The sequence below is a fragment of the Cnephaeus nilssonii genome (assembly GCF_951640355.1).
Source record: "Cnephaeus nilssonii genome assembly, chromosome: 5".
In the NCBI taxonomy this organism is placed as follows: domain Eukaryota; kingdom Metazoa; phylum Chordata; class Mammalia; order Chiroptera; family Vespertilionidae; genus Cnephaeus; species Cnephaeus nilssonii.
Genome location: NC_137076.1, coordinates 87853558 through 87925292, shown reverse-complemented (window position 1 = coordinate 87925292; position 71735 = coordinate 87853558). Strand labels below are relative to the sequence as shown.

Sequence of the window (71735 nt, the reverse complement as noted above, 5' to 3'; positions counted from 1 at the left end):
ACAGGGGTGCAAATCTCGTGTGCCTTTAGGCAAGTTACCTAAATTCTCTGGGCCTCAGTTTCCTTCTCCGTAAAACAGGGATGATGAGGCTGGCCTCTGAGACAGGTTTCAGGGACAGGGAGAGAATGATGTATGTGCATTGCCTACAGTGTTGGGCACATGGTAAGTGCGAATTAAGCAGTTGCTTTCCACTCACCAGCTCCTGAAGCCTCATCATAATCCCAGGGGCAGGCACTGCTCTAAGTTCCCATCTCATAGATGAAGAAATTGAGACACTAAGGTCCAGGGAGGTCAAATCTTTTGCCCAATAATTCTGGCTCCAGATCCTAGGCCCTCGCCCATTACAATAGCACGTGAAAGGTCAATAAGGACAGAGGAAGGAGCTGTGGTGAGCTCCTAACAGCCAACAGCCCCATTCACCCCCAACCCCCCCCCCCCCGACATCCATTCTTCCCCATGAAACCCAAAGGTTAGGGAGCACAATATGAAAATCACTGGGTTACACAAATATCCGTGGTTATTAATAGCTATGAAGGAAACACAGAGAGATGATTACATAAAAATCTTAAACTTCTATATAGCAGAAGACATCACGAATGGGGTCAAATGATAAATCAGAGTGTAGGAGAAGATATTTAAACTTCATATAACAAAGGTTTACTATCCCTGCTCTGAACATGCTCCTGCAAATAAACTGGAAAAATACATATGACCCAATGGAAAACTGGGCAAAGAATGTGAGCAGTGTACAAGAGGAAATGAAAATGGGAAATAAACGTGTGTGTGAGTAGGGAAATGAAAATTAAATAATGAGCACCCATATGTCTCCTAATATGGGGGAAAAAAATGAAAAATATTGGTAACATTCATGGCTGATGCAGGCATAGAAAACCAACACTAACATACCCATTGTTGAAATATTTTTTTTTAAAAAGAAAGTCTTTTAGGATAATTTTCCCAAAATACTATGGCAAAAAAAGAAATGTGTGACAATTTCCAGACATGAAAACAATAATAGTGATACAGCTAGATAGACAGATAGACAGACAGACAAGAATAGTCATTGCAAAATTTTTGCAGTAACAAGAACCTAGAAATACCCTGATTGCATCAATACAGTGGCTTATTACAGAGCTATTAAAACAAATGAGGTAGATGCTTGTGTGCCAACGTAATATTATCTCTAAAACTTATAAAGTGAAAAGAGGATGTTAAAGAACAATGCCTATGATTTGATTCTATGTTCATAGAAAACAAAATAAACATATGCAAATCACCCAGAACCCCTGTTTAAGCAAAGAAAATTGTAGGGAAATCAAATTTCTAATTACAGTGTCGAAAGAGTTGAACTGAAGGGTTTTGCTTCAGATACATCTTAAAGTTTGAATTGTTGCAATGAGCAGTACTTTATTAAAAATTTAATTTAAAAGCCCTGCTCATTAATAATGACTTTGTAAGTGTTGTCTGCCTGTCTACTCTTGCAAACCCTTTTCTGCTTTAACACTTACCTTGCTCCAGTTCCTACAAACAAGCTGCTGATTGGAGAGAAGGTGCTCATTGTCTTATGAATAACTTCCTCTGGTTAACCTCTTGGCTTGCTCTGCTGCCCAGCTTTCCAGGGGAAAGACACCTGCTATTATTATTATTCTAAAAATACATGTAAGTTCATATCTTAATTTTAAAATACTTTGCTGCTAAAAAAAAATGCTAACCACCATCTGAGCCTTTAGGAAGTCATAATCTTTTTGCTGGTGGAGCGTCTGATCTTGGTTATAGGTGGCTGCTGACTGCTCAGGTGATGGTTGCTGGCATTTGTGGTGACTGGCAACTTCTTAAAATAAAACAGCAATTAAGTTGCTGCAAGATAAATAAATATAAGTTCTGAATATGCAACACATGCACATGGTAGAAAATTTAGAATGAATAAAAGAGTATGCAGTGAGCCCTGGCTGGTGTGCTCAGTGGTTAGAGCATCGGCCCCGCACACAGAAGGGTTGCAGATTCTTTCCCGACACATGGGCGCCTGTGGGAGGCAACCAATTGATGTGTCTCTCTCACATCAGTCTTTCTCTCTCCCTCCCCCACCACCTTCCTCCCTCCCACTTTACCAAAAAGCAATGGAAAACTATCTTTGGGTGAGGGTTAAAAAATAAAAAATAAAAGGAGTACTAGTATGTAGTAAAACATGAGCCTCATTCCCTCCCTCATATCCTAGCTACCCGGTTCTATAGCAGTTTCTTGTGTATCCTTCCAGAGACATTCTAGGCATATACTAGCAAATACTGTCTCTCATCACCTGAAGATTTGCTTTCTTTTTTATTGATGAGAGAGAGAGAAAGAAGAGAAACATTAATTGGCTGCCTCCCACATGCACTCCAACCAGGGATTGGACCCACAACTTGGGTGTGTGCCCTGACCAGGAATGGAGACTGCAACCTTTCCAGTGCATGGGACGATGCTCCAACCAACTGAACCACCTGGCTGGGGCTATATTTTCTCTCTCTCTCTCTCTCTCTCTCTCTCTCTCTCTCTCTCTCTGTCTCTCTCTCTCTCTTTAACATAAATGTTGTATATAATGTCTATACACACAAACAAATATGTTCATATGGAAGATACCTTTTGATTTCTTCCAGCCAGAACCTGATTAGTTCCAAAGTTATAGTTCTCTCCTGCTTGAGAAGCTGAATGTCCCCAACTGAGTCAGTTCCCCATCCACCCATCCATCCATCCATCCATCCATCCATCCACCCACCCACCCACCCACCCACTACCACCCACTAACAAGTACTTGGTGAGGACTCACTTTGCACCAGCCACCTGGCTAGCACCTGGACATAGAGAGGTGAAAGTAAGTTATGTAGATGAAAACAAGAAATAGAAAATTAACAAATTTCAGATGATGGAATGTGCCTTGGAGAGGCTCATTCTCTGTTAAGAGAGGGGCAGGGGCAGAGGCAGAGGGGCAAGGGGAAGGGAGGAGGGGAGAGGGACCTATTTTAGATGGAGGAGCCAGGGAAGAGCTGACATTTAAGCTAAAAACTGAATGACAAGTAGGAGCAAATGTTACCCGTTTCCTGCTCTGATGACTTTCCAATGAGAGATTCCTCGGCGGAGTTTCCCCGGGATCCTCGTGGTGAAGAGGGTGGGCTCTGACATCCTGCAGCGCGCCGTCGAATCCCAGCTCTGCCACTGAAAGCCCGGTGAGTCTTGGACAAATTATTTAAGCTCTCGGTGCCTCAGTTTCCTCCTCTGTAATATGCGGTTATATAACATGTGGTACCACTTTCATAGGATCACAGTGAAGAGTAAATGAGTTAAACATCGGGGGCTGACCAGGCTGGCACTAAGAAAGTAAAAAGAAAAAAGAAAAAAAGAATGATGGACCCTGACTGGTTTGGCTCAGTGGATAGAGCGTCGGCCTGCAGACTGAAGGGTTCCAGGTTCAATTCTGGTCAAGGGCATGTACCTAGGTTGTGGGCACATCCCCAGTAGGGGGTGTGTAGGAGGCAGCTGATCAATGTTTCTCTCTCATCGATGTTTCTAACTTTCTATCCCTCTCCCTTCCTCTCTGTAAAAAAACAATAAAATATATATATTTTTAAAAAAGAATGATGGCAGGCAAAGAGTTCTCAGACAAAAAGTCAGAAGTATGATCTATATTTTAAAAAAGCACTAATAGAAAATTTCTCCATCAAAATTAGAAATTCTTGTTCTGTGACAGAAAATGCTAAAAGAATGAACAGTCCTAGCCCGCTTGGCTCAGTGGATAGAGCATCAGCCTGCAGACAGAAGGGTCCCAGGTTTGATTATGGTCAAGGGCACATATCTTGGTTGCAGGACCCTCCCTGGCCCAGGTCCTGGTCTCGGGCTCATGCAGGAGGCAACCAATTGATGTGTTTCTCTCACATCGATATTTCTCTCTGTATTTCCCTCTCTCTTCCACTCTCTCTCTCTGAAATTCAATGGAAAAAAAATATCCTCGGGTGAGGATGAGAAAAAAAGAAAAGAAAAGAAAAGAAAGATGAACAGACAAATTATAGTCTGGGAGAAAATATTTACAAGTCACACATCTGACAAAAGGCTGATGATATCCAGAATATAAAAAGAACTCTGAAAACAAACAACTCAATTAAGAAATGGACCAGATACTTGACCAGACACTTAAGATAAATTATAGCAAAAAGACACATATAAAAAGATATGCAGCAGCATTAGTCATTAAGGAAATGCAATATAAAGCCATGATGAGTATTACTACACACCTATTAGAATGGCTTAAAAACAACAAAGCGAAATTCTGACAATACCAAGTGCTGGCAAGATACAGAGAAACTGCAACCCTCATGCATTGCTGGTGGGAGGGCAGAGTGGTACAGCCACGCTAGGAAACAGTTTGGCAGTTTCTTATAAAGCTAAACCTACACTTAAACACCGTAATCCCATTCCTACGTAATTACCCAAGAAATGAAAACTCATATTCACACAGAAACAGATGTTTACAGCAGCTCTATTCGTAATTACCAAAAGCTAGAAGCGACTCAAACGTCCTTTGAGAGGTGAACAGATAAACTGTAGTAAGTCAATACTGATAGAAAGTTATCAGGGGGAAAATAAAAGGTACAAACTACTGATACACGCAATGGGAAAGAAGCCAGTCTCAAAGGTGGCACACTACATGATCCCATTCTTGAAAAGACAAAGCTAGAACTACGGAGAGCAGGTCAGTGTTGTCAGGGGGTAGGTTTGGGGGAAGGCTGGGACTACGGAGGGGCAACTCCAGGTGGCTGGGGGCAGATGGAAATTATTTGTATCCTGATTGCGGTGGTGGTCACCCAAATCTACACATATCTTAAAATCCATAGAAATGTACACAAAAAGTCAGTTTTACTGCATGCTAATTTGAAAAATAAGCAAAATAAAAAATGATCGATATGTTTATTCTAGCTCAGCCACTCACTTTCAGTCCCTCCTCCCTCATTTCCCCTCATTCTCTGCAACCAGAAACTTCTTAAAGAAACATTTCTACCCCCTCCATATTTGAAGACATTATTCATTTGGCTTTGTTACTCTGCATACAAAGGTAGTACATTTTTTGTTGAGGACAAAAATGAAGGGAGGGAGGGAGGGAAGAGAGGGAAGGAGGGAAGGAGAAGTCAATCCTTACAGAAATGTGTGAGGTAGAAAGCAAAGGCCCTCAGGAATCCCACCGTCCAGAATTCACTGCTGGGAAAAGCTTTCCACCAGAACCATTTCAAAGCAGTGTCATGCAGTTGTTTCCTCACAAGGTTCAGAGCCCATCGGGTGGGATTTATTCTGATTGATTGCTCAGGGAAACATGGAGGGCCCTGGGGAGATGACCTTGAAAGGGGAACATCCTGGACGCCAGCCCATTCTCACATCCAGTCAAAGCGTTTCACAGTTGGACAGAATCTTAGGGTGATCTAGCGCATTAAAGGTCAGCCATCCCTTCCTGTCCCTCTCCACCCCCACCCCCAACAAGGCTCTGTATCTCAGGCAGCCTCGGCCCCACACCCCACGCTCCCCTCTGTGTCCTGGCTGCCTCTTCCCATCCAGCCAGCTCCACTTGCAATCACTGTTCATTGAGTCAACATTCAACAAATCGCTCACGCCTCTGTTCCTTCCTTCATTCCAAAATACTTTCTGAGCACCTCCTATGTGCCGGGCGCTGTGCGGAGTCACAGAAATTCCGTGGTCACCAAGACCCACACAGCTCCTGCCCTCCCGGGGCTTCCGTTCTAGCGAGAGAGACAGCAAGGAACGACAAAATGAGTCTAACACGTCGTTCAATAACAACTACTCAAAGCCTAGGAAATGGAAGGGCGTGGGATGGTCAGAATGGACCTGGCCAGACCAGGCTTCCCTGGGGAAAGGGGCCAGTAAGATGAGACCCTGCAGGATGAGCAGGAGTTGGCCCTGGGCAGAGTAGAGGGAAGAGCATTAGAGGTGGAGGGAACAGCACATGCAGAGACCCAGAGGTCAGAGTGGCTCCTGTGTGTTGCGGGGACCGAAGGGAGCTGGGGTCCCAGCCGTGGACAGGGCACAGTAACAGCTCTCGAGGGAAGTGTTTTGCCCCTGGCTTTGTGGCTTCCCTGGCCTTTTCCCTTAGGGTCCTGCATCTGAAACAGAATGCTCCCTACGGAGGGTACGGGATCTGGAGTCAGACTGATAGAAAGCCATCAGACCGGGCGCCATCGTTCACTGTGTGTGTGCAAATGGACCCCGGCTTCATGTCCCCATGCCTCATTTTTTTCCAACGGTAAAATGTGTATGAAGCTATGGCACGTGAGGGTTTAACGGGATGATCACATACAGTCATGTGAAGCTCTGATCGCTACGTTTGGTGCTTCGGCAGAGCTCAGGTCATGGGAGGTAGCGTTGTTGTTGTTTTTACGGCACGAGGGTGCCTGGCCCTGGAGGCGCTGTCTCTCTGTAGTCAAATATGCAGTGAACACAGAGCCAGGCAGGGTCTCCCAGCCTCCGATTCCTGTAGACAGAGGCCCAAGCAGTGACTCCATTGGAACGACATTCTTTGAATCCGTCACGTATGTTTTGATTGTGGACCCACATTTGTCAATGACACAGGCTGGAGAGGAGAGGACAGATAGGACCCAGGAAGGTCCCTTAGTTAACAGGTGGGTGCTGACGGTTGTCTGTAGCCCACTCCCACCCCCACCTCCTGCCCTGCAGGCTGGACTCGGTTGCAAAGGATTCCAACGACGCTGGCGGTAATGAGAGCCCCACGAAGTCCTCTCTGGGCAGAGAAGTCACGGGTTCTGCCTTCCCAGAAAAGCACCTTTGCTCCAGTGGGAGCATGCCTTTGGACTGATAAAGACTCGCCCTGTCCAGTTATGGGTAGGAATATTGCAAGGGGGTGAAGCTATTTTTTGCCACATGCTCTATCTCTTGGGCAGGCACAGTGACACTGCTTGGGATCCAAATAGCCCAGCCTTAGAAGGTCATGGAGCTGAAGGCTAGAGGCCTGGTTCTCAAAGGGCCGGATCGGGATGTGGGGATTATTTGCATCACCAATTGGGGGTCCTACAACCTTTAGCTGTCACTCCTTCCATCCCCTAGCTCAGTCCCAACCCACTGTCCGCAGGACTCGTGTTGAACTGATTTCCCCAGGCCTAGAGTCCGGTGGCAACTGTCTATTTTTAGCCTATGATTCCCCAAGAATGCGGTGGGCCACTGAGGAGCAAGGGGAGGGAGGAGGGAGGAGGAAGAGAAACTTCAGGGCCTGGAGGGCCAGGGAGGACAGGGCTCAGCTAAGCCCTTAGCTTAGCCCTGTGACAGCCTCCTGCAGGGACAGGGCCAAGTCCCCTCCCTTCTGGATCCACTCCAACTCAGGACCAGGTTGGACTCATGTCCCCGAGTTCCCCCTGAGGCCCTAGGGACTGTGGGCTTTCTATCCCTCTTTCGAGGCACCCCCATGCTCTTGATCCTTTGGGGCTGTCATACTTTACCAAAGTGAGTGTGGAATAGGACTCCTCAACACCCCTTCCTCCTGCCTCTGCAGAGGTATCCCAGGCACATCCCCGTGGGCCTGCCTGTCACCAGAGAAGTGTCACCAGAGAAGACACTTAAACATGTAGAGTCAGAAGGATGAACCTCACTTCTTCTCCCTATAGGCAAAAGGCCTGAATAATGGAAGAACCAATGAGGGGAAGTTATAGGGGCTTAGAAACTTATAAAACCCTGAAATCTGTCACTGGCTGCTAGTTCCTGTCTCTTTTCTGAGAAGTTCCCTGGAGTCCCCGGGCCTCATCTTTGCCTCTGTGATCCAGAGACAAATGCATCTACCCCGTCCTCTTCAATGCTACCTCCAGCCTTCCCTTGACCCTTCTCCCCAGGATACCCAGGCCCTGCCCCACAGCCCGCATGGGTGTCTGGCAAAAGTCTGACCGAGCTGGCTCCAATCCTGGCTCCACCACATACTAGCCCTGTGACCTGGGGCACGGCGGCCTGCCTCCTGGGACAGATTGTAAAGCTCTCTTGTAGGGTTGTGCTGAGGACCAGCAAGAGTGCCTGTAAAATAGCTAGCACATAGTAGGTGCTTAATAAACGGCTGCTGTTGTTTTAGTATCATGCAATAAATGGTGTAGAAAAACCAAGCTTTCCTTTTTAACATCTTTCATGCTACACCTGATCGTTCTTCATATTTATAGAGTGCTTTAATAATTTATAAAGCACTTACACATCCATTAGCTCATCTGATCCCCACACAACCCCTCAAGCAGGGCTCAGTTATTTCTTCATGGTTATTATTCCCATTACACAGATAGAGACACTCACGCTCCAATAAAACATGGGTGGGCCTTCTTGTCATTGTGCCGTCCGTGCCTGATGCGGGGCCTGGCACAGGGTAGGTGCTCGAAGCAAAACCCTCTTGAAGGCAAGGTCTATGGGCTGCAGTCCTGTATGCCACTTACTCATATGCTGGGCTTTGGTTTCTCCAGCGGGAAGCTAAGTTTCGGAGAGACGATGGGCCTGAGTGTGTGTAGTCGTGGGAAGCAAATCCCAGAGGAAGTGGGAAGCGTTCCAGAGGAGAAATTAACATTCCCGCTGATATTGACACAAGGGGAAAGGCTGTGCTGCATTTGGAAGCGATGGGGTGGGATGAAAACGTAAGCGAAAATTAAAATATTTGCCATCTTTATTCAGGTCAAAAATCATTTTATTAATTTAGGAACATAAAAATGTATTATGTATAAGTTGATCTTGCTGCAAATTATCACAATCAGTATGTTACATTTCAAAGTATAATTCGAGTTGTCAGGCAATAATTTTAAATCTGCGGTTGACTTTTAATATATTGAATTAAAAAATGGAGCTTTCGCTGTTCGGTTTTTTTAAAAAAAATATGTTTTTATTGGTTTCAGAGAGAGGAAGGAGAGGGAGAGATAGCAACCCAGGCATGTGCCCTGACCAGAAATGGAGCCGGTGACCTCCCAGTGGATGGGATGACGCTCAACCAACCGAGCCACACCAGCCAGGCTCAGCTGCTCAATGGTAAGGGGTCTCTTCAATTTGCCTGTTGAAAAAAAGCAGCACCTGCCACACCTGACTTCAATGAGGCCCCTGAGGCTGTGAATCTTAGGATCGATAAAGAGGCCACACATCTTTAAGTTTCCAGGACAGTGTAGAAGGAAAAACCCCAACTCACTGATGACAACAGCTGTGTCTTGGAACTTAGCTCATCATTGTAAGTGTGTGTGTGTTTTCCAGTGACTGTAACTCACACTTTTTTTTCTAAGAACAATTTGCAGTGCTCTTAGATTGTTGACATCTAAAAGGAAGCTGATGTTTATTGAGCATCTGCTATGTGGCAGCCACGGATCTAAGGACTTTCCATGCCTTGGTTCACCAATCCCTTCTGACAGCCCCGTGACATAGGTACTTTTATTACCCCATTTTACAGATGAGAAAACTGAAGTTCAAGGAAATGAATGACTTGCCTAAGGTCCCATGGCTACCAAGCGGCAGAACTAGGATTTGAACCCGCGTTGAGAGCAAAGCAGTGGATGGTTCGGTATGAAAATCAGGCCCAATCACCCCTCCTCATTTAGTGCAGTTCTCGCCTCACAGTGAACGGGGACAACGCCCCTCCTCCAGCCTCACCATCCCACGGAACCACGAGGACCCTCTTGTTCTTCCAGGTCCTGCCACGTTGGGAGCACTCTTGGGGCTTAAGCCGCTGATGAGAGCACACCAAAGCTCCCAGAATATTGCTTTAGATTTTTGAACTCAGAGCGATTTTAAACTCTAAACTTTCATTTTAAAAGGATCCTCCCTTTCCTCCCTTTTATAGATGATGAGGTCACAGGGGCAAAAAAAAAAAAAAAAAAAAAGCCAATTTCCAATTCCCTCCCAACTCCATATTTCTCCGTCATGCTCTAGCGGGTCTGTCTCGAACCTTGTGAGGAAACCCACAAGAAAGGTCACATTTCTGGCCCTTTCCTGCAACCGTTTGCTCCACACTTACTGATGGAGGGCTGGAGCCCGTGGAAGGCGGTGGGGGCTCAGGCAGAAGTCAGCACTCGGCTTACCTTCTAGGGGTGACAGCTGACAAAAAAAAAACAAAAAACAGGAAACAGAGAGATGGATAAGTTACAGCCACTTCCCCTCAAGGACATCCCTGTTTTTCGGTCAGACAGTGCCAGTGCCCAGTCAAGCTCCCCGCCACCAGGGCCTGGGGCGTGGGCAGGAGCACACCCACCGCCATCAAGACGGAAAGTGTGTAAGAGGAAGCCCCCACGCTGGGCACAGAGTTCTCAGTCTTGCGACAGTGGCCATCCCACGGCCACAGAGGGGCCGCTTCCCCTTGTTGACCCGAGTGGTCACTCTGCCCTCTGTGCCCCAGGAACTGTACTGAGGCGACGCTGGCGACAGCGTGACTTTCAGAACCTCCCCCGTGGCTTGATTTTCAGGCATCACTCCGGGAGAGCGAAGTCTACCTGGTCGTGTTTGGACAACTTATCTTAAATATTTAATCTTTGGGGAGATTTGGGTTTCAGGCTTCATTTCCTCAAGGAGCCAAAAAGGTCTCCAGAATCAGACGGCGCTGATCGCACCCCACACCTCTGATTCCTACCTTCCAAGCCAGGGGGAGGATTGGGCAGAGGCCAGCTCCTCTAGGAGCCTGACACAGGGACTGGGCCAAGGGCCCTCCTCTCGGCCTGCACCTCCGAGTCTGGGAGTCCTCCTCAGCCGGTCTTCAGGGCACGGGAGACGCAGAGCAGGCCACCTGCTGAGCACACACACACACACACACACACACACACACACACACACACACACACACACACACAGGTTCTGACTCCCAGCTCAGTGCTCTCTGCCATCCCTGTCCCCAACCCTCTCTCACTCAAGCCCTCCCTCTGACTCTGTCCATATCCCTGGACCACCTGGACCAGGATTTATTTAGTAACTTGTAAGAATTATTAAGTTAGTTTTAAGAATTCCCCTTCGCTTAAGTGCCTTCATTGAAAAATGAAACTTGATATCATTGCACTCCTTGGATATCTGGTTTCACTTACCGTAAGTGGAAGGCAGGCCTAGAACTAAATGCAACCAAGTCTTACCAAACCCCTGCAGAAGGCTTTGAGCCTGGGCCTGCTCTCTCCCTGTAAAAAAGGGAGGATTCAAGTGTCCGGTGGTAGAGACAGACTAGCAGCCACTGAGGCTTTCCCCTGGAGGGACTGAAGGAGGCCTGAGGAAGGGCGGCCTTGCTCGCTGTGCGTGAGCCTGTGCCGGGCCTGTATCTTGGACGCCGTCCACCAACAGCTGTGGTCTCCCTCTTGGGGAAACCTGTAGTGCGGCACCCCTTCTTGGAGAGCAGAGGATTCACCCTTGGCAACTCTCTACTTGGTTCCCCCGAACACCACCCCAACAGCCACCCTGACCTGTCTCAGAAGCTGTGCATTGCATGTCCTCCTATCTCTGCCTCCCCCTGTGAGCCTCCCCCAGGCTCCATCCCTGCCCCTCATGGCCTAGCCCCGTGGTCGGCAAACTGTGGCTCGCGAGCCACATGCGGCTCTCTGGCCCCTTGAGTGTGGCTCTTCCACAAAATACCACGGCCTGGGCGAGTCTATTTTGCAGAAGTGGCGTTAGAAGAAGTTTAAGTTTAAAAAATTGGGCTCTCAAAAGAAATTTCAATGGTTTGTACTGTTGATATTTGGCTTTGTTGACTAATGAGTTTGCCGACCACTGGCCTAGCCCAAGCTCATTGCTCTAACCCGGCCTCTGCCTCTGCCCCTGCCTCAGCCAGACGTCAGAGCTCTGCTTCACGGCTGCAGCCCCTTCCCCCTGCTCCCACGTCCTCACCTCACTCTGTCCTCCACGCCCCGCAGGTGTCTTTCCAAAGCTCAGATCAGATCTTGCTGCCTCATGGCTACACCCCTGCGTGTCTCCCACTGTTCTCGAGACCACGACTATCCTTGCAGGCCTAGGAGGCCCTGCCTGCCTCGCCTGCCCACACCTCTCCCAGCCTCATTCCTCCCCACCTCCCGCCTCTGGCTCTCGGATGGCGCCATGTGCGGCTTCTTCATTTCCAGGCTCTCCCTTACTAGGGAACTTCATAAACAATGTTCCCTGTGCTTGGAGCACTGCTTCACGCCATCACCCACACGTTCTTCCTGTCTCAGCTTAAATGTCACCCTCTCCTGGCAGCCTCTCCTGCTCTCCCTGGGGCAGTCCCCTCCCCTTTGATGCCTCTGGGCTTCTCCCATTTCTCACTCTGTGGGGATCACCTGTGTCTGTGCTCTGTTGGACTCACCTGTGTCTGTCCGCCACTCTAGAAACAGCGCCTAGCACAGGGCCAGAATTGTGTGGAGCCACAGAAATTCCTGTTGATTGTTATCTATCCCCACACCCACTTCCTACTTGCCCTGCCCCTTGTCTTCATCTACTAAATCCCCACTGTCCCAGCCTCGGTGCCCCAGGCCCAGGTCAATCCCCTCCCCTCCCCTGAAGCCAGCCCTTGATAACTGTAGCCCAGACAGAATTCGCCTTCCAGAGAACCCCTGTGGCAATGGCTTATCTGTTGAATGAATGAATGCATGCACATATTGTAAGTGGAACACAGTGAGAAAATGATGTCATTTAAAACTCGCTGTTATGACTTCTGCTTTCTAAGAGGGAAGGCTCCATTCCTGTCAGTGGGAACAATAAATCTCTAAACTGTGCACTTCCTTAGAGAGGCTGGTGGGAGGTGAGACAACAGGCTGAGATTACAAAGCCTTTTTTGTTTTTTCTCTGCAATAAAGGTGGGGTCGTAAGAAGAAGGCCTCTTTCAAGAAATTACTTGTTTTGGGGGAAATAAATAATAGTTTGCACATGGTACAAAATTCAAAAAGCAGATGGCCTTTGCTTTGCACATACCATGAAGGAATCTTTGAAAGTGCTCAGATAGGTGCGGGTGGGGGTGGAGACTCCATTGCCTCATTGGAATGAGACAGTGAAGGACACTGCATTCCTGGGGGAGCCTTCAGGGGAGGAAGAGGGGACTCTATGGGTGAAGGACCAACCATCCAAATGGAGGTCTAGCTGGCCAGCACTTTGTCGCTGTTGCTTGCCTGTTAGCCATAGCAAGCCATCAGTACAGGTGGCTGCACTCAAATCCCTGGAGGGAGGGCTTGAGGGGCAAAGCACGAAAAGATAGGTCTTGGTGCCCTGGAATTAATCAGAGCTGCAGAGAGAGTATGAAGCTAGGGCCTGGGGACCCAGGGAGGACAGGGGCCCCTGGGAATTTGCAGGAACCTTAAGAGGGTCCCTTCCCACAGAGGAGGGACATAGTTCCAGCCAATTTTATTTAACCTCAAAGGACATATGATCTCAGCTCACATTGGAGTTACAAGGAGCTTTGCTTTATTATATTATTACTAGAGGCCTGGTGCATGACATTCGTGCACTGGGAGGGGGGGAAGGGGGTTCCCTCAGCCCAGCCTGTGCTTTCTCACAGTCCAGAACCCCTCGGGGAACATTGTTTATGAAGTTCCTGGAGCGGGCCTAAGCCAGCAGGCGGACATCCCTGAGGGGTCCTTAGTGCTACCGCCACTGCTGCTGCACTCGCCAGCTGTGAGCCCAGCTTCTGGCTGAGCGATGCTCCCCCTAGAGGAGCGCACTCACCACCAGGGGGCAGCTTCTGCATTGAGCATCTGCCCCCTGGTGGTCAGTGTGTGTCATAGCGACCGGTTGTTCCGCCATTTGGTCAATTTGCATATTAGCCTTTTATTATAAGATCTCTTTCATTTATTAACACTCTGCATTCCTGACTAGACTATAGGCTCTCTGCAGCCAGGGCCTGGGGCTCATCACTTCTTGTTCCACACCTCATTTCCCCGGCCAGTAACAGTGAGCTCAGCACTGAATCCATCTTTGTGGCAACCCACAACATTCGCATTGAGAGAGGACTGTGACCAAATGATTCGAATCGACCCCCTGCACACACACACACACACACGCACACACACGGAGAACTTGGAAACAGCCCAGAGGAGAGGGCGAAGGAATCACCAATGTGCCACTTTGGGCAACCTTGACTAACTCAGCTTTTGTTCCCACACCCTTCAATCAAGCTCAAGAAACCACAAAGCAATCTTTATGGCTGTTGTACTAGCTAGATTGTAGGGAGTACAAATAAGGCTGTTTCTAAATAATTCCCAAACCGTTGAGATATGAAGGTTGTAATGGGCAGAGGCTGGTATGGGCCGGGGAGCCAGGCCAAGCAAGATTGCCAGAGGCCTTTGTAACTGCTTACTGCGGCTGTACTGGTCTGGAACCAGCTCCAAGTTAAATATATGTACAAAGAGGAGGCTCGAACCCCGCCTGGTGGGCCAGGCCTGCCCGCCTTGCTGCCTCCACTGGGGAGATAAGGAAGCAAAGACACAGAGAGGTTAACACAGTCACATGAATGTAAATAAGGTAGTCAAGAATTAACCTCATTAGGAAATACCTAATTCCTGACTTCTGAAAGGATTCAAGCTACTGAATTTCTGCCAACCTGAGGTTTTCATGAGCTTCCAGAGGAAAAAAAAATGCTCCAAATGATGTCACCATTATAATGACAGTGTGGGACTACAGGGGTCTCGGGGGCAGACTGGCTGGCCATCAGTTGGTTACTCTGGATTCTTGGCATTGTTTAGTTAAAATTTTTGGTTTTAGTTTTTTGTGAGTGAACCAGAATGTTCGTGGCATGTACTGATTTGTCATTTTGCAGGGCCCAAATTTAAATCACAGCACTGGGAAGCTGGCGTACTGGAAAGACTAACAGCCAGTAAGTAAGCCCAGCCTGCTTCCCAGTGGCTACATTTCAATATTGCTGCTTTGGTGCCACTTGTCATCAACCTAGAATTCTCAAGAGACAATATTTTTTTAAAAAACTTGGCTTTCTATAAAATACTAGAGGCCCAGTGCTCGAAATTTGTGCATGGGTAGGGTCCCTAGACCTGGCTGACGATCAGGGCCAATCGGGTTCCCCGCCTCCTCCTTCTCTCACTCCCTCAGCACCCCACTGCCACTGCTGGTCACCCACCATGTTCCACACCACCCCCTGGTGGTCAGTGCATGTCCTAGAGAGCAATTAAACTCCCGTTCTCCCGGTTAAACTCCTGAGGGGACACTTTGCATATTAGCCTTTTATATATATAGATGGTTCCTTGAAAAATAAGTCAACTTGTCTTGGTGCTAGAAGGCAAGAGTAAGAGAAGTTTAAATTTATGTGGGTCTTTAAGCCAGAAAATGGAAGTTTGGGGTAAACTAGCATAGTGAAAGATTGAGGACATACAGAGGGCCGAGAGGCATATGAAAACATGCTCAAAGTCACTAATCATCTGAGAGATGCAAATCAAAACAACAATGAGGCACCATCTCACACCCTTCAGAATGGCTATCATCAACAAATCAACAAATGACAAGTGCTGGAAAGGATGTGGAGAAAAAGGAACCCTCTTGCACTACTGGTGGGAATGCAGACTGGTGCAGCCACTGTGAAAAACAGTATAGTGTTTCCTCAAAAATTTAAAAATGAAACTCCCATTTGACCCAGTAATCCCACTTCTAGAACTATATTCCAAGAAACTAGAAACACCAATCAGAAAGGATATATGCACCCTTGTGTTCATAGCAGCACAATTTACAATAGCTAAGATTTGGAAACAGCCTAAGTTCCCATCAGCAGATGAGTGGATTAGAAAACTGTGGTACATCTACACAATGGAATACTACGCTGCTGTAAAAAAGAAGGGACTCTTCCCATTTGCAACAGCATGGATGGAACTGGAGAGCATTATGCTAAGTGAAATAAGCCAGTCGGAGAAAGATAAATATCAAATGATCTCACTCATATGTGGGATATAATCATCAACATAAACTGATTAACAAAAATAGATCCAGAGACAAGGGAGCGGGGTAGAGATCAACCAAAGGACTTGTATGCATGCATATTAGCACCAATGGACACAGACACTGGGGCAGTGGGGGCTTGCCCTCGGGGGTGGGAGTGGCAGGGGAGGGGTCAATTGGGGATAAAGGAAACATATGTAATACTTTAAACAATTTTTTTAAAAAAGAAAGATTGGACTCAGTGGGTGTTCACATCTCAAAAGTGACAAAGTTCACCTTCTTTTCTATACAGTAATTTTAAAGCAATTTATTAAACCATAGCAGTCAACAGCAATAACAATAACAAAACAAAAAAACTCTGCCTCTTTGGTGAACAGGAGGAGAAATTTTACAGTGGTTGAAAAAGTATTTGATTGTGTAGCAGGAAGATGTAACCATTGATGGAAATGGGGTTCTGGAGTAAGGCCATTACCCAAGCAAAGATTTCCATATATACAAATTCAGGATTCACAAAGGTCTCAAGCTATTAGTCTGGAAAACACTGGAGGCCCCCTGGGAAGTCTGGCCTCACCCCATCAACCTGCTCATTCCAATTTTTACCCCCACTCCCAGCCCATCCCAATTAGACTGGCACGATGGCATGCCCTCTAGTGGTCAAGATGATCACTGCAAGTAGCTGCCTCAGGCTTTATAGTTTGATTTCATTACACCGTCATTCATTCATTTGTTCATTCAATGGATTGTTATTGTGTGCCTGATAACATAATAGAGAACAATAAAACATGGTCTTTCCTTCAGGAACCTCATATCCCAGTGTGGGGATCAGACACAATATACAATATGAAGGTAGGTTCATGGCATATTATAGGGAACTAACAGAGAGCAGAGGAGGGTCAGGGAAGACTTCCCAGAGGAAGTTCCACCAATGCTGGGACCTGAAGGATGAGTAGCAGTTCATTAAGCAAAGGGGGAGTGAAGAGACAGTCTTCCAGGCAGAGGGAACAGCATGCCTAAAAGCCAGGAGTGAAGACAGCACTACCAGCTCACACTGGGCTTTAGGCTTTGTTAAGAACTTTGAACTCCATCCTTGGGAGCAGTGAGAGCTATTTCCTTTCAGGAGAAAATTAAGGAAGCATATAGAATTTTAATTGCTTCCAGGCCCTGGCTTACACCTCTTCCTCATAGGGTCCATACCCTCACCACTACACCTCCTCCAAGAGTGGCATGGTGTTGTTCTTTGATTTTTTGTTTTCTCCCAGGCCTGAGTTCCTCGTCCCACATGCCCTTGATCTCTCTGTTCTGTCTGTCAGCAAAGAAGTTTTTCTCACATTGTAATCATTCCTGAGCCAGGGCAGAGATTCAGCTCCTGAAAAAATAGCTCTGGAAATGCCAAATTCCTTTTGAGGGCCAAAGTCCTTGATTGGGGGACAATGGCTACTCTCAGGGTGAGATCCTGGGACCCTTGTGCATCAACATCCTCTGGGGTGTTTGTTAAAGAGGTGGCTTCCCAGATCCCAGTCCGGGCCTGCTCAGTCCTCACTCAGAGCGAGGTGGGCCTGGGAGGGGCACCATGCCGCAGGTGACTGCTGCTCAGCTAGGTCAGAAGCATAGGTGCAGTCGACAAGAGCACAGGCTCAGGATCACTCCCTCCATGGTCCGGTCCCAGCCCTGCCTTAGCTTGCGTGTGGCTCAGCTTAGGCTGTTACTTCATCTTAACCTTAGGCCAATTACTTCATTTCCCTAAGCCACTGCTTCCTGTTCTTGAAAATGAGAATAATAATCATAAACGTACCTGATAGGGTTATGGAGAGAAGTAGACACGGTTAAAGCATTCAATGCACTTGGTTCAGAGTCTGGCATACAGGAAGTGCTCAATAAAGATTAAAGAACAGAAATGGTCATGTCTTGAACCTCTTTTCCGTCATAAATGGGCACGGGGGTTAATGGCAGCAGACCTGGATAATCAGGGGCCAGAATCTGGGATTGAACACACCCAGAGGAGTGGGCTGGTGCGGAGGGAAGGAGGCCTAGGGGTGTCAGACAGGTTGCCCAGAGAGGAGGGGGAGAGCCAGCAGACCAGACAAGCAGACTGTCTTGGGGCGGCTGGGAAAGGGTAACAGAGGGTCCCAATTGCACAGCAAAAGGGGGTGGAAGTAAAATCTCCACGAAACGTTCAGAGAATCTGATAGGAAGCTCAGCTCTGCCAACTCTAGATAACAGTCATAATTCTTGCCACTATAAATCAGCCTAAGGGGGGAAAAAAGGACTATTTGGTTCATTTCATTAAAAAAGGCCAGGGATAGTTGAATCTGCTTTTAAGCAGTATCATTGCGAACCAATCTCCAGTCCTTGGCTCTACTTCCTTCTGTCTTAGCTTTGTCCTCAGAGAGACTTGCTCTTTGAAGTGGCCAAAGCCAACCATCAGCGCCAAATGTATTTTTGCAGGTAGCAACCCCGGTAAAGAGACCGCACTTCTTCTGCAATTGCTCCAGCAAAATTCCTGAGGCTGACAGTGATTGGCTCGGCTTTGGTCACATGCCCATCTCTGAACCACTCACTGTGACCAGTGAAATGGAATGTTCTGATTGGCCAGGCCTGTATCATGCATCCCATCTGGTGTCCAGGATTGGGTCAGCCCCACCCAAACGACATGAACTGAACAAGAAGAGTTCCCTGAATAAGATAGGGGCCCAGCTTCTGGGAGAAGGGATGAGAGCAAGCCTAACAAGGGGTGTCCTCAGTTTGTGTATGAGACACTCCTGTGGCCGGCTGTGTCTGGAGCCACGTACCTGGGCACCTGAACATTCATGTAGCTCTGCTGTGGCCACCACAGGCGTGGTCCTTGGGTGGGGGACTGTCGCAGCACCAGGCGGCAGGTAGGAGGAGTCTCTCCCGAGACAACGATGGCACCACAGATGGTGCTTGCTGAAAAGGCAGTTCCAGGGAGCAGCAGGCACAGCTGGTTTGCACAAGCCCTCAGCTAGATTCACCTGGTGCCCTTCAGGAGAGGTTGTAAAGGACAAAAACTCAGCGACCTAATGGGGGTGGGGAGTAGGGAGAGGCTAAAATGCCTTCAGCTCTCCAGAAGGCTAGAGCTTCTCAACCAGGGCACCCACAGTCCACAGGAAGCTGGCAGCCGTGGCTGGGGAGGCGTTAGGGATAATGTCCCTGCTCAGCCACTCTTGCCCCCCTCCCCTTCTTCCCAGGCCATCCCACCCCACCCAGCACCTTCTGAACTATGCATTCCTTCTCTGAGTGCATCCCTCACTCCCGATACACATCTCTTGGACCCTTGTATTCATTCAACAACTAGATTAGTGCCTACAGTGGGCCATGCCCTGTGCCTGCAGCTACACTGAGTCCCCAGGCACAGTGCACAGCTTCACAGAACACACAGCTTTAGAAAGTGTGCATTCTTTATTTTTAATTGCACACGTTATACATGACATGATTCTCCTTGTAAAATATTCCAACAGCATACTTACTACTGAAGCTGCTTGACTCCCAACTCCAGCCAGCCTTTCTCAAAAGTACTCAAGAAGTATTTTAACAGCTATACAGCAAATGAGTAACCTCAGATACTTGTCTACAAATGGACGTCCTAATACGTTCACCTGCAGAAATATAGTGCTTTTGTTTTGTGGATGTTTTATAAATAGGTCCAAAATGGGTACACCATGGAAAGTCTTTCCCCTACCCTATCCCCCAGCTACTCAATCGTCTCTCAGAGCAGCTGGTGAAGGTCACCAGTTTCCTTCAGATAAGCAAGGCCAAAAGTGAGCAAACCTTGTCTGTAAATGGCCAGATCATCAATATTTTAGGCTCTGCAGGCCTACGGTCTCTATCAAAACTAATAGACTCTGCCATTGTATTGAGAAAGTAGCCATCGACAGACAATGCACAAATGAATGAGCATGGCCGGGTGCCAATAAAACTTTATTTATGGGCATTGAAATTTGAATTTCAGGTCATTTTCACACGTAATGAAATATTATTATTATTATTATTTTATTGTCTTCCAACTGTTGAAAATCAAAACACCATTCTTAGCTCACTGACTACCAAGACAGGCAACAGGCTGGATTCGGCCCACGGCCTCACCTAGTGTTCCCACCTGGTCTGGCCACAAAAAAGCAAGTGTACACGAGCATTCTTGCCCCTCACTTTTACATGAGGGGCGCATGCTGCACACATTGTTCTAGAGCTTGATTTTCTCACTTGGTGATATGTCTTAGAGATCATGCCACGTTAGTTCAGACAAAGCTTGTGTTGTCTTCTAAGCCTTGAAGAAATCCAACTGGTCCAGGGAGCATTTCGTGACCAGCAGAACGACTAGGTCAGACTGGAACACAGGGGTGTTTCCGAACAGGTCCTAGGACCCTGGGAAGCAGGTCCTTTTGCTGGAAACATCCACGTAGCATCATTCAAAAAGAACTGGGGGAAAACTTGGGTGTCAATTAAAGCCATCCCATCAGGAGGCTAAGGCCCCAGCTAGGGAAGTGACTTGTTCCAGGTCACACAGCTAATCGGGTGTGAAGCTACGAGTGCAGCCAGGTTCTGATTCCCAGCCACTGCTCTCTCTTGATACGCGTGGAATCAAAGGATTCACCTCTAAACCCCTCCCTGAGCTCCTCTGCTCCTAATTGGAGACCATGACCTTTCCCAGAAGGCAGCATAGAATAGAACTTAAGGGCCCTGGTTTTCAAACCAGACAGCCCTGGATTCAAATCCCAGCTCAGCCCCTGAGGCCTCGCTACTTTACCCTTTGAGCATCAATGTCTTCCTCTTTGACAGTTAATGTTATCTGCTTCACAGGATTATAGTCATATTTAATATTTTCTGTCTCACAGTTTAATGTCAGATTTAAACGAGCCAAATGCATTGCCGGGTTATACGTAAGCACGCAATAAATAGCCTATTATTTTTCCCTCTCGTTCTCTTCTTGGTGAATCAGCTGTAAGGGTATAAAGACAAATTTGTCATAGTGTAGGAAACACGCTGGTCAGACTCCATGGAGGTGGGTGGATCACTGTTACTTCATTTGGCTTGAGTTAGTTCCTGCCTCCCAAGTCCTTTAATGAATCGCCATTCACATCAGAGTGACTGTCCACACCCTCCTGTATCGCCACTGTGTTAAATTAGAAAGAGCTGAAAATGAGATTTCCTCTGAGCTCAGCGGTCTCTCAACCTCGGTCACTGTGGTAATCACTTAGGGCAGTGGTGGGCAAACCGCGGCTCGTGAGCCACATGTGGCTCTTTGGCCCCTTGAGTATTCTAACGCCACTTCTTCAAAATAGACTCACCCAGGCCAAAAACCGACTTCTGCACATGGGCCACAAAGTTTCAATCGCACTGTATGTGCGCGCCCGCACGTGGTATTTTGTGGAAGAGCCACACTCAAGGGGCCAAAGAGTCACATGTGGCTCGCAAGCCGTGGTTTGCCGACCACTGACTTAGGGGAATGTTTCCAAACGCCAAGAACTGGGCCCCATCACCTCTCTTATCCTGACCAAATTGTTTGGGATTGGGGTCCACGCAGCTTAAGCTGCCCCAGTAATTCTGATTGAAGTTGGGTGCGAGAGCCACTGGTTTGAAGACCACTCTGAGTGTATCTAAATCACATGGAGGGTGGGGCCCCTTCCATTCAGTAGGCCTGGGCAGGACCTATGAATTTGCATTAATAACTTACCATGTGATGTTGATGTTGGCAATCCGGGGAACACACTTTGATAACTGCTGATGCCGATGAACCTGAGGGTACCACTGTGGGTGATTCCTTCCCAGCATCCTTTCCCCTTTGGGTAAGAGCTGCTGACTTGCCTTTAGTGAACTACCCCTCCTCACCTCTTAGGTCATAAAGTGTAAGTGATACTCATCCCACCTCCCAGCTTCAGGAGTGGGAGCATGACCAAGTCTGGCCAATCAACAGAATCCATATCCCAGCTCTCGTGAATGACTGGTTCACCCAGGGGCATGTCATTTAGCAGAGTCCAGTGAGGCGTAGCCCTGGGACTTGGCGGGAGCCCCGGGGAAGAGGCACTAGGCTAACAAGACGTAAGCCTGGAGCTGCTGCCCACCGCTTGCCTTTGTGTGAGAAGAACCTGCCTGGGGATGAGGCAGCCACAGGAAAGCAGAAGAGACAGAGAGACCAGGTCCTGATGACACCCTCCAGCCAAGCCTGGCCCTAGGCCTGAAATTTTCAGTTATGTGAGCATAAATTCCCTTTCTCGCTTAAGCCCGTTTGGGGTGGGTTTTTGTTCTGTGCAACTTAGAGTGCTGACTACATGGGGCACTTAAGTATTTTTCCCCCCAGAGAGTGGGGCTCTAGCCTCATCAAGCAATGAGCTTCCAAAAGGCCCCGAATTGAGCAGCAGAATTCTTGGAGGTCACTTAGTCCCACCCCCTCCTTGTTTATGTGGGGAGACTTGGGGGACAAGAAGGGGCAAGGACTTGTCCTAGGTCACTCATTCATCAAAGCCAACGGGATATCAGCCTTTGGTTCTGTCAATAAATACAGCCCAACCAGTGGGGTGATAACAGCCAGGGTGCGGTGCCAAAACACCAACCAAGTCTCCTTCTCAAGGACACCCCTCCCCCCCCCGGGGACAGGGACTCACTCTTTCAGCATCAAAAGGGCCTTATTGCCCTTTTCTCAGTGTCTCACTTTCCCTAATTACACTTGAACCAATAAACCCATAATTATTATTGTTTTTAATCATATTTAATATTATTTTTAATAAAAAATGGAGTGGATGGACATGGAAACAATTTTCAGGGGACAAAGATGCACAAAAAGGGGAAAATGAAATCCTCCAATAATCTCCCCACTTGCACTGATACTGAGATTTTGGTAGCGTATTCTTTTGTGTTTGTTTGCTTTTTCTATGAAAACTAGAGGCCTGGTGCACAAAATTTGTGCACTCAGGAGGGGGTCCCTGAGCCCAGCCTGTGCCCTCTCACAGTCGGACATCCTTAGTGCTGTGGTGAGCCTGGCTTCTGGCTGAGCGGCGCTCCCCCAGTGGGAGCGCACTGACCACCAGGGGGCAGCTCCTGCATTGAGCGTCTGCCCCCTGGTGGTCAGTGCGCGCCATAGTGATCAGTCATTCTACCGTTCAGTCTATTTGCATATTAGCCTTTTATTATATAGGATTTATATCAGGCAAGGTGGGGATTAGCTCTGGGGGACCTAAACTATTCTCCTGAGGAAGGAATGGGGTGTGGGGGGAGGCTTGGAAGTGAGAGTGGGAGAGCGATCTTCCACTCCCGGGGGTTGTATCAGACAGGGCTCTGGTGTGAGCATTAGAAACTAAAGTGAAGGGGATTTCTTCCGAAGGCCGAAGGCCGGTGGAAGCCTGCATAACTGATGAAAGACAGCAAGAGCAGGCGAGGGTCAGCAGGGATTAAGGGAACTCTGAGGGCCAGGAAGCAGGAAGCAGGCAAAGCAGTCATTGTCTCTAACGGGGACAGAGGCAGGGATGCTATCAGTGACCCCACAGCTGCTATTGCCACAAACGGAATGGCCAGAAACCATTCCCTTATCCTTAGAGTCAACATCTTTAGAAAAAGCATTTTAGGTCACATGTCCCCACTGATTCACCCAGGTGAGGAGAGGAGGCAGCTGACCCCCTTTGACTTCAACTGGAGGAGGCCAGCTGTGAGAGGAAGGAGCCAAGAATGACCTCCTGTCTTAAGACAGTCAGGGGGCCGAAACCGGTTTGGCTCAGTGGATAGAGCAACGGCCTGAGGACTGAGAGGTCCCAGGTTCGATTCCGGTCAAGGGCATGTACATTGGTTGCGGGCACATCCCCGGTAGGGGGTGTGCAGGAGGCAGCTGGTCGATATTTCTCTCTCATCGATGTTTCTAGCTTTCTATCCCTCTCCCTTCCTCTCTGTAAAAAATCAATAAAATATAAAAATAAAAATAAAAAAGACAGTCAGGGAGCAGCAGTTTCCCTTAATGAAACTGCGGTGCTTTTAGGAGGGGAATGGGTGCTGTACTGTCCCAAACCAAGAGCCTAGAGAGAGCCAGCGCTTGAGGCTACGGCTTCTAGGGACAGTGTGCATGCGAGTCAGGAGTCTTGATCCTTGGTCCCAGCTTGGCCATTAGCTTGCTGTGTGATCCTGAGCAAGTTGCTGGAGCTCTCTGAGCCCCACAGCCCTCCTCAGACAAATAACATCTGCACTGCCCACCCAAGGGCCTGCTCACCGGTTTGAATGAAGTTAAGGTTGTGGAAACCTAGAAAAGACAAGATAAAGAATTATTAACAAGATGTAACACAGGGAGATCTGCAGCTGCAATATTGGCTTTTTCTGTGTCTGCAAAGTTGAGAAACAGGGTTCTGGTTTAGAAAAACAGCTATTCACAGTGTGTGTGTGTGTGTGTGTGTGTGTGTGTGTGTGTGTGTATGTGTGTGTGTGTGTGTGTGTGTGTGCCTCTCTCTCCGATTCCATGTTCCTCTCTGTCTCTGTCTCTTCTTTCACCCCAGCTCTCTGTCTCTCTCCCTCCCCCTTGCCTCCCCCACCTTCTCCCACTCTTAGCCAGGCCAGAGCTGAGGTGTTCTCACCAGTGGCAGCTTAGGGCCCTTTTAGACCAGTTCTTCCCTCCCCTGACGGCTGTGGTTGGCAAGATCAGACCAAGTCAAGACAGCCTGTGTTTTTCTGGGGCTCTGGTTCAGGATTGGAAGGCGGGGCATTTCAGTCTCTTGCACGTCCCAGGAGTGTGTGCAAAAGGGACCTCAGTGACAGATGGGGGCAGACAGACCCCAGACTGCTGCACTCAGCTCCTGGGGAGGAGAGACGTGAGGGGATCCTCCGGCACTTGGTGACTGATGGCTTCGAGCCAAGGTAGGCGGCACTGATGCCCTCAGCTCAGCCCTGCTTCCTGCCCATCCTGGCCTCTGCCAGCTGTCCTGCCGTTGCAGCCTCTGGGGTCCAATTCTGACTCCCACACCTTCTCGCTGTGTAACCTTGGGCAAGTCATTAACCTCTTCTCACCTCGATTTCTTTGTCTGGAGGATGGAGGTGATAAGAAGCGAGTTGTAAGGATCAGGTTGATCAATAGCATAGCATGGAGCAGCAGTCGGCACACAGCCTGCCCGCCAAATCTGGCTCACCACCTATTTTTATATGACCTGCAAGCTAAGAAAGGAGTTTGTGTTTCTAAATGGTTGGAAGGAAAAAAATCAAAAGAAGAGTAATATTTCGTGACACTGAAGATGACATGAAATTCAAATTTCAGTGTCTCTAAATAAAGTTTTATTGGCTCACAGTCATGCCCATTTATTCATGTACTGTCTGAAAGTGCTTTTAGACTGGGTAGTTGAGACAGAGACTCAATGTCTAAAATACTACTGGCCCTTTACAGAAGAAGTTTGCCTATCCTTGGCACAGGTTTAAAAGTGCAAACCGCCTGGGTTCGAATCTCTGCTCTGTCACTCATTTTGTGATTTTGGAAAGGTCACTTAATCTACACATGCCTTCGTTTTTTCTTCTGTACAATGGAAATAATAATTGTTATTATGGCTTCTTTTGAGGATTAAGTGAGTTTATATCTGTAGAGCACCAGGACCATGTCTGTACATAGTTTTATGGAAATAAAAAATGAAATCATATGTATAAAGAACTAAGTTTATATTGTGGGTTTTGGAGTTGATGGACAACTGTTGTTTTTTGTCAGACACTCGAATGAAGACCTCTGATAAAAGCTGGTAGCATACATTGTGGGGGGGAGGGGTGCAGGTGGGTGGGAGCCACCGGGGAGAGACACATGAGCCACGAATTGGATTACCAGAGGCTCTGTCTAGATCAAATGCACTGAGTTACAGATGATAATTTGGAGGCATAAACCTAAACCTAAGTGAAGCCAGTTACTCTACAAAGATATCAACGTGTGTTTTGTTTTTTGTTTTTTTTTTGCTACGTTGAAGATTCTTTTTTTAAAATAAGAGCTGATTTCTTGTCTCCTTCCTAACCACTTCACCTCCCCAAGAGGATAAGATTTTTGACCCATGGAGTCTTGAAAAGCAGTTGAAAATGGAATCAGTTTTCTCAAGGGGGACGAGGGATTAGAAGACTTGAGGTGACCAGGGAGACTTGTCAGCAGCATGTGTGACATCGTTTAAATACCAAAGTGAGTGCAATCTCAGGCTGCATTAAGGTCTTGTAGGTAGAGGGAGGTGATGTCCTTCACTCTACTCTGCCCAGCCTGTATCCTATTCTGGGCAATTTAAAAGGAAAATGGACACAGTTGGTGGTATCCCCAGACCTTCTCATCAGTTGCACTGGGTTTCTCCCCACCCTTATCATCCCTGGCCACCAGGAGCAATTGGTAAGTGCCATTAGCTTCTCTCTTCCAAACATTCTCATTTACGTAGGACTCACCCAGTTCTCTCCTGGTGAAAGCATGCCTGGAAAATGAGTCCTGCTGCAGGTCAAGAATTCTACTTTATCAGCAGCTACAAAAACATTAACCCGGTCCCTGGGGGCAGAGTTCAGCCTGTTTGGCAGCTCCTGGCATCACCTGGCCTCAGGAGATCCTGCATCCCCCCCCCCCCCCCCCGTGGTTTCAGAGATTGCGTGGTCCATCTCTGATTCTTCAAGGCCCCCTGCCATGTATCTGCAGCCTAATTTCCCAACCTTACCTTCCATTACCCCCTTTACACATACACAACTCAGCCAAAGGCGAGCACAGTTCAGCTTTTTCAAAAAACATGCTATATTAGTTGTTTTTTCATTGCAAAGGGCAGAATGCCAACTCAGACCGGGTTGACCAAGAAAGGAAAGTTTATTGGCTCATGTGACTGAGATATGCAGGGTTGTCTGGCATCAGGCCCCGGTGAATCCAGCAGCTTAGGGTCTCTCTGTCTTTGTCTCTCAGCTCCATGTTAGCTTCATTCTCAGACCAGCTTTCCCCTCAGAAGTTGCAAAAATGGTTGCTAAAAGCTTGCAGCTCAACAGCCTAAGTAGAAATAAAATTTCTCTCCCCCAAGAGTTTTAGCCTAAGGCTCAGGAATTGACTCTCATAGAACAGACTGGGGTTCTGTGAGAACAACTGTTATTCCCATTTTGCAGAAGAAGAAACGGAGGCACATATATAGATTGAGTGACCTTCCCAAAGTTATAAAATTAGTGACAGGACAGAGATTTGTCCACCCCAAATCAAGTCCTATTTCAAGAGGCATTAAACACAGTGACTGAACAGACCTGAGTCACATGCCCAGGCTGCAGGGGAAGAAACCACCTAAGAGTTGGGGATACCAAGGGGGTCAGTGTTGCTTACACCACAGGGCATGAGAGTGGGAAAGAGTGTGTCCCTAAGGGACTATGTGCATTCTGCAGTTAGGAGCCAGAGAAACTGGTGATGGACAGGCAACAGCACATGCCCACCACAGCATATGTGGTATCCGTCCTCCCAACAACCTACTAGACTGGCAGTAAAGGAACTAAAGCCAGGAAGAGGACTCTGGGTGCTGGAGGGAAAGTCCCACGTGGCTATAGGAGAAGACTAGAAGAAAGGATAAGGGAGCCATGGGGAGGGTTTTGAACTTTGAACTTTGAAAGTCGACCTTATTGCAAGGATCATGGCTAATGAAAAGCGAGATGCCTCTGGAGCTTGGGCCCAGCCAAGGAGCAGGAGAGAAATTGTGCTCAGACACCACCCAACACCTTTTCCTTCCTTCCTTCCTTCCTTCCTTCCTTCCTTCCTTCCTTCCTTCCTTCCTTCCTTCCTTCCTTCCTTCCTTCCTTCTTAAAGAGCCCTGTTCTATTCAGGTATGCACTTAGCACAGGTGAATCATGATTGGTCTAAGCCCGTCACGTTGCTCCCGCCCCTCTTGCCAGTGATTGGATGAGGTATGAGCATGTGATGAGATTCTGACCAATGATACACATACACAGAGGGCTTTTCAGAACCATTTTCTCCACTGAAAGAGAAACACTCAAGAAGGAACAGACCAGACTCCTATGCTGGACACTGTCATGTCTGAAAGTGGAGCAGCTATCTTTTAACCAAGAAGAGAGCCAGTTGAAACCAGAAGAAAGCAGAACAGAAAAATGGAAAGGACCTGAGACCGTGATTATGACACTGAACCACTGAATTAACCAACCCTAGAGTCATTCTATTTTGGAACTTCTTAGAATTTTGTGTAATAACTCTCCCTTATTGTTTAGGCCAATCCCATTGGTGTCCTCTCTTATTGTAGCCATAGCACATTAAGTGACTCAAATAGGCTTTGCCTATTGAGAGAGTTCTTAAAGAGAGAGGACTGAAATTTCCAACACCAGTCATTGAGGCTCTAGGCAAGCCACATGGCCATTCTGGGAAGCGTAGAATGGTGGAAAGACGATGTGCTTCAGAGACTCATGCTTCTAGATCCATGCCCTTAAACACATTAATTCACCTCTCTGGGCCTCAGTGTTTTCATCTATAAAATGGAAGAATAATCTGCAACTTCATCAAATTGTGAGGATTGAGACCATGCATGGGGTTTTGACATACAATTACAATGGCTAATTATGGAAGGGTAGCTTTTGTCTACATATCCTTGGACCAGGATCTCAATGATGTCCAAACAATGACTTACAAAGTGGTGACATTTTACTAGAATTCTGTCAAAAGCTTTTTGAAAAGTCCATATTTCTGGACTCCATTCATGGAGGTCACATTCAATAGATCTGAGATTAGATCCGTGAGTTAGTCGGGATTCTCTCAGTTGCAAGTGGCAGAAACCCAACTCAAACTGGTTGAAGCGGGGATGGGGGGAGAGGAAGGCAATTTATTGGCCCGTGTGTCTGAATAGCCCAGGGGGATAAGCATCTGACATGGCTGGATCCAGGTGTTCACAACATGTCAGGAGGCAAGTCTGTCTGTCTGTCTGTCTCTCGTCCCTGGTCATGGTTCGCCTCTGTGTTAGCTTCATTCTTAGCGAACAGTTTCAACCTGACCGCTACCAGCCTAAGGCACCTGGAAGAGAGCATCTCTTCCCCTACAGCTCTGCCAACCCCGGGGCTGCCATCCAGCCAGGCTTTGACTTCGGGCTGACCGTTTTGTCTCTGATTGGCCCGGTCTGGGGAACATGCTCACCCCTGGAGACCAAGTGAGTAGGGTCTCCAGCCAAACCACATGGGTTGTGTGTGGGCAGGGAGGGCTCTGGAAGAGAACACAGAGGCCATCCTCAGGGGAAGAGAAGTGGGTGCTGAGCAGGCAAACATGGCTCGGAATCCGTATTTCTTAGCAACTCACCCAGTTGATTCTGATGCACAGACGTATTTGGAAAAGATTAGAACACTGGTTTTAGGATTTCTTAGAGCCACCGTATCCCTTTCTTCCTAGGAAATCTTAAACAGAAGAAAATAAAATAGATCCAAAAATAGCCCTGAGCTGCTGGTGGAAGGCAGGTTTCGGGGACTTCCCATCACCCTCCCCGCGCCCCCTCCTCCCCCCAGCAGCCCTGAAGGTCCCCAGGGGCTCCCCTGAGCTCCCTCATTTCATTGCTCTTTGAAGTCCCTTTCGTTCTGATTCCAACCCTGTATTTGGTGAACAGGCAGGGCAAGGGCAGGGAGAGTCCCAAAGAGCTCACCTAATGCTGTCTCCCCTCCAGCACCCACCCCTCCCTTAAAGCCAGTGCCAGAGGGTAAACAGGAAGAGGAGGGGCCCGTGGCTGACTTAGAAGGGGCATCAGACAGGCCACATCGGGATGTTTCTGGCTTTGAAAGCCCATCCTGGCTGGAGGCCAGCCGGCTCCGTGGGCTCTGCAGAGCACCAGGCCCTGGGAGGCGTGGGCGTTGATGACCGCCTGTCTGCCGGTGACAGAGGGGACGCGCAGCGCCTGCATCAGTCGCAGCAGAGGGAGTGCTACAGGGACACCCTGGCTGGGGAGGAGACGTGGTGGAGGATGAAGTCAATTTCACACTTTATTAGTCAGTCCCGGGCCAATTGAGGCCATCCTGAAACTGGGCCCCAACTCTCCCTCCTCCCTTTACCAGCAAGAAAGGCCTCTATCGCCTGAAATTCTTCTTGTTGAAGGAGCAACATTTTTTTTTCTATTCAAAATCCCGAAGCATTCAAACAAGGAGTTGGGATCCCTTTTATTCTGCAAGAGAGGCCTGCCAGGCTGAGAGCTGAACAAATCTGATGTGTGTGGACCAGCAAAAACACAGGGCCGCTGGTTAAATTTGAATTTCAGATAAACCATCAGTAATTTTTCCACATAAGCATGTTTCATTTGGCACACACTACAGAGGATGTGGACTTAGCATTGAATAGGATGGATAAAATCCCTGCCTTTGAGGAGCTTACTTTCCAATGGGTGAGTCAGACAACAAACAAGAAAATAAGAGGGAGTGATACGGTGGATAATGACAGTAAGACAGGGTGATGCGACAGTGAGTGACAGGGATGGAGGTGGGAAGCTTCCCAGGCAGGGTGGCCAATGAGGCAGCACGGAGAAGCTGACGGAGAAGGTGACCTGTGTGACAAGAAGTCAGGCCTGGGTAGATCTGGGGGAAGAGCGCCCCAGGGAAGGGAAGAGCCAGTGCAAGGTCCCTGAGTCAGAAACAGCTTAGAGTCTTTGAGGACTGGGAAGAAAGCCCGCAGGAGCGCAGGAGCAGGGAGAAAACCACAGTACATGGCAGGGTGTGTGTGTGTGTGTGTGAGAGAGAGAGAGAGAGAGAGAGAGAGAGAGAGAGAGAGAGAGAGAGAGAAAGGGAGGCAGGGCCCATCACACAGGGCCTCTAGGGCAGAGTTAGGAGTTGGGGTTTGGTTCTGTTTTAAGCAGAGCTATGGCATTCTCTAATTTACTTTTTCCAAGAATCACTGTGCTCTTCGGAGAGGGGGCTGAGGGTGAGGGAAGGGTGGGAACCGAGAGACCCGCAGGATGCCCTGCAGGAGCGGGTGGGAGGTGACGCTGCGGTACCTGCAGTGGAGATGGTGGAGCAGGAGACCGAGACCAGGTTGGGGAAGAGTTTGAAGATCTCGCTGAGGGATTCAATGTGAAGGGCTGAGAGGAAGGGAGGAATTGGGGTGAATCCCGGGTTTTCGTGTGAACAACTGAGTGGATGAGGGTGCCATTTACTGAGGGGAGACCGCGGGCAGAGTAGCTTTGGGGCTGTGGCTGCAGGTTAGGTATTTGCTGGTGCTATGCCTTACAGGAGGCCAAGAAGTGTGACAGACTTGGGGGAGGAAGTGATGTAATTCACATTCCATATTCAACTGTATTAAAAATAATGTATTAAACGCACACTGTAACACACGAAGAAACACAAGAGCACAGCACTGGCGCAATACATGCCGCAGGGAGTAAATCTGGACCTTCTGGCGGGTCGCTGATTCTGGTTGGGGGTGGGGACACAGGAACCCTAAGGGGAATGCCAGACCTTGGATCTCTGGCCTGGGAGGTGACCAGGGGGCTGCTATGAGGGGAAAGAGGATGGATGTTGAAATTTTTTCAATAGTTTGTGTATGTGTCATTGTAGGTGGGTGTTTTTTTAAATGTTTTATTTTATAGTTGCTGTTCTGACCTATGGCTTCTTTCTTTCTTTTTGATCAGGAAGGAGAGATGAAAAAGAATGTGTGATAAAAATATTTAGAAATGTATGGGTTGGGGTGGGGGGGGGACAAGCAGGGGGGAGGTAGACCCACAAACTCTGGTCTTATCAGGAAGGCTACCCACAGTGCGCCGAGGAAGAATGAAGTCATGATGGCCGACTAATCACAGAGACTATCTGAGGACGTGGCCACAGTTACAACCTTTGGCCTCTTATGACATCCACTTGCTTTCAGTTTGGAAAGAGCGTAGGCAGTGAGGGGCTATTTTCCAGAGTCTGAGGGGGTGAAGGGTCAGCAGCACACGGCATTAGAGGAAAGTTGAAGGCACGGGGAGTGTTGGCCCAGAAAACTCGGGTGCAGGGTCACTCACTGCCTGCAAAGCAGGAAGGAATACGGAGGAGGGGCGGGGGGGAGCAATTCGGTCTTGCGTGATCGGGGATCAATCATTATTAAGCACTCATACGTTCCCAATACAGGACCAAATGCTTCTATCCTTATCCCGTTTCAACATCCCAACAACCCTTTGAGGTAGGACTATTTCCTGGTTTACCCACAAAGAGGAAAGTGAGGTTTTTAAGAGATGAAGTAACTTGTAGTAACTTGTTCAGCGAGGTCACACAGCTGGTCACTGTGGAGTCAGGATTGAAACTCAGGTGCTTTGCAGTGTGAAGTCTGGGCTTCTGACCGCCCCAGCCTCTACCTGAGCCCTTCTCCCAGGTCCCGCCCACCTGGCTCCATAGGTGCCATCTGGCCTCGGGTGGGAGGGGTTTAGGCAGCACCTCCAGGGGCTCGTGGTAGGAAGCCCCCTGCATTAGAAGCTGGCCCCCGGCCTGTGCCCAGCTCTCCGTCTTGTCTCCTGCCGTGATCTCCGTATCTTTAGGGGGCCTGACCCTAGAGTCTGCAGGGCGGCTACTCCACCCTCAACCCAAAGATGGAACCCTGCTGCCCACTCTGTGACCTTGATCTCTGTCCTGCCTGGACACTAAGAGATACTTGTCATCAAGTGCCCCCTTGAGGCTCCAACTGCCTGCTGGGTACTAGCTGCCTCCCCTACGCCCCTGGGGAGTGTGCCCTGGGATCACCATGCCTCCCAACCTCCCAACTCCTTCACCTGACTTGACCTTCTTGTAGGACTGGCAGCTGGATCTGTGTCCCCAGCCCTGGCTCTGCCCCAGGGGAGAGGCCAGGACCTCAATCCCAACTGTGACACCAGCTTATCCCGTGAAATGCCTCGGGATGAGGTTCGCGGTGGCTGGGCTGATGGAGAGATTCGTGTTTGTTTTTCAGCTTGCAGCTCTTGACACATAGGAAAATGTGTCAGGCACCGGGTTCGTTGTGTAACTCCCTCCTGTAACACCCCACGAGCCCCACGAGCAGCGAAGAGAAGCCGCAGAGAGTGCTGTCAACGCGCTAGCCTCTCCCCAGGCCACAGGCTGGGCTGATGTGCCCAGAAGCCCAGAGACCCCAGAATCAAGACACGCAGCCTCTTCCCTGGCCAGAAGCCCCACTGCCCATCTCCTTTGCCTGGACTCACTGCCCACCCCTTCCCGAGCCAGGGCCAACGCAGATGCTGCTGAGACACCGTGACTGGAAGGAGGTGACCCTCTCCCCCTGCCCATAGCCTGGCCCTGCTCTCACACAGCGGCCCTGGGCCCTCCTGTGTGTGTGTGTCTGCGCTGGGCTCTGCGGGAACAGCCTCAGCTGGTCAAAACTAGGAGCAGCTCAGCAGACTCACAGCCACTGGACCTGAGTGTGACCCACTCGGCTGCCGTGTGCCGCTGAAGACACATCCCCAAGTTCTAGGTGGGGAAAGCAGGATGGTCCCCTGACACAGGGAAGGTACAGCCGACCTGGAGATGGTGCCGTCCTCCGTGAGGGTTGGGCAACCTGAGGCACAGAGGCACCTGGGAGCCCCACGGTTCCACTACCCAGTCCCACCTGTACCCCCAGCTGCTGAGCAGCATGCCGGTCACTGTCCATTCAGAAAGAGAACCACTCTATTCATTCTGAACAGAAGGAATTCAATACAGGAAGGAGGTCACACAGGTGAATGAAGATCTGAGATGTGCCCCAGAGATTAACAGCAAAAAAGACACTCCGGTTCTTAGGCTGCAGGGACATGGGGAAGAGGCAGTGTCAGTAGTGTCCAGTATCTGCGGCCACTGGACAGAAATGGGACTTCAGCCAGACCTGTCCAACAGGACCTGAGGCCTTGAGGAAGGGGCTGTCCGGTGGGAGCTAGAACCACAGAGAAGACCAGCCACAGGCAGAGATGCTGTCTGAAGCAGGGAGAGAGAGAAATACCTTGGGTTCTCCCCTCCTCCTGCCTGCCAGTGCTTCCCATTGGCCAAACCCACCAGGAAACCAGAGGGCAAAGGGGCCTGGGAAATGTAGTTCCCTAAACTACTGAGCAGAGCAGGGCAGGGAATAACTGTGAGCACAAACAAGCAAATAGCCATCCTCTGGAGATGTGAGATGCTCAGAGGGTGGCAGCAACTCCTATGCCCATGCTAGTCCAACCTCCCGGGGCTCAGGGCTTCCCAAACCTGCAGCCACTGCTTAGAGCTCTTTCCACTCACAGGGCCCAAGGATGCCCGAACCCCTGATGACAGGCAGATGGGCCCGAGGCAGGGAATGCAGAACCACCTGAATATCCTGGATACACTGGGGCTGCCTGAGACCTCAGGATTAACTGAACAGCAGCTGCTGATGCTCATGAACCCAGCCATAGTCAGAACCTATGACAAGCCTGGCCGCCTCCTTCTCTTCACTCCCCCGTGAGGATCGGGGGGGCCCCAAAGCTGCTGGGTCCCTTGGGAACACCCCAAGAGGATGCTCCTGGCTGCAAGGCTTCCAGCAGTATCAGTGTGCCTGATGGTTCCCTGAGCGCCTGCCCAGCATGTCCGGGTGCAGTGGGCAGCAGGAAGCCCTATGGCTGGAGAGAGGCGGGAGAGTCTGGACCACTGGCACCCACGAGCATTGTCCTGGATGGAAACCTGGCCACCCTGACCCAGCTGGCAGGATCAGTGAGCCAAGGAGGGAAAGTCCCAGGAATGTCTTCGGAGTGTGACAGCCAAGTCCAGCCAGGCCCTCGGGAGCCAAGACCAAGGGGCTTCATCGACATAGGGGAATGGCCAGGCCTCATCACCATCCCAGAGAAAGATCGGCCCTGCAAACCTTTCTCCAACGTCAGGCCATCTCTTCCACAGTCCCCATAACAACGATAACTGTGTTTGCTGAGCACTAATGAGCCAGCTGCTGAGCTAAGTGATTTTACATCAGTATCTCATTTATTCCTCAACAGAGTCTTGTAAGATAAGTGCGATGGAGACCCTCACAGGTGAGTCAGAAAATATGGTGCACAACCTAATAAAAGCTTGAGACAACAAGTAATGGTGGCATAAAAGGAAACAGTTCTCCCAGAGATCTAACGTAGAGAAAGGAATGTGTGGTGAGTAAAGTGAAAAGACAGGAAGGCGTTTCACAGGAAATATAAAGATATGAAGCCAGTTCTTCAGAAGAGATCTTCCACCAGGATAGTCAGCCCACACTCCGGCAGAAGATACAAAGAGGGGCCAGCTGTGGCCCGCACAACCTGCACGCAGACTTCCTTCACATCAAAAGAGTCAAACAAAACCCTTCCAAGTTCTAACCAGGCCCAACCCTGCTTAGCTTCCGAGATCAGATGAGATCGGGCAAGCTCAGAGTGGAATGGCTGTAGACCCTGTAGCTGGTTAGAGCGTTGTCCCAATGTGCTGGGGTTTCGGGTTCAATCTCTGGTCAGGACACATTCAACTGATGGATGCATGAATGGGTGAAACAATAAATTAACCTCTCTCTCTCTCTCTCTCTCTCTCTCTCTCTCTCTCTCTCTCTCTCTCTCTCTCTCATCTAGTTTCTGGCTTCTCTCGAAAAGCCAGACTGTCTGGCACCACTGGGGCCTCATTATGATGTGGCAACATAGGCTGGAGCCAAGAAGCTGCTCCTTTTTCCTGAGCCTGTATGCTTGGGAGCAGCACAGTCTCCACCACTCCCTAACGTCTTTCACCTGGTCCTTCCTCTGATTTGCACCATCTGCCCAGTTTGACTCCATGGAGCGGCGGGTCCTCCCACAACTGAATTGTAGAGTCCTGCTGCCACCTGGTGGTCACAGTTCACATTTCCTCGTTGCACAGCCGTGATGCTCCTCATGTGATACCATTTGCGCTGATTATTTCATTTACTTCTCTCACCCACCCTGTGAGGACGGGAATTGTACCCATTTTACAGATGAAAAACCAGAAAGGGTAAGAAATTACCAATAAGAAAACAGATGAGCTCTGGGGGAACACCTTGTAAAGTGTATGATCGTCTAACTACTAAGCTGTACACAAAATAATATCAAATATAATTGAAAAAAATAACAAATACATACATACATATATACATACATAAGAGAAAACACATGAGCAAGGTCAAGTGAATGGGTTGTTCGGGATCCTAGCTCCTTGTGATGTTGCCAGGAGTGGAAACCGGCTCTGCCTGTACCCTCGTCCATGGTATTTAGTCTCTTCCTTGCCACAACAGGCCCTAAACTGACTTCTATACTGTAAGTTAGGTCCTGGCGAAGGGAGCCAGGACTCCTAGAGATAAGCCAGAACTCTACCATGAGCACTTTGGAACTGACTGGGGAGGGCAGGGGAGACTGGGGACCTTATCAAACTTCACATGCAGATAAGTGTGTTTGCTACTGCCTGTGGGCAGGTAGGCCTTGAACTCAGGTTTTCTAAGGCAAAGTTCTGGACACTTCTACACCACCTCATGACCTCCCCAGGCCTGAGAAGGCCTCTCTTTCCCTTTCACCTTCCCCCGTCCTACTTATCTCACATGGCCCCGCACCTGCCCCACCTCTTCCAAGACGCCTCCATGACCACCTCAGCCCCCTCAAACCTCCCTCTTGTCTCCTGCCCTGTGGGGCCAGGTAACTGTGTGATGCTCGTATGTCTTGCTTCTCCAGCTGGATGGGAGATTCCTCAGAGGCAGGGCTTCTGTGTTCCCCTCCCCTCTGGCATGTTTATCTGAGCAATAGGTATAGAACATCTATTACCTGAGGCTCGTGCACACTCAGGGAGCTTCCAGGATGCACCAGAGCTTGCACCCTAACATACATCCCTGGGCCGGTCACTGCTCTAAACCTTTTAGTGCCCCACCTCCCCCTCACCCATTCCCCCCGCCTCCCTCCCCCGGCTGCATAGCCCTCAGAAAACCAAAGCTCCTTACCATGCTGACCTCTCTATACCATCCCTCACTGCACCCACCACCCCTACACACACCATGTTCTCGCTCCACAGCATTTCAGTTTCCTGACCAACAGAGCTCGCTCTTACCTCTGGGCCTTGGCACATGCCCTCCCTCCCACCTTCACTCAACCCTAGTTATCCATCAGGCCTCAGCTTGGATATCACTTCTTTCAGGAAGCCTTCCGTAGCCGCCAGGTCTGAGTCAGGGCTGGACAACCCTCCCCTCCCCACCCTCCCCCCAGCCCCGGGCTCTGGTGGCATCTATTATTGCCCCAACACTCACACTGCATGTAACTGACTGTTGACTGGCCACTCTCACCAGACTGTGGGCTTTGAGAGGCCAGGGCCCCCAACTGTCTGACTTCTTGCTGTATCCCCACCAGCTAAGGCCAACTCCAGGAGGCACCCAAGGTGCGCTGTAGACACTCCTTAAGTGAACACACGAATGAATGAGGTGCCATTTTTAGGTGTAGCAAGTGCCCAGAGAACAAATGTCACCCTGGGGAATCTGACTATCCAATGGTTAGAGACAAATTCAAGAGGCATTTTTATCTTTGAAGTCCTTTATTCCCATTGGTTCACATCAGTTATTCACCAAGCTAGAGCTCATCACATTAACCAAGAATCCACTCATTCTCCCTTTGATATTGTAATCTTGTCCTCGTGTCCAAAACTGGGCTGGGGCCCAGAAGGTTAGAGAGGTGTCACTCCGCTGCAGGGAGCAAGGGACACCCCTGTGATCGGTCTTCCACTCTTAGAAGTATTGTTCGGTTCATGGGCAAATACCTTAGCAAGCTCAACAGTGAAATAAACAAGACACAGTGCAGTGGTCCTAGGCATTTGGGGGGAAAGGAGCACATTATGCAGTCCCCTGGAGAAAATTCAGGCCGTTCTCCATCTTCTCAAGATGCATTTTCTCACCCTTCAGTGACTTTCAATCTCACCCCCTGGTCCACGAGATACCGTAACCCATGTGCTACTGATACATTTTTATTTTCCCTTCATGAGATCCATTTAGTTCCAAGTGTATTTCCGTTTCCTCCCCTGTACCTACAAGAACATCCAATTTTGTGCAGGTCCCTTTTAACGGCACTTATTAAATATACATCCTGGGACCTGGCAGAACAGGCTGTCCTGTTTCAAACCACCTCAGAAGCTGCCCGTTCAAAGCCGCTGAGCTGGCACAAGGCACAGAGGGGCACGTCCTGGCTTACAGCTTGTGGCCATTTCCGATCCCAGGACTCTCCTGTCCACCACTGCGTGCCTCGGGCAGAGGTTCCCAACCTGGCCGCACACTAGGCACCTGGAGAGCGTCCTGAGGTCCTGAGGCCCAGACCACTCCCCAGGCCAATTCCATCAGAATCTCTGGGTGGGCACAGTGGAGAGCTGCCCAGGTGACTGCAGTGAGCGGCCACGCTGAGAAACCCTGAGCGAGGGTTCTAGCCCAGGGCAGGCTCTCGGTAGGTACTGTGGGACCACAGGTGGATTTATTTTATTATCTGCTCCCCCCCTCTGCTTCCTATTTGTATCAGAAATCTGAGCAGGAGAGAGAACGGAAAATGAATCAAGAGCGTCTTGTAAAGTGAACTGGAGCCGGGAAAGGAATTGTGGGAACCAGCTCCCCTTGCATTCTGCATTCTTCACGCTTTCACAAGCCCAGAGGAGGTGAGGTGCAGACTGTCTGGCACAGGCGTGTACTAGTACATACATCTCAGAAGCCCTCCACAATCCAGGCACTGCAGTTATAACAACAGAGATGTTCTTGGAAATAAGTCTCAACTGCCACCCGTTTTTACAGACACACTAACTTGGGTTGGCCCCAAATTCTGTTGTTTGTATTCAAGATCATGCTGGGTCACCCTTGGGTTCTTCTGTGAGCCTCGCCATTTATCTTAGCCCACAGTGACATCCTAGAGGTGATTCAACAGCAGCTGCATCCAAAATTGCCCCAATGGGTCAGTCTTTATTGAGGGGCTTCCATTTCCAGGTTCTAGGAAGCGATGACAATAGGTTTGAGCTCACCAAGTTCACGAGTTTGGCTCCTGGACTGCAGCATTGAGAAGGAGCCTGCGGCAGACCCTGGGTTTATGGGAAAGGACGCCGCGTGGATTAGCAATGCCTGCCGAGGGCACGGGAAGTAGCATAACGAATGCTGATGTGGGGGCCAACCTGAGACCACTTCCGGCACATCCTGCTACCGACTCACATTTATATGCACTTAAATGTAACTCACATTTGTATGCACTTATATTATAAATGTAACTTATAAATGTAACTCACATTTATATGACTCACATTTATATGCACTTAAATGTAACTCACATTTATATGCACTTCACCATTTGCAAGGAGCTTCCATGTCCTTCGCCTCATGCCAATCTCACCGCAGTCCTGTGAGTTAGGGCTTTATGGACGGGAAACCTGAGGTTGTGTCCCAAGTGGAAGGTCCCACAGTCACCTGACATCAGTCCACTGGTGCTCCAGGCCCTCAGTGGCCTCCTGAAACCACCGGGGTTCCCCCGCTTCCAGAAACAGGAAACCAAGCCATGACCTAACCTCCCCACCCACCGGGCCTGTAATCACCTGCTTCAGTTTCCTTTGGGATTTGCATGTCCCTTTGTCCCCTATTCAGAGAACACAGCAACAGTGTGCAACTGCTTGGCAACAGCCTCGCACACCCCACCTAACACACCCTCCAAATCTCTTCCCTGGAACGGGCTCTGAATGTACCTACACACATTCCAGAACTGGGACTTGGCCACACCCACTGCCAGGCCCGGGCAAGACTGTCCTGGGAACCTCTCCGCTGTCCCAACAAGAACCTGCTTCCCAACTAGAGAGGGCTCTCAGGGGTTCACTGCCCAAGATACCTCACTCCCAGCATAGAGAACTGAAGACGACCGATCGGTCGGCTGCGGTGCCTCCTGGTACCACATGTAGGAAGTGAACTGTCAGGCCAGCAGCCCTGGGCTTTTCCAGCGCCCCTCCCTACACCCACACAGCACACAGGTGACATTTACCTGGGTGGCCCTCTCCATGGGCAGGCCCAGATGGGGGCCCCGGTAGGACTGGCCATTAGCTACGGCAAATCCTTATCAACTTGACCTGCCATCCTCCATGCTGTGACTACAGGCTGGAACAACCTCTTCACGAAGACAGCTAAGCCGTCCTGGCTGGAGCCTTCTGTGCCCGCCCACACCAGGCATTGTGCAAGGGCAGCGCCCAACTCTTCTGGCTGCCCTCTGCGTGCCCTTCACCCACCCCATGCTGGCCTCTCTCCCCTCCACCCTGCCTGCTCTTTCTTCTCTTCCCTCCTGGGATCACAGCCTCTAATCCTCCTCATCCCTTGGCAACTTGGGCTCCGAGGAAGGCAGCCTAGGAGGGCAAACTCCAGCCCCAGGGAGCCGGGCTCGGGGCCCTGGCCAGGAAGCTGGAAGGCACATATCCCCTCCGTCCGTCCACTTCCACGAGGCTCCATTCCGGGTTCCCCTTCTTGTCCGGGGCCTCCAGGACAGTCACTGGCTGGCCTGCTTGCAGACTCACTTCATGGCTGTTTCTGGCCACAAAGGGGTACATTGCGACCACCTGAAACGTGGGAGTGACACAGCAATGGTCAGGGTGGGAAGACGGACAGACCCCACCCAGGAAGGCTGTTGATCGCTCCCAGCCAATCAGTCCCCACTGCTGGGCAGGCATCGCCTCCCAAGCACATCCTTGGCCTTTCTGTTTCTGCTGCTCCCACCGCCAACACCCACAACGTGGCAGGCTCTGTCCTAGCGCTTGGCCTGGTTTTGATTGTCACAGTTCTATGACTCCGTTTGCCCCATTTTTCAGATATGGACACTGAGACTCAGAGAAGTTAAGGAACTTACTCAAAATCACACGGGTAGTTTTTAATGTGTTCACATGGCTGTGCAACCATCACTACTGTCGAATTCTGGAACATCCTCATCACCCCAAAAAGCAACCCCACACCCGTTAGTGGTCACTTCCCATCCCTCCCTCCCTCAGCCCCTGCCAACCACTGACCTTTCTGTCTCTGAACATTTCATATGCGTACAATCATACAATACACGGCTTTCTGTGTCTAACTACATGTGGGAGCATGCACTGGCACTTCCTTTCTCCGGGCCCCACCCCTGGCCAGGACGCTGGTGTGGCCACCAATCGAGGCCCAGACTCATTGGTAGTAGTCCCTCCAGAGAGGAGAAAAATCAGAGCCCCGCTCCAGACAAGCCCCCCGCACTCCCACACTCACCTGGGTCCCGGTTGGGACGGCGGCAACTAGGGCTGCGGTGGGCTCCGGTGTTGGATGCCGGGAGTCCTCGCGAGGCCCCGCCTGCCCCCTGAGCTTCTCCTCCCGGGGGACGATCTGGTACGGCTCCACTTTCCCAGCCGGCACGTACCCTCGATGTCCTGTGGACATAGCAAACGTTAACTGGCTACAGGCCACCTTCTCCACCCCTTTGAGAGAAGAAATCACTGCCATGCATGGATGTCAATGCCGCCAACACAGCTTCTCAGCACTAAAAGGACATCTAGGAACCTCTCAGGCCCCCCCCTCCCCCACACTCGCTGTCTCTACCTTCTGCTTGCACACCCCCAGTGACAGGGAGCTCATTCCCTCCTGAGGCGGCCTGCTCGGTTCTGAACACTCTGACAGAGAACACGTTCTTCTCGGTCTGGGATGGAAACTGCACCACTGGTCCCTTTCCCCTGAGGCAGCTGCTTCCTTACCCAGGACAGCCTTTCCGAGGCAGAAACTGCCTTTCCCTTCTCCAAGTGCCCGGCTCCTCCTCATGTGGAACTACCCCAGTGCTGTTCTGGCTGCTGTCGTTAGGAATGGCCAGCCCGGCACGGATCATCTAGTCTTCACACCAACTCCCATCTTGCTGCTGAGCCCGCCGGGATCGGGGGGGGGGGGGGGGGGGGGCAGGGAGGGGAGGCTCCGACACTTCTCCAGCTTTAAGCAGCTAGTGAAGTGGTGGGACTGGCGTCCACACTCAGTCCTCGCCCCGGCCCCTCCCCCGGGAGACTTGCTTTAATCCCCACTCAGTTGTTTTCAGCTTGAGTCATGAGACTGTTCTTCCACCATTTCTGCTGTACTTATACTCTTTTCTTAATGTTTTCATAGACTCACTTTTTAAAATCTGGTCTTGTACCATACAATAACAAATAAAGGCATGGGTTTATATACTAGTTATTTTTTCCAATAAAATTAACATCCTCAAGTAGCAATGGGGGGGAACTGTCCACAGACCCCTCCCATCATCCTGTGTAACCCCCAGCCTCTGGGTCACATATTCTTCGGAAGATACTCCTCTGGTCTATCTCTTCCTGGGTTCATGGTGCCCCTTACCTCCTGCCCGGCTACACTGGGGCACCCAGACCTGAGCACCACACCCCCAGGTTGTGACCAGTGCACAGGAAACTCCCCCTCATTCTGGACATCAGACGTCTGTCCACGTAGCCGGATCCAAGCACCCCTTTCTCTATCTCACAGGGTGATGCTGAAGTTCTGTCCACCCCCCTGGTCTGTGAGGTCCCCAAGGCAGGGTCCTTGTCTCCCTTGCACGGCGCCCAGCACACTGGGTGCTGGGTAACAGATGTGGCGATGAAAGACTGAACTCCTCTTTTTGGCCTTTCATGCACCACCCTATCTGGCTATGCTCCAAACCCTGCATTTTCGCCTGGGCTCAATTCCCACTTTGGATTTGCATGGCCAGACTCTGACCTCTGAGGGCACCTGTGTCTCCCACTGGTCCTGTTGGGTGGTTTTCCCAGAGGGAGGGGAAGGGCCCACAAAGTCCCACATACCCCCGGTGTCCACCAGCCAGCGGCTGCTGTTGCCTTTGGTGTCCTTGTTTTGAAGGAGGGCCACGATTTGGCCCCGAGGCAATGACAGGTCCAGAGTCCTAGACCCGCTGGTGTTGCTTGTCACCTGGTACAGCTTTCCTGGGCCATACTTGGTCAGGAGAGCCTGCACCTGACGTTCAGCCCCTGGAAGGAGTGGCTGGGGAGAGGAGGGATAAAGACAGTGCTTGAGTTAAGTGTCAAAACTGGGGCCAATATCTGCCCAATAGGCAGTGGATCAGATGAGAAACACATGCAATTAGTATCCAAGGGAATCTCACCTCATTCAACCTCTAAAATCCCTAGCCTGTTTGCTCAGTGGGTAGAGCATCAGCCTGAGGACCAGAATGTCCTGGGTTCGATTCTGGTCAAGGACACATGCCTTGGTTGCAGGCTCCCCCATGGCTCAGACCCTGGTCAGGACGCGTGCAGGGGGCAACCAATCGATGGGTTTCTCTCACATCGATGTTTTTCTCTGTTCTTCCCTCTCTCTTCCACTCTCCCTAAAAATCAATGGAAAAATATCCTCAGGTGAGGATTCACAAAAAATAAAATAAAATCCCTCCCAGGTCTAACCTTATGGAGTTTTCCAAGTTCTACTTTCAGGTTCTGAAATTGCTCAGGCACAGAGATCCAATTTAGGTGCTCTAAATTCTGCCCCTTGCACCAGGCTAAGTTGACCCTCAGGGAGGTGCCTGGTATGGGTCTTTCAACCCATTAGATTGTGAGCTTCATGTGGCACCAGATCTTACTCATTGGGCATCTCAGCCAGCACAGGGCAGACACAGGGAGACCTCCCACACATGGGGAGGAAGGGAATGCTACCTTTTACCCCATGAGTTTTCAGTCCACAAGTATTTATTGGGCACCTACAAGTGTTTACTGGGCACAGTAAGTGCCGGAAGCTAATTCCAGCATGTCATAAATGCAAGAGTTTCATCAAACGGTTGATGGAACTTGAGGACTCAGCAAGAGCTGAATCACATATGTTATTGCCTGTTGGAAATGGCTAAGGGCATTTCCCCAAACCTGAAAAGGATGCATAAATGATTGCTTGCTGCCAGACAGCTGAGGGCATCTTAATCTACATGTTATTTCCTCCTATTGGCCAAATACCTTAACAGCCATAGGCAGTTCTTCCAATCTGACAATGGATTCTGTATACCAAACCCTGACCTTTGATATGTATATCTACCTTGCTTTAAGACAATTTGTGTTAATAAAAAGCAAGGGGTCGAGAGAGACAGGAGAACTTGGTTTCTTTAGCCAAGCTCCTCTGGCCCCCCAAAAGCCTTCCAAAATTATGTTTCATCTCTTGACTCTTGATTAATTTACACACAGCGCCTTCTCCAGATTCCTGAACCCTTCTATATGCTGGAACAAAACCACCAGCATTAATTGGCACTCCAACAGGAATGTGAATGGTGTAACAGAAACACAGGAGTGAGTGAACTGCCACCTAGCTGGGAGAATGATTCAGCTCATCCCAAAATCTCCTGGCAGGACCTTTGTTTTTTCATTCACTGCTTCCAGTAAAAGCATCAACAAGAGGGGACCCAGAGGTGACTGTCCCCTTTTTATAAAACAAAGAAGAAACTAAAAATGTTGAATATAGATTTCCAATGTATTCTCTTTATCTTACTATACATATGGATGTATTCATATTCACCATGTTTCTGTGGTTAGTTATTTCTGGGTAGGGAGGTGCTGGGTATAGGGAGATAGACAGAGATGCCCTCAGGAACATTTGGGCACAGACTCTGCCATTACCCATAATCCAATGGGTTCACTGAGTCAGGATCAAGAACCAGGAGAACACAATGTTTCAAACAGGCCCTAAATTGGAAGTGTAGAGATGGGGCCGCTTATTTCAGACCGGTGGTGTTAACATGAGTGTAAAAGCCAGTGGTGTAGCAAACATTTGCCTTCTTTCTCAAGTCTGGCAGCGCCTACCTGTGTAGAGGACAGCAGCTGTCCCCGGATGGGCCACCTCACTTCTGTGGATTCTGTTCCCTTAGCCAAATAAGGCAGGAATTTACAGGAGGGTGTGTGTGTGTGTGCGTGTGTGTGTGTGTGTGCGCGCGCGCGTGCGCTCGCGCGCGCGCACGCACGCACGAGCCAATTTTCAACACGCACTGGTATTATTATGTTCCCATTTGTTTCTTCCTTTTGTTCTTCCAAGTCTTCTCTTTTTTGTGCAATCAGCATAGATTGCTTTTCCAGTAAAAAAAACAAAAACACACCTGTCATTTTGTTTTAAGTAGAAAGAGAGGGGAGGTTCCTGTGACACAATTGAGGGCTGCTCTGTTCTTCCTTTTCTGCCCACTTCCTCTCTCCGAGTTGCAGGGCCCATGTCACCCCCCAAGAGACCTCTGCTGGGGCAGCCTCAGTGTGGGGGGCGGGGAGCGGGACAGCTGTGGTCCAAGGAGTATCAGCCCCAGCCCTTCAGAGCGGACACGCATCTCCGATGGTCTTTGACGGTCTCTGCCCCGTGGACAGGTGCGAAGGCTGCCGGCACCTGCCAGCGCTGCTGGGCTCCTTTCCTCGTCTCTCTGTGTCTCTGGGGCCCCTCTTCCTCCTGGGGAACCTGGGGGCTGTCTCCTGACCCTTCACTTCACATCTCACATGTGACTGACTACACAGTTTCCATTTTCTGAAACCCTGAGAGCCCGTATCCCTTCAGCTACGTCAGTTACTTTTAAAACATACACTACATGTGTATAGTCAAGTGGACTGACTGAAAGATACCCTTTCCTCATATTTTAGAGAAACATACCTTACCAAAAACAGCACTTGGCCATCCAAAGTTTTGTAAGCCATTATGGAGCATACAAACTTCATTTAAAATAAGTCACAGGACATAATGTACAAAACAGAGAATATACTCAATAATATCATAATAACTTTGTACCATGACAGATGGTTTTACCATGGTGATTATATCTTAAGGTATATAGATTTTGAATACACCTAAAACTAATATAATATTGTATGTCAACTATACTTTTTTTTTTTAATCCTCACCAAAGGATATTTTTCCATTGATTTTTAGAGAGATTGGAAGGGACAGGGAGAGACAGAGAGAGAAACATTGATGTGAGAGAGACACATCAATTGGTTGCCTCCTGCACACACCCCAACTGATGCTGGGGATTGAGCCTGCAACCGAGGTATGTGCCCTTGACTGGAATCAGACCCAAGAACCTTCAGTTTGCAGCCGATGCTCTACCCACTAAGCAAAACTGGCTAGAGCAACAATACTTTAATTTTTAAGAAATTCCATAGTGAAAAGAAAATTTAAATGTCTTAATTTTTTTGTAAATTTTCTTTTTTTTAATCCTTGCCTGAGAATATTTTTATTAATTTTAGAGAGAGAGGAATGAGAGGGAGAAAGAAAGAGAGAGAGGCAAACCTGGATTGGTTGCCTCCGGCATGCACCCCGACAAAGGGTTGAACCTGCAACCTGGGTATATGCTCTGACCGGGAATCGAACCCCTGACCTTTCAGTATACAGGACGATGCTCCAACCAACTGAGCTACACTGGCCAGGACTTAAATGACTTCTTATTTAAATGTCTTACTCATTCTGAATGCTGGTATTTGAAGCAGGTTCAGTGAGAAGGTGATAAGGAGACAGTAAATTTATATGAAAATTTTGAAGAAGTTCCAGGTTTTTGGATGTTAAATGCCACTTGCTCATTATTATGCCTGAATTCACTTAATAGTAAAATGTTTGGGCTTTCTTATTCTTGACCCATGGGTTCTGTTCTCTGATGCTTACTGGCCATGAAGAGCATGTGTGGGTGGGAATGTGAATCCCACCCACCCCCACCCCCACCCCCAGCTCTCAGAGAGAAAGGAGAGAGGGAAAGGGAGAATGTGTCCCTGGGTAACAGGAAACATTGAAACTACAAAAGGGGGAGGAAATAGGGGATTGAGCCTCACCCCATTACAGAGGGTCAAGGAGGGTCACTTACTTGAACAGTGGGAGGTGTCAGCACTTTCTCGAAGTTCTCTTGAAAGGAGCGAAGCTGGTGACCGGTCTGGCCCAGTGCATCCTCCACCAGCTTCCTGAAGGCCGGCTCCGAGAGGTGGTGGTGGGGCAGCTGGGTAGGGACAGACACCGTCAGCCCACAGTATCCCTGGTGTGTTAAGATGGGCCTTTGTGTCCTAGTCAGCCATCGTTTTTGTCTGCCTGGTGCCCCACCTTCCTTTGAGGAAGTGTCCTTCTATGGGGTCCGGGAGAACTGCCCATCCTGGTGCTCTGGCCACAGAAGTGGCAGTCATGGCACCCCTTCTCCTAGGCCCCATGATTGGCCCAAGGATCGGACAATGGATCCAATTGGGCCAATCGGAGTCCTCCCATCAGATTTAGGCCGTGAAGGCTGGGGATGAGAGGGCTGTTCTTCCTTTGGATTCTGAGATGGAAAGGTAAGAGCTTGGAGCTGTTAGGAGCCATCTCTCCCACCATACAGCGAAAGGCCTGCCTGAGAACAGAGAGGGAAACAGAGCTAGGGGTGGAGTGAAGTCAAGCCCTGCGAACATCATTAGTACTGAATGCAGCTGGGTCTCCGGCTCCATCCACTCAGGGTCTCCCAGTTATGCAAGACAATACATTCTTCTTTATGCCTGACCTGGTCTGGAACCCAAGTTCTGAATAATGCTCTGTCCAGAGACCTTGGCCCTGTTAGGCATCTCTTGTACTCCGATCAGATAACCTAGGAGTGAGTCCTCTCTGTTAACAAACTTGCTGCTCTCATTCTGATTTAGAGCCTCCTTTCCCCCATCCCCAGGATGCAGACAGACTGAGGTTCTACGATGCAGGTATTTCCCAGGCTCCAAGGACAAGTCCATCAATCACGGACAGGCTCTAACATTCTACATTACAGGACCCACCAAGACGTGCCCTCTTTCTGCTTTTATAAAGTTGACCTCCCCTACTGGCATCTGTAACACTCCCCAGCCCAGCACATCCTAGCCTAAATACAACGGGGTCTGGAGAGAACCCTAGAGGGCGGGAGGAGAATGAAAATATCATCTAATCAGATTTCCCCTCTGCCTTTAGGAAAGATAAATGCTTCTTCCTGCAGTTGGTTCAGGCCTAATTCAATTCAAAAAGAGTGTCTGAGAGAGAACTCTATACTAAATGCTGTGAGGGCCAAAACGAAGAAAAGCCTCTAGTCCCAGCCCCTCTCAAAGAGGAGAAACAGCTTTATCCATCTCCCCAGGAGGCAGGCTCTATAAAGTGCTAGTCTCCCAGCAGAGCCTCTCTGCTTCTGAGTTCCAGAGCCTGGAAATGGCCTGGAGTTCCTGCTCCATCCTTGCTTTTATGATCCGACTCTACTAATGGAAGGAGAACAGGCATGAGAGAGATCCAGAAGGTCCCCACGGCCTCCTCCTCAGCACCTGATGGCCTGTTTGGAAGGCCCAACCTCCCTCCTGGCTCCTGCAAAAGACGGCTGAAGGGGCTGCATGGCCTTGCCAGGCTATTCCCCAGAGGTGCCCCAGTCCCGGAGGCCTTACCTGGGCCAAGCTGCTCTCTGCCCTCTGCAACACTTGCTTCGCAAGGTCCCTCTGGAGAGCCACGAATGTGCCCAGGATCTGGCCCAGCCACTGCACGGCCAGCTGGTTAAACTGCGGGAGCTCAGCCACCAGCAGGGAATTGAGTGCCTGGTACGTGTGCCGGGCCTCCTCCTCCTCGTAGGTCACGCTGCCCTCCTCCAGCAGCTTCTCTTCCAGCCGCTCAAAGTCCAGTAGTTTGTCCAGGCGTTTCTTGATCAGGTTCTGAGGACCGGCCAGTGCCTTGGCCAGGCTGCACAGCGGCTGCCCCACCAGGTCTTCCAGCCGCTGCTTCTGTGGGAGAGGGGAGCTTGGGAGTCCAGGAAAGAGGTGGCAGCGGGTGGGCACCGGGAAAAGGGAGCTTTGAAGGTGGGCAGGCCTGGGCTCCAGCCCTACCCCCACTGACTAGCTGTGGCCTCTAGCACGCTAGCTAACCTTTCTGGGTCTCAATGTGCCCAACTGAAAAATAGGGACAGCGCTGGTAATGAGGTTAGCAGCGTGCCTGGAACAGAACAGGTATTTAATATGTCACTTCTTTTCTTAAAAAAATATGTTTTTATTGATTTCAGAGGGAAACAGCGAGAGAGCGAGAGAGAGAGAGAGAGAGAGAGAGAGAGAGAGAGAGAGAGAGAATCATCAATGACGAGAGAGAATCATTGATTGGCTGCCTCCTGCACGCCCCCTACTGGGGATCAAGCCTGAAACCCAGGCATGTGCCCTTGATTGGAACTGAACCTGAGACCTTTCAGTCCGCAGGCTGATGCTCTATCCACCGAGCCAAACCATCTAGGGCTAATAAGTCACTTCTTAATATCGTTACTGTGCTTGGATATTGAAAAAGATTTTGTATAGAGTGGTGGTCAAAAGCATAGACTTTGAGGCTCAGATCCAAGCTTGTCACCGACCATCAGAATAACGTGGGTGGTCAGCCCCTCTGAGCCCCAGTTGTCATTTGCAGAATGGGGCTATTAATAGTATCTACCCCTAAGCCCGTAAACAGTGTTGTGAGGATTAAATGAGGTGAAGAATGCGAAGGGCTTAGCTCAGTGCCTGGCAGACAGTGAGGCTCAGTAAACATTAGCTGGGGCTATTTTTATCGGTAAAACACACTAAAAATAATCTCTGCCTTGCTGACTACCCAGGGTAGTTACGGATGTGACAATGTGTGAAGGACCTGACATCTAAATATTATCCTTATAGGTTGTGTCACCTGCCCAAAAAAGAAAGAGGAAGGGAGAAATTCCACTCACAAACTCAGGGAAGGCCTGGAGCTGAAGGTCTCTTGCCAGGTTGCAATACTGCCCCACAGGCCCCGCGGGCATGTCCAGGTCATATTGCTGCGGCCGGAAGCGGAGGAAAGCCTGGACCAGGACAAATGAGAGACAGAAAATCATGGCCCGTCACGGACATCTCACACCTGCATCCCCTCCACCAGACCCCGGAAGAGGCTGTCCAGGCCGTCTGCACATCCCCTGTGACAGGGAAGCACACCTTATTCTGTCCTTGGAAAACTTGGTTGATTAGACAGTTCCTCCTAGACCAGTGGTCGGCAAACCGCGGCTCGCGAGCCACATGTGGCTCTTGGGCCCCTTGAGTGTGGCTCGGCGTTAGAACCACTTCTTCAAAAATAGACTCGCCCAGGCCAAAAACCGACTTCTGCACATGGGCCACGAAGTTTCAATCGCACTGTATGTGCGCGCCCGCAAGTGGTATCTTGTGGAAGAGCCACACTCAAGGGGACAAAGAGCCGCATGTGGCTCTTGAGCCACGGTTTGCCGACTACTGTCCTAGATTAAGCTGAGCCCAGCTGGCGTGGCTCAGTGGTTGAGCGTCGACCTATGAACCAGGAGGTCACAGTTCAATTACCAGTCAGGGCACATGTCCAGGTTGGAGGATCAATCCCCAGTAGGGGGCATGCAGGAGGCAGCCGATAAATTATTCTCTCTCATCATTGATGTTTCTATCTCACTTTCCCTCTCCCTTCTACTCTGAAATCAATAAAAATATTTTTTTTTAAAAAGAGAGAGACTAAGCTGACATCTTTCTCCCTATTCCAGCACTGCCCAAATTCACACATCTGCAAACCTCCCTTAGGATTTTTTTGCCATGTCTATATTCCACATGTTCTATTAACACTTTTCTTTAAATCAACTAAGCATTCCTACTTAAAACAATGCATTTAAAAAAACAAACACCTTATGACACTACCCTAAAGGGAAAGCCAGTAATAACTGCCATAAATAGTCATGGAAGAATAATTGCTGTGAAAACAAAATTATTAAGTCTGCCTGGATGTCATTGCCTGCTGCAGGCTCCGAGCCCAAGACTGCCTCTGCAATGTTAGCAGCATGCCAGCCAGTGAGGTTTTTTTCCTGGACTCAGAGGATGAACAGAGGGAACCACTCTGTCCCTGTGGGATTCCATGTAACACTGGGTCTGTCCCGTAAGTCCTGCCTCCAGGAAAGTGCAGCCGGAGAGCCTCCAAACATGGCCCTCCTTGGCAAAGCCAGACGCGTCTCTCCTGTGCCTCTGGCTTCTCTCCCTCGCGGCCCAGAGTGTTTCCCTTCCTTCTCCCTGTGCTGCTCAGATCCTTCCACTGGGGGGCCAGGATGAAGCAGGAACAAGCAGGGAGATGTGTCCACAGAGGAGTGAGAAACGACCACCCCCCTCCTTGTACGTACTTCCGGTAATGCCACCCCAAGTCCCATTATCCAAATAGCCATTGTCGTGTGACCAAAGCTGGGTTTGCGCAAATGGACATGCCTGAGAACAAAGCCACGTAAGAGGGACACAGTAGATGGAATGAGTCAGCATCGATGACAAGAATGAGCAGGGGATTTGGGCACAAGGAAAATAGCATGCCGGATGGGCATACAAGCTGCTGTTCCTGTGGGCTGAATTCAGTTTATAGAAATATATTTCCTCGGGCCTGAATAACACTTAAATTTTCATTTCATTCGCTGTTCCCATGGGCGCATTGTGAGATTTCACCTAAAAGTCTGAATTTCCAGTTTTCTTTTTTTTCCTTACAATCAGAACTGGCTGACCAGGGCTCACAGCAACCACTCCCCTGAGTCAAGTAATAAATGCCCCTTTAAAACTTACTCATTCATTTGTTCATTCAGTCATTCAAATTCCAAATATTATTACATATTGATTTAATTACCAAAAAGGTCTCATAAACAGACATCAGGCTTTGTATACATGGACACTTCACTCAGTAATGTTACCTACTTGGCCCCTTTAAGCACCCGAGTTTGTCGCCCCTGCTCTGGGTGCCAGTCTGACAGGGTTCTTCTGAGGGCTCTGACCCCAGTGAATTTTTATCCTGCCTAGTTGGAGCCACAACCTCTGAGAGCTCAGTGGGCTCAGAAGCTGCCCCTGTCCTATGGCCCGTTGGCCGAGGAGTGCCTGCCCCTGGGCCCGCTTCTGGCCTGTAGCCGGGGGAAGACCTCTTCCGTTTGGTTCCTGCAGCTGGTACCTTTGCCAGCTCGTCGGATGGGCCCTGCACGCCTTCTGCCCAGGGATCCCAACCCAGCCCCACCCATTATTAACTGCAGGATGCTCACCTCCAGATTGTCCAGGTAAGCTGCCACATTGTTCTTCAGCTCAGTCACACACAGCGACACCCAGTGGAACCTCTCTTCCAAGTCATCAAATTCCTTGTCTTCTGTCTGAGAGTCAAGTTATTCTCGTGAGAGCCATGAAAATCCACAAGGGGGCAGTGTGCACCATAGACCTGCATCCCCAAGTTTTCACTGGGGACCACCTTTCCTCAGATCTGCCCCAAAGCTGAGTGGGACAGTTAGAGGCAGGGAGTGCAACTTAGTGGTTTTGTATTCAGACCACAGAATCAAATACACAAGCATATGAGTCCTGGTTCCCCTGCTTCCAAGCTGTGTGACCTTGGGCAGGTGTTTTACCCTCTCTGAGCCTCTCATCTGCAAAATGGGGGTGGCGGGGGGAGGAGGGGGCGGGGAATAGGAACACCAACTTCATTGTATGGACCAAGTAGTGCCTGGTTCACAGTGAGTACTTAATCAACCTGAGCTGCTATGGGTAGCCATCAATCAAAGCTGGTTCCATGCCCAGACCCAGAGATTAGCTCTGCTATCTGTGTAAAGAGGTCCCAGAGAGAAAGTAGTACAAGGTGCAGTGGAGAAACCCTCCCCAGGCTCCACAGAATCAAGTGGGATGCCAACGCTGCCTGTACCTGGCTATCAATGCTGGGAAGTCATTCCCTCCCTTAGCCTCAGTTTCCTTATCTCTGAAAGCGGTCTAAGCACCCTGACCCACCCCCTGCACAGTCTTGCTTGTCCCTTGAGAGGTGACCCTTCCTCCTGCTCATGCTCACCCTCAACACGAGCCCCGCCTCCTGCTTCAGCAGCTGGCTCAGCCGGGTGGTCTTCTTGGAGAGGGTGTGCGTGTTGATGCGGGCCAGCCGCTCCCGGAGGGTGAGATGCTCCACTTTGGTGTACTTGGAAGCTGCACCGACAGAAAGGGAGGGTGTGGGGAAAGAAGCTGAGCCAGGACAGAAGCATCCAGCATAGCTGGCTAGGCACCTGACTGGGCCCTCTTCTCAACGTCAGCGTCACACCCAGGAACAGGCGGTGAGTCAAGGAACATAGACACAGGGCTGAGCCCTCACTCCGAGGTGTGAGCCCCGGCTGAACAGCCTGCTTGACTTGGATAAGTCGCCCCTCTCGGGTCTCAGTTTCCTCATCTGTAAATGAGGTCAGCCAGCTCGTGGGATGGCTGGGAGGATCACCTAAGATGATAGGTCTAAATCTACTTTCTAAAGAAGAAGCCAAGTGAGAGGTGATTTGCCTGAGGTCCCTCAGTCACGGTTAGCCTGGCCAAACTGGGCCCATATTTTCCTACTCCTGGCTCAGAACTTCCTACTGATTGCCTGACCCCAAGCCTGAGTTTTAAACCTGGCTCTGTCCCTTATCGGCTCTGTGACCTGGAGCAAATGACTAACGCTGCCAGTTTACCCAACTGTGAAATAGGGCTAGCAGTGCCAGCCTCGAAGATCAAACAAGATAATAAATGAAAAACATGTCCTAGTTAGCCCTTAGTATTAAACCTTAGCTAAATTATCATTATTATACTGTCTCAGTTGTGCAAATGAGTTTCACTCTCCTTGGGACATTGCTTAATTTTCCCCAAAAAACCTTTCTGTTTTAACCATCTGAGAGGCAGGATCCCCACTATCTCTGCCTAGGTATACACACAGCCCTTTGTCTCCCTGCCCTCCCCCACTCCCTCATCATTTCTCCTCCACAGTATAGCAGCCATGTGGTTTGGATGGAACTGCTCCCACTTTAGTTCAAGGGGTGGGTGCTAAGTGCTATAAACCAATCCATATAATCCCATCCCCCTGGTGACAGTGATTGGTTCAAAACTAAGCCAATCAGCTCATGGTATTCCCCTAACCATAGTGATTGGTTCAGGGTGAGCACATGACTCAAGTGGGTCCTATCAGAGTGAAGCTCCAGTTTAATTTTTATGGCTAAGAGGGAAAAGGCCCAGTCTTATCTTGGGGGGCGGGGGTGGTATGCAGATGTGTGTCTTGGAATAGCAACAGCCATGTAGTGCTATGAGGGAGGCTATCTGAAGATGAAGGTGACACACAGTAAAGAACAGAGACAAGAGAATTATAGGGAAACTGACCCAGCAACCTGATCAAACCCTACCCAAAGGCCACTTACCTCTGGACTTGTGGTTACATGAGCTACTACCTGCCCTTCATTGGTGAAGCCAATCTGATATGAGCTTTTTATAACTGGAAGTATGCTCACTGATGTATCCTCTAAATTAACCAAGTCCTTACCCACTTCCTTGCGCCTCTTGTACTCATTGATGTTGGCGTTCACGTCCTGGAGGGCGGAGGTAGCCCTCTGGAGGACAGAATAGGCACTGGCATCGGGAAGTGTGTTCTCCAGAATTTTCTGCAGCAGCAGTGGGTACTTGGTAATCCTCTGCAGAGGGATGACCAGTAAGAAACTGAGGCCTGAGGGTCCAGCTTGTGGTCTGAGGGAGAAGGCTGGTATTAGGTAGGTAAAGCCCACCCTTGGGGGCATCAGGGGGCCTGCCATTGAACTCACTGAGTGATCTCAGACAAGTCACCTCCTTCTGTGGCTCTGTTTCCTCATCTGTAATGTGTGAGGTCCAGAAGTTAGATGGATGCTGCTAGTTTTCATTTTACCCCCTTATGGACCTTAGTTCCCCATCTGTACCAAACCCAATGATCAGCTTTCTGCCCTCAGCTTATTCATTCACCCAACAGCAAACACAGATGACCGCTCCCTCTTTACCGAAACACTTTTGCTTGGCCTCAGAGACTCCCTCTGTCCGTCTCCTAATCCACAGACCGCTCTCTTGGCCAACTCTGCTGGCCTCTCTCCAATGCTGGGGTGCTCTGGGGCCTCCCCTCCTCCCTCTTCACCCACTCTCTTGCTGACTTCATTTAGTCCTATGGCTTTAAACACATCCAAAACTCAGATCTTCATTTCCAACTTCTGCCCGGAGTTCCAGATTCCCATGGCCTATTTAATATCTCCACTTGGATATGTCCCAAGCACAACTCTCTATATTGGGCATCCACATGATATGTCATTTAATAAAATGGTTCTGCTACTTCACAAAAGAAAAGCCTTTAAAATTATAGGAGCTTAATGTTTAGAGATGCATTTGAAGTATGTAAGGGAAAAAGTCATAACATCTGTATTTTCCTTTAAGTAGTTTAGCATAAAAATAGATGAAGCAAACAGCAAAAGATTAACACTGGTTCATTTTAGGAAGTGGGTATGTGAGTGTTCATTACATTCTTCTATTTTTCTATATGTTTGAAATTTGTCATCAGAAAAAGTAAAAAATAAAGTACAGGAGCTAATAGTGCCAAGGTCCCTTCTGGAGCTCTGGTTCATGACTGGATGACTCTCTCTCCAATCCCCTTCTTGATGATGGCTGGTATTTGCAGAAAGAGTGCCCAAGTCAACGGCACCTGGGACATCTAGGTTATCTCCAGCAGTTTTCCTTGACCATGACCTGTAGCCCTCAGCCCTGGCTTTCAAGAAACCCAAGAGGGTTCCAAACTTCCATGTCCAAGCACGCCTCCTCCATGAAGACTCACAAGTGCTGCTCATGACCACTCTCCGGCCGCCCTCTCTATGAGATCCTAGCCTCTTGCTCTTTTTCCTAAGGAAAAAGCTCCAGACTAAATGGCCAGGAAAGATCAGCCATGAGGCTAAAAACAGGCGAGCAGGTGGGAACCCTCCTCTTCCCCACTTGCAGCGAGTGGGCAGGCAGGGCTAGGATCAAACCTTCAGGACACACCTACGCCGACCATCTGCTCTCACCAAAGGTTTCCTAGTGCTTGGCTGACCATGGGCAAGGGAGGTGGAAACAATTGCCAGATTTTGGCAAAATCTGTCCTCTGAGCTTACTTTCCATAGGAAAGGGCCAACTGTTCATGAGGACAACTGTCACCTCACGAATCAGACAGCAGGGGGTCCTCAAAGAGATGATCACTTCTCTTCTTCGCAATTATCAAGTAACCCTGTCACCGCAGAGTAACAGCAGCCTCTTACCTGTACAGTCTTTCTAAGGTAATTGGGAGAAAAATTTGTATGCAGCCTTTCAGATAGGCAACAAAAATGACAAGATAATGCCCAGAACTAGGGGAATGGGAGGAAACAGACCCTCTTGGTGGGAGTATCAATTGGTGAGATCTCTTTGGATAGCAGTTTGGCAGTACGTGAAATGTACAAACCCTTTGTTCCATCAGTGCTCCTCTAGTAATCTACCCACATAAATATCAGCTCACGTGAGCAAGGTAGAAGTTATTCAGCAACTATATTTATGACAGTAAAAATTTGGTAACAACCCAAGTGTCTCCCAACAGGATAATGGTTAAATAAACCATAAACCTGCCCTGGAAAAGAACTCTATGCAGCTATTAAAAAAATATATATATATATTTGAACTTGCTTGTATATGCATAAAGGAATTATGCAAAGACCCATTAGAATTTTTTAAGTGGTTACCTTAACCTTGGGGATTGGAGTTGTAATTGAGTGGATAAAGGAGGAAGATTGGGAAGATCATTTTTACTGTATAAATTTGGATGTTTTAAAGATTTTTGAACCATGTGACTATGCTACCCATTCAAAATTTCAATTTAAAAAATTGTTCTCTACATATCTCTACCTGGAGCTTCCACCCATTGATGTCAGCTCAGGCTGTGATGCCACCGGGGCAGTTCTGAGCCTTTTCCATGGGGCAGAACTTCAGCCATCGGTAGAGAGGCCTCCCCAGGTGTTACACGCCTGCCTCCTAACACTGTTGCTGACAGCATGTGGTTCCCCCCCGACCTCACTGCCCTTCCTATGCTAGTCATAAAAGCTGTTCACCAAATGTCTGTGCTTCTCCACTCCTAGACACATGGCAGGACAGCACATCCTGGCCTCCTGGTAGATGGATAAAGCTATGGGATTAGTTCTGGCCCATGAATTATGAGAAGCGATGGATATAATTTCTAAGCTGGAGCATTCGGTTACCAGCCTTAAACCCTCCAGAGTTCCTTTTTCCTTTGCCACAATTAGTGACAAAATTCTGACCAGTGGCTGCTGTCAGCTTGGATCCCAGAGTGAGGATAGTGCAAAGAGCCCCCAAGTCACCCTGCAAGGAGGAAAAGGAAGGCATAAACCTTTGTGGTCTGAAGCCACTGAGAGTTAAAAGTTGTTTGTTTTTGTAGCATAGCCTACCATAGCCCTTGCTGACACACTCCTGAAGCTGTGTGAGCAGCACCAAACGGAGGTGAGACCTCGACGGTCCCTGACCTTGGGGTCCATGCACCAGGAGCAAATTCTCACTGGTCATTCTACTCACACCACTGCCTCAATGATGGCCTGGATCTCCCGCTGCAGCTCTGGCTCCCTTCGGTACGACTCCACCAGCAGCAAGGCCTGGTCATAGTTGGCACAGTAGACCTTATAGACTCGCTCCAATTCCTCTTGGAATTCCAGGAATAAGTTACCTGACAGTGGAAAAGCAACAAGAAGTTCACAAAGGCATGTGTGTGTGGCCCCTTGCTTGGGACAGGGAGGTAGTGAGGAAGACAACTGCCAGCTTAATCCACTTTCTCGCCTTGGGCAAGTTACCTCATCTTCCTGAGTTTCCATTTGTTTCATTTTACTCCCATCATTTTGCCAGAAGGACTGGGTGACAGAATGATGCAGAGCTCAGGCTAATGCACTGTGAGTGCTTAACAAATGGTAGCTATAATCAGAGCAATAGTATTGATAAGGCTCATATTTGTACAGTGCTTTACAGTTGACAAAACGTGCTCATGTTATGTCTTTACAGTGACTGTGTGTGCCAAGTACAACCACTAAGGCACTAAGCATGCTATGTAGCACAGACATGCTATGTAGCACAGACATGCTATGTAGCACAGACATGCTACAGCACAGCCCAGGAAATGACAGGCATGGATGGGTTTCGGGCTCAGGGAGAACTAGGGCCAGATTTCCAGTCGACCCTTTCCCAGTTGTGCAACATGGGACAAGCCTCCATTTTCCCATCTATAGATTGGAATAGAAATAGTACTCATGCCCTGGCTGGGTAACTCAGTTGGTTAGAGCTCGTCCTAATACGCCAAGGTTGTGGGTTCCATCCTGGGTCAGGGCACATGTAGGAATCAACCAATGAATCCATGAATAAGTGGAGTGGCAGATCAAAGTTTCTCTCTCCCTCTCTCTCTCATTTTCTCTCTCTGTCACTCTCGCTCTCTCTCTTTCTCTCTCTCCCCACACACACCCTTCCTCTCTCTAAAATCAATGAATTTTTTTAAAATTTAAAAATATTACTCAACTCCAAGTGTTTTTTAATGATTAAATGTAATAACGCATGTAAAGCGTTTTATACAAATTTCATTCACCCAATATTTACCAACTGCTCATTTATTGACTATATGCCCAGCACTATTCTAAGCTCTGTGAATGAAACAAAGCTCCTGCCTCATGGGGCTTATATTCTAGATTGTCTAGAAGAAGACAGACAATAAATAAATATCATACATATGCCAGGTAGTGACAAGTGCCATGAACCAAGACAAAGCCAGAAAAAAGACGTAGAGAGTGGTAGGAGATCTAAGCCCTCTATGAAGCCTTTTTACCAGAGATCTCCACTAAGACATAACTTGGGTGTAGCCATGAGACCCAGGGCAGCTCCCACATTCTCCCCAACATGGATGCTTCCACAGGAATGTGACCAATGCCAAAGAAACTGTATCATATCAGTATGGCCTGGGACAGGGGCGTGCCAGTAACTGAGGGGCAGAGGAAGACAAACTCTCAGAGAGCAGAACTGTCCAAAGTGGGAGGAATGCCCAGGACACCAAAGTAAAGACTTATTTCCTCTCCTCTTGTCTTTCTCCAGTTACAGATAGTAAAGGAGTAACAGCAACAAAGAAGATACTCCCAGTGTCAAAGGGTACTCGACCTGTAGCTGGGATTAGTGAAAAAGACGAGTAAGGGAGGCAGGATGGTCAAGAGCTAGGGTTCTAGAGTCTGAAAGAGCTGGGTTCAAATCCTCATTCTCCCTGGTCAAGCCATGTGGCCCTGGGAAAGTTACTTCACCTCTCTGAGCCTTGGGTTTTTGTTTAGTAAAACAGAGATAATAATAATCGATAAGTAATGGTGTCATGAGAATGAAAAGGGCTACTACATGTTAAGTACTTGTATCTCCATTTTGTAAAGTGGTGGGTTGGACTAGATATTATCTGAGGGTCCTGCCAGCTCTGACATGCTATGTTTCAAGGGTCCCAAACCCAGACTCTCATTGAGCTGCACTTCCCTGAAACTCTGGACACAGTCCAGCAATGACCCCATGCTGAGGACAACTCCACAGGAATCTAAGGCTGACAGCTGCCCTGTCTTTTGCTTACCAATTAGCTGCACTTGTTTCTCTTCCATGGCGTCTGTCCCCTGCAGATCCTGAAGAAATCTGCTGTTCACCTTGATGACGTCATCGATGTTTGAGAACAAGACATCCAGATCTCCCTGTGGCAGCTGGAAGGAACCAAGAAGCCATGGGAGGTTGCTGGGAGGTCAGTGGAGAAACTTGATTTGTAGGCTTTGGGGAACAGTCCAGAACACTCGTGCCCCCAGGGGCCCATCACTCTTGGGAAGATTGCCCCAGTGGAATGTTTGCAAGGACTTTGAAATTTTATAAATTAGGTTATTTCCATTATTCTACAAGAGAGGAAAGGGCACTCAGCATGGAAGGAAAGCTAAGCTGGGGTTTTACCCTAAGTCTGCTGCCAACTATCATTTTTCTTCCCTCAGTTTCCCCATCTGTCATAAAAGGGTGGAAAGTTGGATTTCTTTCCAGTTCTGATATACATGACACCTTCCATCGTGACCTTGAGATGTATTCTGAACTCCAGCCCCTATTAACTAGGCCAGTGGTCGGCAAACTGCGGCTCTGTTGACTAATGAGTTTGCCAACCACTGAACTAGGCTATACCACTGTTAAAAAGGATGCGGGGCCCTGGCCAAATTGGCTCAATGGTTGGAGCATCGACTCTCGGACCAAACGGTCTTGGATTCAATTCCCAGTGGGAGCACTTGTGGGGAGGCAACCAATCAATGTCTTTCTCTCTCTCACATCGATGTTTCTCTCTCTCTCCCCCTCCTCTCTCATTCCACTCTCTGAAAATCAATGGAAAAAATATCCTCAGGTGAGAATTTAAAAAAACACACAAAAGGATGCTGGACATCTATAGGGTGTCCCAGAAATATGTATACACACTTTGAATAATTATAAAGGCAGTGTTTATTCAAATATATTTCATTTTAAAAATTGAGCTCTCAGCTATTAAAGTGTGTATCCATTTTGGGGGGATATCCTGTATTTATGTGCAGAGACATACACAGGAGATAGATATGTAGAAAGAGATGTCCTGGATGAATGACCAAGTGGGAAAAATGAACTGTAGAAAAATACCTAGAGTATGATCTTATTTTTGTTAAAATAAGTAACAATCTATTCTTGTTTGTTTAATGCCTACAGAAAAAAATCTTAATTTCTGGAGAGTAAAATATGAGAGAATTTTCACCTTCTACATTACCTACGTTAGTATTTCATTCATTTAAAAAACACTAATTGTAGCCCATTATTTATATGTCAAGAACTGGGATATATTGCCCTAGCTGGTTTGGCTCAGTGGATAGAGCGTCAGCCTACAGACTGAAGGATTCCGGATTCTATTCCAGTCAAGGGCACATGCCCCATTGTGGGCTCAAGCCCCAGTAGGCAGGAGGCAGCCAATCAATGATTCTCTCTCATCACTGATGTTTCTATCTCTCTCTCCCTCTCCCTTCCTTCTCTGAAATCAATAAAAATATTTTTTAAAAGAACTGAGATATATTAAACTAAGTGGTCTTTGTTCTCAAGGAGCTTACATGTTAGGGAATTCTTGTAGTTTTATAGAGAAAGTTTGTATTATTTCTACAATCAGGGAGAAAAAGGCATAAAAATGACTACTAAAATAGAAAGCTAGCATAGTAATAACCTCTCCCTCCCACCATCCCCCAGATGAGACCATGAGAACGTAGGTCGGTTTGAGCAATCTGCTCTAAACTTGATGAAGGGCTATTTTACCCATTAGCTCACTTAATCTCTGAGGTGATGATCCCTCTCCCCGTTCAGCAGATGAACACACTAAGGCTCCAGGCCTTGCTGAACGTCCCATGGCCAAGAAATGGAAGTACAGGACTTCCCATCCACCATGACTTTCCGTCCATCAAGCCTGTCCCAGGAGCCACTGTGAGAACCGAGGACCCATTTTGCCTCCAGAAAGACAGGCTGTGTGTGGCTCCGCCCAGGTACCTGCTTCAGGCGGCTCCTGATGTCCAAGGCGCAGAGCCGGAGCATGTGCAAGTAGGAGACCTCGGTGTCAATGAGCTCCCTGATGGCCAGCCTCTGATGGAGTGACCACCTGTCCTCAGAGACCCGACTTTCCCCATCCGGGCTCTCTGTCCTGGAGGATGGCTCATCGGCCCCACCATCGGCCATGCCAGCAGGTTCTGGGGAAGACAAGCACATGCCAACTCATTTCCAGGAGCTCTCCCGGGACACGCTGCCTCTAATCCAACGCTAACTATTCACCCAGCAGCCAGAAAACATCTTTAGCTGCATACAGAGTCAAGATGAACTGTGTATTAGCACTTGTGGGAGGTATCTGAACAACCTTCAAAGGTAGAACACAACTCAGGACATGGTTGACATTTTAAATTCATGGCCCAGGACAATGTGCTTGTCTGGCTTTTCTTCTATTTTTTGCCCCGGCTCTTGACCCAGATTTCTGTATCTGGTTCAGCTGAGTCAGTCAGTCTCCCTCTCTCTCTCTCTCTCTCTCTCTCAACCCCACCCTACCCCAAGTGGTTCCCTCCTCTCTCTGACCCCTGTCTTCCCCATTCAGGCCATACTACATGTCATCTGGGCTATTTCCACAGCCTCCAAGATCAACTTCCTATATCCAAACCCCTCTCCCACCTGCTGCCACCCAAACCCATTCATCCTGGACAAGGTTCCAGTTTAAATTTCCTGAAAGCAAGCTTGTGACTACAGTAGTCCCTGCTGTGAGATGTCCCCTGTGACTCAGGATCCCACTCCAACCTCATTTTCCCCTTCCTAGACTACTCCAGGGAAAAGTTACATGCATTTCTCCATATGTGCATGGTCACTTCTGGCCTCCTCTGCTTTTGCACCTGCTGGGCGCCCTCCTGGGTCTATATCCTCCAACACTCATCTTCTCTGAGGCCTTTCCTGATCTTCCCAGCCCGATGTACCTTCTTTATCTCCAAGTTTAAAAAATACAAATGGCAATCGACAAGATGGCTTGAAAATCCTCCCTACCACAAAATACCAAAATGCTAGACCAGCTATAACAAGCTTCCTTTTCGCTATATGGCACGGTTTGCAAGAGAGTGAAAGAAATCAGCAGGGCCCCCAAACAGAGGGAACTGAAAACCAGAGCTGGAGCAGCCGAGCTGTGCAGCTGTCCCAGTGGCTGGGGTGGGCAGGGCAGAGGGCATTGCCGAGCTCAGTGAACCAGGGACTCGGGCAGTAGTGCCCAGGCAGGATCAGGAGACAGTCTCCTTCACAGAACCGGGGTCCCCAAGGACTCGGGGGAAATAGTGAATCTGAAAACAAAAACAAAAACAAAAAAACAACAACCACCATCCCCCCACCCACGCAGGCCCTTCCTGTAGTACTGCTCTGGGATTCATTCCTAGAGGCCCACTCTGTGGCCTGCTCCTCCAGCTCCTCACTAATTTGGTAAACACATAATGCCCTCCGGTAAACCCCTTTCTGGTTAGAAATAGAATGGTTTGTGTTCTCTCCGACTAAACCCCCTGATTAATACAGATAAGAACAAGTAATACACAAAAGAAAAAATTTAAATGGCTAATACACAGTTGAAAATATGCTCAATTCACTAATAACTAGACAAATATGAATAATTAAAACCACAACGAGATACTATTTCACTCCCATCAGATAGGCAAAATATAAAAATAAAATGTTGGTGATACTGTAGATGGAAAAATTGGTTGAAGGGTACATGGAAACTCTGTATTATTTCTTACATCAACATATGAGTCTATAAGTATCCCAAAATTGAAAGTTTTTTAAAAAGCCTCAGATACCACTATATCCCCTTTGATACTTGCCCTAATCCCATTCCTCTGTCACCTTTTCCAGAAGTTACTACTATCCTGAATTTTTACAAAAAATTAATGCCTGTGCTGCACATGTATGTATCACTAAACAATAAGTAGCATTGTTTTACATATTTTAAACTTTAAAAAAAATAGTATCATACTCCATGTACCCTCCTGGGACTTGGTTTTTGTTTTTCCCCTCTTTGCAATGTTTATGAGGATGTCCATGTTGATACATGAATACAGTATTCATGAATTCATTTTCACTACTGTCCAGAATTCCATTACATGGCTGTACCACAAGTTATTTATCCACTCCCCTGGGGACATTTAAGTTGTTTCTAATTTTCTGTTATTATCAACATCGCTACAGTGACCATTTCTTGTATCTTCTTTGTTTAACTCTGGAGAAGTTTCTTGAAGGCAAGATATATCTAGGAGTGGAACTCCTTTGCCTGACGTGGTGAGAAGGCTCATATTCTGAGATGACAGTGTAAACTGTTACAACTACTCCAAAGAGCAAATTGGCACTATCCATAAAAGTTGAAAATGCACACACTGTCAGGGGTAGCAATACCTGCATCAGACAAAATAGACTTTAAAACAAAGGCTATAACAAGAGACAAAGAAGGACCCAGCATTTCTACTTCTGGGTGTTTATCTGAAAAAACCCAAAACACTGATTTGAAAAGACATATGCATCCCTATGTTCACTGCAGCATTATTCACAATAGCCAAGATATGGAAGCCACCCAAGGGTCCATTGATAGATGTGGTATATACACACAATAAAATATTACTCAGCCATAGAAAAGAATGAAATCTCGCCATTTGTGACAGCATGCGTGGATCTAGAGGGTATTATGTTAAGTGGAAGGAAATCAGACAGAAAACGACAAATGCCATACGATTTCATTTTTATGTAGAAAATGAATGCATAAATAAACAAACAGAAACAAACAAAGACACAGAGAACATTTTGCAATTTGCCAGATGGGAAGGGGGCCAGGGGTCTGGCTGAAAATAAGAGATTAAGCCATGCAAACTGCCAGTTATGAAAACAGTCACAGGGATGTAAAGTACAGCTACAGGAATATAGTCAATAATATTGTCATAACTATGTATGGAGTCAGATGGGTATTAGACTTATCAGAGTGATCACTTCATAAGGTATATAAATGTCTAATCACTATTGTGTACATGAAGCTAATATAATATTGTATGTCAATTGTACTTGAAAAATAATACACTATTTTAAAAAGACAATATCACAACCAGGAGATTGACATTGATGGTCAAAATACAGTACAGTTCCATCACAAAGATCCTTAATGTTGCCTTTCACCCTAGGCACCAGTCCCACGCCATCCTTTACCCCTGACAACCAGGAATCTGTTCTCCATTTCTGCATTTCAAGAATGTACGTAACCATACAGTACGTATATATGAACCACACAGTATGGAGCCTTTGGGAATGACTTTATTAAATCAGCACAATTCCCTGGAGAGTCATGTAAGTTGTTGGGTGTATCAATAGTTTCTTTTTATTGCTGAGCATCTAAGGTGTTTTATTCGTTTTTTAAAAACTAAAGTAAATATGGCAAAATGTTAAAATTCAACAAAGCTAGGTGTGAAGATCATAGGTATTTGTTTATTGTTCTTTGTTCTTGTCTTGATAGTTAAAATATTTCCTAATATTTAAAGTGGCATGCATCCCATTCAGCCTTGTACTTGGTTTATTTAAGGCTATGTCTCATCTTCCTGGCTAGACACTAAGCTCTTAGAGACAAGATGAGCACCAATTCATCTGTGTCCTCCTCTATGCCTTGTGATACTACATGTTTGCATACATAAAGGGTCCATTTGGATGCATTAGTGGCAGAAGTTTCTGTCCTGTGCCATAAACACTGACCCAGGGATCAGATAATATGTAAACTGAGTATTATGTATGCTTTTTGTTTATTTAGCAAATAAACAAATATTTTGTTTGGGGACAGCGAGGTTGTTCAGAAGGCAAAGGGCCTAGAAAGGTCCTGGAACACATCTGTTGCTGCACAGATCTATTCCAGCTTCTGAACACTGCCTGTGGGCTGCTGAGCTGTCCCTGGCCGGAACCACTGGCATTCACCACCCCAGGCCCAGCTTCTCTAGAAAGATCCCAATAGGATTTCAGGAGAACTACTCAGATCCCACTATTCATAACTGTTGCTTAAATAAACAAAAAGCATACATAATACTTTATAGGGAACTTCTAAATATTAAGAATAGCATTAATTAGTAGTTAGGTTAATTGCAATCTAGACCTTCAAGCAGGTCTGGCAAAAGCTCTCCGTAGCAGCTCTCTGTTTTAGAGACTTGCCTAGTCCAGACATTTTCTAGAAATGTTTTACTTGTTTTTTAAAAACAGAAAGTAGATCAATGGTTTCCAGGCAGAAGGGATAGGAGCTTAAGGCCTCGTGGCCACTGGGTGCAGGGTTTCTTTTGGGGATGATAAAAACGTTCTAAATCTGTTATGGTGATGGTGCACAACTCAGTGCCTACACTAAAAACCACTGATTTGTACACTTTAAATGGGTGAATTATATGATGTGAATTATATTGCAATAAAGCTGTTACCAAAATAATATTCTCTGCTGGCAAGGATACGGAGAAACTGGCTCTCTCGTACATTGTTGGTGGGAATGTGAAATGGTACAACCACCCTGGCCGGTGTGGCCAAGGACTAGAAACAACGAAACGTTTTTATAGGTAAATATAATAGGTGAATGGTTTTTTCCAGATGTGATCTATCCAATATCACTGAATACGCAGAAGTAAAGTGAACTATTGATACACAGCAACAATGTGGGTGGCTCTTGAGGGTATCATGCTGCCTGAAACAAACCAGTCTGAAACGGCTACATATTGTGTGACTCCATACATATAATACACAAAATTATAGAGACAGAGAACAGCTTAGTGGCCATCTGGTTAAGGATGAGGGTGAAGAGCAGGTAACTGTTCTATTAAAAAATAGCACCAGAGTGGACTTTGTGATGATAGAACAGATCTATTCTCTTAACTGAGGTGGTTACACACGTAATAAAATGGCATAGAACCATCATCATACCCATATATAGTACACCAATACCAATTTCCTGGTTGCGATATTTAAGTTGTAACCATTGGAGGAAGCTGCTGAAGAGTACACAGAACCTCACTGTACCAGCCTTACAACTTCATGTTGATCTAAAACTGTTTCAAAAGAAGTTAAAAATAAACAGAAACACATATAGCTTAAGTGATCCACTATCTTTGCAACATTCTCAGGATAAATGCAGCTTAAAAGCCCGGGAGAGTTGTTCCTTGTTCCTTTTCCTGGTGGGCCTGGTAGGGAGGCTTGCCTTGGAGAATACACTCAGGGAAACGTGGCTTTCCCTACAGTCCAGTCCATGCGCCATCCTGAGATCTCCCTGATGCCCTGTGAGAGCCAAACATGAACTAAAATCAGTCTGGCAGCAACTCCTATTGACTCTAAGATAGGATAAAACTGTTAACTCCCTCCTCTCTCTTCTCCTTTGTCCACACTGGCACAGAAGAATTTGGGCATTCACAACAAATATTTGGAGCAGCTGCTTGATGCCAAGCATTCTCCTAGATTCTGAGGATACAAAGATCAGGGGGAAAAAAATGACTTTACAATAAATCCTTAAAGGTGTAACCATTTAAATTATCTGGCTATTTGTTCCATGTTTCGCTCCTCTGAAAGAAGAGGAACTAAATAAATAGGATGGACATCCTGACTATTTCATCCCTTCAAGACAAAGGAAGTAACAGGGGAAATTAATATTCCTAACCCAATTCTGACAGGTTGGAAGAACTGGAGAAATGAAAGTAAGAAGATCTATATGGAGAAGTGAAACCATCATCTTGAAGTTCTTTTAGAAAGTAAAATGTCATGGTAAAGAAAGTTGAACATCCATCCTCTTACCTCAAGTTTTAGAGGTAGGTCAATTTAAACATTTAAGAGGGAAAAAAAGGAAGTAAAACCCCCGGGTTGAGATTCTAGGGATTAGGGAAGGCTGTCAAAAATAAAGTTCAAGCATCATGATAGCCAAGACCCTGTTGAAGAATAAAGGGAAGAAACACCTATAGAAACAAGAGTGGTCACATGGGGATCCTGGTTAATGAGACTGGTTTGTAAAGATATAAACACAAGCCAGAGGGCAGGGTCCTCTACAAAGAGCTTCCAGAACTCTCACACTCAGAGGAGCTAGAATATAGAAAATTATAAGAACTTCCAAAGCTCTGCCCCTACTAGGACTGCAAACTACATTTTAGAGTTCGTGTTCAAAAAAAGTAAGACATGGACACACATTTGATGGCTCTGCTTCCCTCTTGGACCTAACGAGTGACTGTAGGAGGTACTGTGAAGGTTCAGAGCCCAGATCCTGGAGCCTGAAACCCTGATTTCACATTTGGACTCTGCAATCAATTGGCTGGCTTTCCTGGGATAATTATATAACCTTTCTCATAATTAGTTAATCCATGTAAAGTGTCTAACAGAGTGCACGGGACATTGTAAGCTCTCAATAATAGTATCTGTTGCTTTTGCTATTATTGTTACATTGGAAACCATTACATTACCATGGATCAGATGAATGAAGAAGCTTTCTAAGGACACTTGACAGGTCATGTTGAAGCAGATGGTGAGAACAGGTCATCATGATGATAATAAATAATAAGAACAACACACCAGAGCCTGACTGAGAACACAGCTGACACCAAAGAAATGGAGCTGAGAGATAGAGGGACCATGAGACTGAGCCCTGATGGCATTACTCAGTCCAGCCATGATGAAATCTGATTCCCTTTGGACTTTTTAATATTTTCATCCCCCACCCTGCTTTGATATAATCCATGCTGAGTTGGGTTTTGGCCACCTGATTAAAACAGATGGTCTGTCAACCTTGGGAAAGGAAACAGAGCCCTTGGAGCCAGCATAGCTAATAGCAACAACAACAAAAACAGGTCATGCTAAGCTATCCTGATTTCTTAAAGTTAACTAGATCAGTAGATCAAAGGAATGCTGTAAGCTAGTGTAACTGGACCAGCAAGATGTTGACATCAGTCTCTCCTGACAGCCTTACAAATAAGGAATAAGGAAAAGAAGGCTGAAGGTGGGAGAGGCAATAGGACAGTAATGTAAACTAATGGATAAAAACTACCAAATTCAAAGAGCATTGATCAGTATCAACCTGTGGGATCTGCCCTCTTATTAAGGATATCCCTTAGTGCTTTCCATCGCTAAGACCACCTGAATCTAAACCTCTATCACCTTTCTCCTGACTGAATGCACAGCCCAAGAGTGGAGTGGTCATTCAAAAACATGGAACTGCTTGCTTTACTTCCCTGCTGGAAACCCAGACAAGTCCTCCCTGACTCTCATCCCCATTCCAAAGAACCACTCCTTTCCCTCAATTGTTACTTTTCTTATTTTACTTGTTTTACTAGTTCATTCAGTAGAGTGTAAGGTCACAAGGCCAGGGGTCATGTCTCTTTTATTCATCAACACATTACCTAGTGTCTACTATAGCTTTAGCACATAGTAGGTGCTAAACTAGTTGAATTAATAAATGACCAAAATGGATAAACATTTGGCAGAATAATGATCAAATTGCCAATGACACTATTACAAGTGGAGTTAGACTAATATAATCATACACACAACTCTTGAAAGCCACCAAAAGTCCAAAAGTTTGAAGTCAATTTTATATAAATGGAATTGTACAGCATATACTCTTTTATTTTTTTGGTCTGGCTTCTTTCAAAAAAATTGTATTGAGGTTCATCCTCATCCATGTTGTAGGATGTATCAATAGTTCATTACTTTTTACTGCTGAGTAGTATTCCTTATATGGATATACCACAGTTTGTTTATCCACTGGTCACTTCCCATTTGTCTATTACAATAAAGCTGGACCTAGTAATGGAATGTCTGTGTCACATGATAGGTGCATATTTAACTTTTTAAGAAAATGTAAAATTTTTTTATATACTTCACCTGAGGATATGTTTTTATTGATTTTAGAGAGAGAGGAAAGCAGAGGGAGAGAGAGAAACACCAATGTGAGAAAGAAACATCAATCAGTTGCCTCCCCTACATGCCCCAACTAGGGATCAAACCTGCAACCTGGGACAACCAACTGAGCCACACCAACCAACTGAGCCACACCAACCAACTGAGCCACACCAACCAACTGAGCCACACCAACCAACTGAGCCACACCAACCAGGGCAAAAATATAAAACTTTTTAAAGTGGTGGTGCCATTTTACATTCCCACCAACAGTGTATGAGTTCCAGTTCTTTCACAACCTCATTAACACTTGGTGTAGTCAGTCTTTTTAATTTTAGCCGTATCTAATAGGTATGAAGCGGTATCTCATTATAAATTTAGCGTGTGTTTCCCCAATGATTCATGATCTTGAGCATCTTTTCAAGTACTTATTTGCTACCCATACATCTTCACTAGACATCCTGGGTGGTTTGTTTACTTGTTTGTTGAAATTACAAAAGAGGCTCTCACTCATTACGTAACTAGACAAAGAATACAGAAATTTAAAAGAATAGTATCCCACTACTAATCCCCACTGCCCAACTCATGTAACCAAAGGTGTATAGGAATCACCAGGAGCACTTATTAAGCATGCACATTCTTGTCCCTAGCTATTTGCCCTAAGCCATCTTTCCCTGGCTATAATTATAAGGCCTAAAATGGTAGAAAAAAGAAACAACACTGTATTTAGTAAAAGCAGTTCTTTTTATAGATAGGCCTGCCCAGGCCCTGTCACCACAATTTTGGATCCACAGATTTTTTAATTCTTAAGCTTGTCAATAAACAAGCTATAGACTTTGGAAAATCACGGTCAACAAATGCCATTTTGCTTCAGTTGCAGCATCCAAAGACACCCCCCTCCCATTAGTTAAATAAAAAGCCATTTATTTGATCTGGAGGAGAATCAACCAGAGCACTGTTTTCCATAGCAAACAGCTGACCCAAAAGGGATGTGAGCCAACTGCCAGCAACTCCGGTACCCTGGCAGGAACTCAGCTGAACCTCCATTGCCAGGCAAGACTGGATATTACCTAGGTTCCCACCTATGTCTTCCTCTTTCCTCTCATTTAAAAATTGTAAGTGCTGACCCAGTCAAAGAGGGAAGTGAGGCCCAATAAACAGTGCTTGTTAGAATAAACAGTGCTTGTCTGGTAGTTTCATGGGGTTTTTGTTTGTTTGTTTTGTTTTGTTTCCTCTCTCTCTTTTTAATGACTGGTTGTTTCTACTTTCAGCATTTGACCTTGGGTCAAATATTAAGTCTACTGCATTATCCTAAATAAGTGCACTCTAATTTAGATTACTACCACCAAGGTATGTGCTGCCATTTGTAAGTCATAAGGTTGACTTTATATTCGCGGGTTTATAATGTTTTAAAGTTTATTTTATTTTGGATACAGACCGATTTTCTCCAGGTCATCACCCTTTCCAAATGGCACAGCTGTGATTCACGGGGCTATGGGCACTTACTACGAGCTCAGTACTCTGCATTCATTCTTAAGTCTGTCAGTAGCCTGAAGTATGAAGCAGACAATCTTATCTCCATTTTACAAAGAAAACTGGGCCTTGGGGAGGATCAACTATATGTCCAAGATTACACAGCTGGTGACACCAGGACGCTGTCTGGGCTCACAGCAGATACTCTGTAACCATCCTTAAAGGAGAAGATAAACTGTTCTTCTGAAACTGCAGCTGAGTGACAGCCTTGAGCTATTCCTGACAGCAGGGATGCTTCCTGTCAATCTGAAATTCTGTGCAAAGTTATGTGTGAATCCCTCTGTGGAGAGGGCACCAGACTTCTAAGGGGTCAGTGATCCCGGGGTTAAAAACCAGTGTCTGGGCAGGCTCACTTCTCCATTCCCCTCTAAGGTTCAGCGGCTCACTGGGCAGGGAGCACTGCCGCAGTGCCCGGCGTTCTGGCTTCCAGTCCCAGCTTTGGCACTATTTTTCTGAGGGCCCTTGGCCAAGGCAACTCACCGAATGAACATCAGATTTCCCATTCGCTTGTCCCCTGGCCTTGAACGTCTATTTATAATCATACTTTCCTTGGCAAGGATTCTTTAGCATTGTTTGTATTATTCCATGGGTTCTTACTAAAAGTCGGCCCATATCCTACACTGAAGTAGGCAGGGATAAACAACAGAAACAAGGCACGATGAGTTTTTTCTAGACCAGCTTACCTCTCTAGGGCCTCGGTTTGCCACCTGTAAAGTGACTCTGTTGGGTCACATGGATCAGGTGGCTCGCGTTACCTAAGGCTCAAGACACAAAGCTAACTACAAAGCAACCTGGGACTGGGCGTCCTTGCTCCCGCGCTCCCCCATCACCCCTTTCGGATCTGACAGCAGCTGTTTGCCCGCACCCTTCCCGGGCCCTGTCCTGCCAGGCAGACTCACCGCGCCTGCAAGGTGCCGGCGCTCACGCGCGCGCGGAGCTCGGCCGCCCCGGGGACTGCGCAGCCAGGGCGGAAGGGGCGTCGGGCTGCCGGGACCCACGCCACGCCGGGCCTCCGAGCGGCTGTCCCCACGGAGGGCGCGGGCTCACACAGCTCTGCCCACGCTGCCGCGCGTGCGTGCGGCAGGAAGGGGCGGCCCGGCCTCCCGCCTTTGTTAATTGTCTAAGTGGAGCCAGGTTGTTTTCCTCTCGCTGCTCCTGGGAGTTGGCCTCAGCCGAGGTGGCCCAGCTGCAGCAGCAATACCCCTGAGAGGCCGCAGCCGGGCGTGAAGCTTTACAAGTGGGTGTTACCGCCACGCCCCGGGGCACACCCACCCATGGCTTCTCATTAAGCAGCCTTCTCTTTGGGTCTTTCT

The 71735-nt window shown here is 48.1% G+C and overlaps 1 protein-coding gene across 1 annotated transcript; it reads right to left on the bottom strand.

Moving 5' to 3' along the window:
• Nucleotides 1-37251: 37251 nt before the first annotated feature.
• ARHGEF37 (Rho guanine nucleotide exchange factor 37) lies at nucleotides 37252-71514 on the bottom strand. The gene is made up of 13 exons (XM_079772888.1): nucleotides 71322-71514; nucleotides 60994-61190; nucleotides 59048-59171; nucleotides 56989-57136; nucleotides 53930-54129; nucleotides 52451-52581; nucleotides 51666-51770; nucleotides 49347-49457; nucleotides 48061-48390; nucleotides 46515-46643; nucleotides 42502-42697; nucleotides 40943-41100; nucleotides 37252-40269 (listed from the first exon to the last, which is right to left on the bottom strand). Exons 2-13 carry the CDS (start codon nucleotides 61177-61179, stop codon nucleotides 40060-40062), a joined length of 2028 nt encoding a protein of 675 aa, XP_079629014.1. The 5' UTR covers nucleotides 61180-61190; nucleotides 71322-71514; the 3' UTR covers nucleotides 37252-40059.
• Between the last annotated feature and the right edge of the window lie 221 nt (nucleotides 71515-71735).

Coding starts and splice junctions, on each gene's coding strand:
- ARHGEF37 (XM_079772888.1), bottom strand. CDS start 61,179: ATGGCCGATGGTGGGGCCGATGAGCCATCCTCCAGGACAGAGAGCCCG. Junction 52,582..53,929: donor CAAGAGGCGCAAGGAAGTGG/GTAAGGACTTGG, acceptor CTGTCGGTGCAG/CTTCCAAGTACACCAAAGTG. Junction 46,644..48,060: donor CAGAGAGCAGCTTGGCCCAG/GTAAGGCCTCCG, acceptor GTCCCTACCCAG/CTGCCCCACCACCACCTCTC.